Below are 72,089 nucleotides of genomic sequence, written 5' to 3'. Positions count from 1 at the left end.
GTTTCATAAACTTTGTGCAAAGAAAGTAAAACGAGAGGAAACAAGATATATGAAGCATGACAGTTAGCAAAGATGATACGGTCAAGACAAAGCCGTGTATTCATAATCTGCAAACTTATAAATGTTTTCAAAGACAAAGGGTACACGTGTTTACTTTGTTTATTTCGTATTTGTTTTGCAATAAGAATGAGCCGTATTTGTATACTTTTCAGCTTTGTATGCCGTTTATTTGTTAAATTTTCAGCTTTTTATGCAAACGCATAAGCCTGTGAAAGGCTATTACACCTTTGCTTTAACTTCAAAAAGTGTTTTTGAAAGTGTAATTTGAATTTTGGTATAAAAAATACACACTATATTTATAAAGTATAAAACTTTTAGCCACCGGCGTCGACTGCAAAATACAGAATAAAATAACATTTGAAGTTTTTTCTTTGTCTGTGAAGATTTTGTACTGTTTTAATCGTTTGAAACTTCGATTTTAAACCGTTACTTAATTGCTGGCATGGTATAATGCAGCAAAATTGAACGGGCAATGTTTACACTAGCTATAATATACTCGGTAAAATATAATAAGACTGATTTGAGTTTTGTGTCATTTCATAATATAAGTTTAGGTCAGGTTAACTCAGGAAATTGTGTACTTGGTTTGAAATAGCGAGAGGTTGCTGCATGCATGTATTTCTAGTTTACACTAGCCGATCAACGCTTGCCAAAAATTTATGTTCGAGCCTCGTAAACATTCGTAAGTAATTCGTAAATTTCCGAAATTAGAATCCTCGTATCGGACAATTGGGCGTCGACACGACAGCATTAGTGTCTACTGCTTCACAGTAGACACAAAAAGGGACAGGTATTTAGAGTATTTAGTAAGCTTAATTTTTGGGTATGAAAAGGCAGTGTCCAGTGAACTTGTTTAATATATAGGAGATGTCAGACTTTAATTGGGAGAGGAATTTTTAATTGTCCCAAACAAATGGGTGCATGTAGATTACTATTACTATATTTGGTTGTTGAGTTATGCACTCACGAAATGGTCTGGCATAAGACAGTGAGAATAAAATAATAAGGTAGAGTTCTTTTGCATGCATGGCATATTAATGTGTGAATTCAAGTACCAGTAACCGGTAGTCAGGGACACCGGAAAGGGGCCCTTATAAAAATTCCACATGGGTTCACATATGTGATTTCATGTGAAATTGTGTGATATCATGTGAAATCATGTGATGTTGTGTGAAGTTTCACATGTGAAAGGATTTCACATGGAATCACATGTGAAATTTCACATTTGAAACGATTTCACATGGGATCACATGTGAAACTTCACATGTGAAAGGATTTCACATGGGATCACATGTGAAACTTCACATGTGAAAGGATTTCACATGGGATCACATGTGAATGGTTTCACATGAATGTAAAGTTACCCATCTAAAAGTTGCACATTCCACCTGGAATGATTGGAATCACATGAAAGGCTTTATCATAAAAGCACATATGAAAGCACGCCCTATAAGGTTGACAAAATTTCATGATATGTGAAATTTTCTCAAAGGATTTTTCTATTATATGAATTTGAATTTAAAAATATTTTTGCTAGTGAAACATTTTTCTAAATAAAAGCGATTTTAATTCGAACGCAAAAGGATTTCAAATCCAAGTCCAAATTGCAAGATTAGAGACTAATATTGGTGTTGCATGTGGTCGGTCTTAATTGCATGATCGAGATAGCAGCCTGTTCAGCCTGTCATAAAAATGTGCAGTATTCAGTACCATGTACTTGATTAGGTATTAAAACTTTAAAAACAATAATGTAACACACAAGCTTATGTAATTCATAAAAAACTATATTTAACAATTAGTCGCCGAAGGCGAGGTGATTACAAGCCTATATTCACTGAGCCGAATCATAGTTATTGTAGTGGGAGGATTTGGAAGGCCGGGTCACGTGACAAAATAACTTATTGTTCTCGGTCACGTGGGACTTATAGTGCAACGCTTGAGGCGTTGACATATGCGAAAGTATATTGTTTCATCGAAGCGGAGCGCAAAACATTAAAATTTATCGGGTTTTTTCGCGATGCCGGGAGCGAATTGCTCCATATTCGGCTGCGGGACATGTCGAAACAGCACTGGAGTTGGAATTTTCAGGATTCCTTCAGGAAAAGACGAATTATCAACGAAGACGCGTGAAGCATGGATCAACGTAATTACAAAGGATCGCGTAATAGACGAAAATTTGCGCAGGCAAATAAAAAATGGGACGTTGTATGTCTGCGAGAAGCACTTTAAGAAAGAAGAATATGAATGTGGTAGGTTTATTCTAACTAACTATTGTTTTATTTATTGATATTCAATAAAATATTCTCGCGCCGAGTCGAGCGCATGATTTGATCATGAAGAGATGACAATAGAATACTGTCAAATGTCAATAGACTGTAATATTGTAGTCTATGCCCTGTGGTGTATGCAAATTGTTAATTTCCATTTTAAATTACTTTGAGCATTTGCATAATGGCTGAATTTAACATAATTTGTATAGTCACATAAAGACAAATCGACAAATTTTAAATGATGTCAGGATGATGTAGAGGAGTATTTTGGCTACCAACGTGCACAAGGAAGAAGAAGTGACAACCCAACAGCTGCTGAGTTTGGCTACAATGACTTAAAAATTGCTACACTCAGAGATGTTGCACCTGCATCAGTTCAAGGAAATGTTTCTGGAAGGCATACTGGAACCAGAAGAAAGTGGTATGATGTAAGTAAAGAGCCTTTGCCTAAAAAGAAATTAGGCAAAAAGAAGAAAGAGTAATTTAAGCAAACTAACACTATTTTTTTTATAATATTGAGGTACTGTACACCAAGTTTCAAAAATGAAATTGATAGAAATTTTGTTTTTAAAATGACATCACTCTTAATAATGTAAAGTCTTTTTCGGTCCCAGGTTTTACATTTTCCATTGATGCTATTATTTCTATGGGTGGTTTTTATTTTGATAAATGGGTATGTACCAATGGACCTTTTTCCTTTTGGCTTTCAAGTTTGCAATGTGTGAAGGTAGTTGGTTTCAAGTGTGCAATGTGTGAAGGTAGTCAATTTGAGTTGTGATTTTGCCATGTTCAGGAGCGATTTAGTTTAACATAGAAGCAAAAAGAAGGCAAGGTTTTCTTACAAACAAAATCGCATCTAAACAGAGCGATATTACAACTCAAAGTTGCTTAATAATCAACTACTATCACACATTGTGCGCTTGAAAGCCAAAAGGGGAAAGCTCTATTAATTAAGAATGACACAAGTGTTCCTACTGTATCTACTTATTTGAGCCTTTGCTGAACATTCCTAATTTAGAAATTAATTAAAGAACATTAAAATTAACTATAGATGGTTATTACAGCTGGCTTGTATCATATATTCTGTGTAATTGCTAAATTGTTTTGTAAATAGTTTTTCATAGTACTAAAATATATTGATTGATTGACTCATTAAGCTGAAATCTAGCATCATTTGGCTAACAACACTAAATCTAGGATCATTTGAGTAAAATTGACTGATAATAGGCAGAGTAAAAGAAAGAATGCATTGGGTGTTGTAGTATATTATTATGATTTAAAATTATGAAGACAATTCAGTGATACAGTACATTATTACATTTACAACATTTACATTTATATTTACACTACACTATAATATTTACATACTCCATGACTATTCACACTCCTCACTGGCAATTTTCATGTCTTTTCGTAAAGCTTTCTTTTTCTGTGTACCTTGACTTAGCTTATATTTATTTACAATATCCTTAGCAAAGGAAAAACACCTTACAGTTACATATAATTTCACAACATTCTCTAAACATAAAGTTTGACACTCCTTTGAAGTTTCCATATCACAATTTTGAACAATGTTGCACCACATATTTATCACAAGAGGGGAATTTATCACTTCATTAACAATTGCATCTACTGGTAGACAAGTGAGTCTCTCTTTTTTCGAAGTGTATTTTCTAAATACTAACTCTGGACATCTCTGCGATGCTTATTACCCATGAATGTGGTGACCAAAGTCCACCTCTTGACAACGATGAGACATATTCATTGGCCTCTGTTTCTACTCGCATTGAGGACATCAAGGCTTGAATTTCTTTGTTTCTGGAAGATTTGCTTCTAGAGCAGTTCTTGCTTTTCTGATACAAATGGTCCATACTCCTGAGGTGTCAATTCTTCCTAAAATTCAGATGGGAATCTTTGATTAAAATTAGTTTGTTGGTTAAGAGTAAATACCATCCTAAAATGATGACAGGGCAAAATTGAATTAAGGTTTGTATATACAGCATGGTCAAATGTAGATCTGTTAGTATCCATAAATTAAATAAGCACACCTTAGAATCAGATAGTCCCTGGTCATCTTGCCTTTCCTTTAGTAACCCAATCAGGCGTTCTGGGAGATGAATGAGCATTAAAAATACCACTTTTTTATTGTCACATGGATGAAAATATTCTCTCCAGTTTGAATTGGTACTTCCATAAAACTCTTTCAATAATTTGTCTTGATTACTCCTCCTTTTAAATTTCACCAACAGTTGATTGGCAAAAGTAACAAACGACTTGCTTGGTTGAAGCTTGAATACCTCTGCTGTATGCTCCTTTCGATATAGTTTTTCATCAACCAAGTGTCGACCGATATCACGAATTAAGTCACACACTTTTTCTTCTGATATCAAGGGTATATCTGATTGAATTGAGGATCCCTCGCCCAATTCTGCAACATGTTTACTACGTTGGTGTCTTGTTAGGCCACCTTTGGACTTGCACACTTTCACGCAGAAATCGCAAGGAAACTGTTTCTTTCCTTCAACCTAGAGACGATGCGTCGTAAGAACAAATATATATTAGGTAAATATCTTTGCTAACAATAATATATAGGTATCATTGTCATATTTCATACCTCTTCAAGTGCTTGTTCAACTTCGACTTGAACCTCATCCACATCCAATTCTAGAAGCGCTATTGTCTGTTCGAAATCGTCCTCAAAGGGCGAATAAAAGCTTTCTGAATGCTCAGTATCGAGTTCCTCGTCTATTTCCATGATTGAAAACCTAAAATGAGCCTTTTTTCGATCGTTGTTGCGCCGAATTCGCTTCACAATTCACATGAATGTTGAAATAGGATACCTCACAACTGACACAATTTCCTGGCACCCCGTTGATAGGTATACATCGCGTCGGCAGTTTGGCTTATCGCTCATAAAAACATCCCAAAGTTTGCCCTTTACGATAGAGATTTAGGATAAAATCTTATATTTTACCCAAACATTGTATAATAAGTGAAAATTAAAGATTTTTAAGTTGTCAATAGAGAATTCTATTACAAATTATCGCCATATTGCACTATAATTGTCACGTGATGCACTCTATCGAGTTGAGCTTATAAAAGGGGGTGTGGTCCTTTGAAGTTCACCGGTCTTCCAAACCCTCCCACTACAATAACTATGGCCGAATTAAGGCGAAGTGAATATAGGCTTGTAACCACCGAGCCTGAGGCGACTAATTATTTTAGTATAATTTCAGTATTGAAAAAGTTTTTTTTATAAATACAACTGATTTATGTTCTCAATTTCTGCTTCCGAAATTTTTCCAAAACGATTTCAGCCATGTTTTTTTGGGGAAAAGCAATAGTTACTGCTCAGACTGCTCTGAGCAGTAACTATTGCCTCATAGTTACTGCTGAGGGAGCCAATCAGAATGCTCAAAGGTCATTTTTCAATACTGAAATTATACTAAATTTATATATAGTACAACAATAAATTAGTTTGAGTATCTATGATAATGGAACTATATGTTAATTATGGTATAAAGTTTAATCTCTGTCTAAAGTGTTCGGTAATTTACAATAGAAGTATTTTTCAGGACTTGAATCTGAAATGATCGCAAACTTATCTTGAATAGCATCCAGTTGTACAATTGACAATGCATGAGACGTCTCCGAAAGTTTTTGAACGTGACTGCATAAGTCGCCATATCCATTCTCATTACTTAGGAGTGCATCAGAAAGGTGGACCTCTCGTCCAAAAGCGATACTCTTAACTTCAACACATTCTTTAAACATGATAAGAACAAATGCATCAAGTTTAAATGACACACCATCTTTCGTTCCTGTAACGTCATTCTTCCTTCTTGATCTTCGCTTGTATTTCGTGCAGTGAAACACGTTTCCGTTTACGATTGCTTTAGTGAAAAACTCCCCTTCACATTCAATGTCACTCCTTTCATAAAACTCCTCGACGAGATACCTTTCCTCCACAGTCAGAGGTCTTGAATAGGATGCCCCCAAGAAAGTCACATTTTGTTCCATTTTTCTTGCCTTCTTTAGCGGTGCGTACCCATTCAGTTGCTCGTTCATGAAGCAGGCGACTTTATCTTCAAGAGGATCTGTAGTCTTAACATTGCTACATATCATAGACAATTCTTTGTACATCAGGAAAGAGTTCACAATTTGGTGTGGAACTGCTCGAGTCCCATGAAATAAACTCAGAAGTACCATGTTAAAGCCTTCAAAAATATATGAGGAGTAACATGGCAATGGACCCCAATCAATTACTGCTTGTACTAGATGGGTCAGCTGATGGACATTGTATGTCATATGCATTTTGCCATACAACACTTGAAATCTTTTTGTAAACTTCGACAAACAGTGGTCAGCCTTGTTGAGATCTGCAGAGCTAATACTTGACTTGGTCAGCAAGTAAACACCTTCTACCAAAAGAAGTAAATGTTTAAAATACTGTGGTGGAAGCAACCCATGGAGAATTACTGGCGAATACAAGAGTAGCCACCAGTGCCATTCAGAGCCCTTCCAAAACGCTCTTTGTGTAATAGATCTTGGGATCCTTGTAACCTCTTGCGGTGGCATTATCCTTTTCAACAGTGAGTCAATAAGTCCAATGTCTTTGCCAAGATACCATGGCTCATTGTGATTGGTTGAATCAAACCATAGATGCCCTAGTTGTCTTGTAACACCCAGGTCTATGCAATGTAGGTTGTCTACAACAAATCCTCTTGCAATGTCAAAGTAAGGCAAATCAGACAGTTTTGTTGGCCCTTTCACCCCTTTTACTGGCTCTTTTTTTCGGAAGGCAAGTCGACCATCTTTCTTTATTTTTTCATGTGTTCTCAAGTCAGGCTGCACGTCCTCTTCTAGGTAGACCCTGCAATGACCACGTCCTTTTTCAATTGTCTCTCCTGGATTTTCACACCAACTACAGCCATACAAACCATTAAATTGCCGGATATTCTGCAAGGTACACCTTGCCACACTGTCACACGAGCAAATGCACGAGCAAATGCACGCGAAAACTCGTGAACAAACATTCACACCACCTCGAACCCATTTCATTCCAGTGTTACTTAAGTTTGTAAGTTCCTCTGTAAAAGGCCTAAGGAAAGTAGTCATAATAGGTTTCCCAGTTCCAAACCATAAACCAATTAAGAATATGTTTTCTTTCCTTTGCTTCGGTGGAAGTTCATTCAAGATTCCCTGGAGTGGCCAAATCCCAAAGTTTGAAGACTTGAAAATTGGTACTCCATCACAATTGAAGGAAACACTTAGGGCATTTGGATCGGACATCAACAAGCCTCCAACAATAGATTGGTATAATTGGCCATCAAAAATATCTTCAATAGCTGAAGAAGACACTTTGTTCCTTGTAAATCTATATGCAAGGTTTAAAGTCTCACCACACTTTGTGAACAAATCACGTATTTGCTTTTCGAGAGGCAAGTAAATGAAGAAGTTCCCATCTCGCAGTAGCACATCCTTTTGATACACTGCATTACATATTGTACATTCAAGGCATTCAAATCCTGTCAGCATTGCATTGCAAATAGGGCAATACAGTTTGAACTGAACACCTTCCTTAAAAGGATTAAAATGTTTGTCAAAAAGATACTTTGTCTTTGGCAGGCGTGAATCAGCAGGGAGCAATGCAGCTAGCAGTCTAAGCAGGTTTCCAACAGCAGCACCAGATAGATTGTTTCCAAGAACAAATGCCATTATCAACAACAAACATTGACCAACAGTCACATTAGCTCCTCCATAAAGTGGTTGATCAACATCAGTTTCATTACTCTGAATTTCAGAAGGTGACAAAATTTATTATAAAGATATTATAAATGTAGGATATTTCTATAAAAATCATTTTAATAACATGAAACTTACATTAAAATCACCCAAAACATCGTCATCAGTGTACTCTTGGCACTCATCATCTTGGTCCAAGCTATCTTCAAAACAGTCCTCTTCTTGCTCTTGGATGGATCCTTCATCAACTCCAAATATGTTGAAGGCTGATAAGAAAAAAATATAACATGAGTCATCCTGATAAATATAGATTATATTATTTAAATAGGTATACACTAAACATTTCACATAACTTCTGCAAAAAATATTCCCAGTTTGGTTCAACTCCTCAAATGGCTTACACTTTAATAAAGGATTAAGGCTGGTGCATGAAAAACCCCCTCATCACAATATATATATACTAATTATAAGTCTTGCGCCTAGGTATACAATACAGTATACACTGTATATAATACATAATCTATGACATTATTACGTAGACTTTCACTGCTATTGTTTTTTTACTAGGTTTATCATAGTAAGGTATAATTGCAGAATACCCTGCCACATATATTTCTACTGTGTAGCCGGCTACGTAGTCAGAAAAAACGCGCTTAAAATGGCTACGCGGTCAAATTACTACGCAGTCAACTTGCTACGCCGGATTAATCATGACGAACTATATTTTGCCAAAGTTATGCCTGCTCATAATGGGTTAGTTTTTTTAAATGAATTTCGCTGTTTATAGACAGGCTCAGGGCATGACAGAAATTATTGAATAATGATTAATGATGCTATAATACTTTTTTTGATCACAACAATGACCAAGAATATTTAATGATGCTATAATTCTTTTTTGATCACAACAGTTACCAAGAATATTTAATGACAGATTTTTACTTCAGTTACACTGCATGCGCTATAGCCGGCAGTATAGGCTAGAAACTTAACGCTATTAATGACCCATACTATAATGCCTTTAATTAAAATATCCTTCCGGCACATGTCCTTCGCGCTCCAGAGCTGACTTAATATTCAATGTTATTGATGATGGTGAAGGCATCGTCAATCTCTTCTCATATTCCTCTCGACTGCACATCAACCCTTCTTTCGACCAATCTATATCACTTACTGCCTTCTTTAAAAAAACTTCCACTTGTCGCGCAGTACGTGGAACACGAACCTTTACCATTTTGCCAAAGAACTCCAACTCGGATACTGCTCCCACGAATTCACCACTAGATACGTTTCGCACATTTCTCGGACCACTTTGTTTTAAACTTCTTAGAGTTACCACTGGCCCGCCGAATAAGACAACTGCGTTCTTCACACTCATCATCGTCAACTGTGGTTTTAGCGCATCCTTAACAATAATAATAAAAACAATGAATGGTTTAATAAAAACGCTTTCCATTTACAACTCATTTACACTCTTAACTATGTAACAAACCTTTGTTGACGACCCAATTTCTCTCACGAAATCAATTACCACGGATTTTTGATTTTCCGCATATTCAACATACAACAGTGCCGCCTCGAAGCTCTCTAAACTCACTTCATTCGGAGGAAGACTTGGCTTCTTTCCTTCAAGGATTGCCTCGGCCGTGTGGTTAAATACATGAAGTCCTACAGCTACCCGTTGCACCAAATCCACTTTCTTCGATTTTGGCGGGACGTCTCCAGCCAATAGAGCTTCGTTAAGCTCCTCAATGAATGCTTTGTTCATCGATTTTAATGCGTCCATTGCACCTTCACATAACGTATAGGTCACGTTGCCACCATTATGCGCATTTTGCATTTCCACGAAAACTTCCTCAAAGCCGTCGACACTTAAACTATCCAGCCTTTCTTTCGCCTCGGCGCTTTCATCTGGACTTGGTCTTAAACAAGTTGGAAACAAAAATATAAATCTATCGAGCAGACCGTGACCATGATCCATTCTACAAATTAGCTTTGTCGCGTTTGGAAGTTGCGTGGCCCCGATTATTGAAAATGCAGTGTTCTCCCCAATTTCGCGTACTTTTTCTGTCGCGAATCGATAGGAACACCTTTCCCCAGAGAAAAGCTCGCACAGCACTTGCACGTCTCCACTTGCGTTCTCTTCGTCACACTTTAATAGTTTGTTCATTATATCAAATACTTCTGGCGATACGATAACACCACTACCAACAGTCGACACGGCTTTCACCAAACCAGACGACGTAGTTTTTTCAATTATGAAGTGACCGTCATCAATCGCGTCTTGCACGGCAACCAACGGTTTCAGCGCTCCTTCTTTCAATGCCTGAGATTTGCCAGTTGTAGGTGCCCCACTAAATATGATATACACATTTAAAGGCATGGTTTGACAACCGTTGTTTAGCAAAACCTTCTCTAAACCAAGTGTAAACCCCGTTGCGGTTAGTAAACAAGGCACAAGATAACCTGGCGCACAACTCATCGACAACGCTTTACTGTTAATCAAGTTCCATGTGCGTTCTCCAAACATATTCCCGTAACTGAATGGCATTTCTATTAGTCGGCGATGAAGCTGAGCCCATGTCTTATCCTGTTGTTTAGACAATTTCAATAGAGCCATTTTCTTTCAACAAATCCGATACTTCTGCACACACAACCTCAGCTTGCCAAAATAAAATTTTTTCACCTATCATATCACATATATATACGTCAATTCCTTAATATATTCATGTCACACTCGGCCACGGTAATCTAACACTATTATGTATGCTGTCATGTCATCTTTCGCTCAAAGTCGCACAAAAGTTTTTGACATCTATGCGCAACATTTCAAAATCTCCACAAAGAAACGTAGAAACCATGTATCGAGTTAAATTGAGAAAATCCGTTGCGGTTCAAACACATTCCTCCAGTTTTTCCAACATAGAGGTTGCCAGTCAAACTTCATCGGAAGGTATATCCTATTCACGAAAACAGCGACTACAACAGAGTCCTTTCACTACGTACGACGACCTGAAAGAATCGATTTTTTCCTCAAAAGATTTTCTATTCCAATGGCTTAAAGACCGCCAGTTAATAGCCGCCGAACAGCTTTGTCCACAATGTGACTCCGTCATGACCTGGACTGAAACAACAGATCGAAAGGATGGCTATAAATGGCTTTGCCGCAAAACAACAAATGGTAAACGACATCGAGTGGAAGTGAGCATAAGGAAAGGAAGTTGGTTTGAAAAAAGCAACTTTACCGTTGAAGAAATAATAAAGTTTACATACTGGTGGACAGTCGATCTTACTCAGTCGCAAATCGTTCAACAACTTGGCTTCGCATCAAATTCAGGAGTTGACTGGGACATGTTCTGTCGGGAAGTTTGCGAAGTTGTCATGCTACAAGAATCTCTTCCGATAGGTGGCCCGGGAAAGGTCGTTCAAATCGACGAGTCTAAAATCGGTAAACGTAAGTATCACAAAGGTCACAGGGTCGAAGGCCAATGGGTATTCGGAGGGATTGAAAACGAATCCAGAAAATCGTTCATATTTGCGGTTGAGAAGAGAGACGAAGCCACACTTCTGCCATTAATCAAGAAGTGGATTCTTCCTGGCACGAAAATCGTCTCTGATTGCTGGAAGGCTTATATAAACTTAGAAAAACATGGCTACGTTCACGCAACAGTCAATCACTCGAAAGAGTTTGTGAATGACGATGGCGATCATACAAACAGAATTGAAGGCCACTGGCGGCAAATGAAAGTTGCTCTTCCGACCCATGGACGAAGGAAGCATCATTACTCATCTTACTTGGCAGAGTTTGTATGGCGTTATACTCATAGAGGGGAGAACTTATTTAACACATTCTTGCAAGACATTGCTAAAATTTATAAAGTTTGAAACTTTAATACCTAATACAAACAAACATTCTAAATATACATTACTATTTTTGATACATTTATATACGGTCAACATTTATTAGTTACATGCATATGCTTGAATATATTTCAACTGTATAATAAAGCAAGTATTGTTCCCTTAACTATGCTGCCAAATTACCTTTAAATTGTCATTGCTTCGTTCTTTAAAAACACACTTCGCATGTCTATACAGTGTTCGGTTAGAAATACAAATCTATGCTTGCCTATAGTTGCCTTTAAATTGTCATTGCTTCGTTCTTTAAAAAACACACTTCGCGTACAGTGGATATGCTTGAATATATTTCAACTGTACAATAAAGCAAGTATTGTTCCCTTAACTGAAAAAGTTTAAATGCACGTAGCCAGTGGACTGCGTAGCCAGATGACTACGTAGCCAGTTCACTGCGTAGCCACTTCACTGCGTAGCCAGTTCACTGCGTATCCACTTCACTGCGTAGCCAGTTCACTGCGTAGCCAGATAACTACGTAGCCAGTTGACTGCGTAGCCACTTCACTGCGTGGCCAGGTGACTGCGTAGCCAGATGACTGCGTGGCCAGGTGACTGCGTAGCCAGTTCACCACGTAGCTTCTTGTGGCGGGGTATTCTGCAATTAATCCTCATAGTAAATTGAATGAACAGGCGAATGTAAAAAAATGAATATTTTATGCCATATATTTTTATTATTAGATTAAACAAATTGCCAAGTGAAAGTGTGAATACAGATACAGTGCAAGTAATATACTGCACAGTAATAATCAATAACAAGAAAGCACTTGCTAGCCGTATAGTGAGTAGTGACCCGACAGAGCAAGTGCTTTGAAATAGGATACCATTTGGGGTTCTATTACAGACCACTGAAGGCATGAATTCTGATGATTTAAATATAGCAGTATTACTAGACTAGGTAATGTATATCAGTATTTGTATATCAGTATGTATCACACATTTTATTTTAAATTACAAAATTCTCAATGGGGTAGAAAAATACCAAAATTGTTATTGAGTTTATGAAATGGCCCTGCATGCTGCAGCTTACCATAAAGCTAAAATGAGCTAATGAAATAAAATTATATGAATTAAATATTGGCATGGTCACCATGCATTAAATTGACGAATATGAATATATATATATATATATATATATATATTATATATATATTGAATGACGGAAGTCTGCAGAATCTCAGACAAGAGTATGATGATAAGGTTGAAAGGATGAAACTTCTTCAAATTCCTACTTTATCACAGCAAAGGCTTCAAAGCATCTGCACAAAAAGAATTAGAGAACTACAGGAAGAGACTGAATTCCTGAGCCAAGGTTTTACAAAGTCTCAAGTGCATTTTGAGACCAAAGTGAATCAAGCCAACTGTCCAGAGTATGTTTTGAAAGATACCAGCTGAGAAGTTGTGGAATACCCAACCCTACTCCAACAGAGCCAGAAACTTGGTATGGATTTTGAAGGTATGTTGGCCTTGGTGTCAGGGGAAATGATGACAAAGGCAATAAGATGTCATGTACACAGAATTGCATCCCAGTGTACGACCTTTCCAAAGAATTACTTCAAGAAGAAACGTACAAGTGCTAGCCATGTTGTAGTTTCAATGCTGTCTGATGAACGCAGATCAGTTAAACCATATGCACTTCCAGTTCGTTGTGTGGCGTGTACTACATTGCTGATGGTGAGTTTTCCTGTTTGAGGACACAAGGTGAAAATCGTCCTTTGCACTTATGGCAGATTATACACAACGTCCGTGAAGTTGGTCAAAGCATGTCAAAAAAATTACTCCTGGGTTGTCTTGAGTTAAAATCAAGTACAGTATTGTTCACTTATTTTTATTTAGTTGTGCAGTTTGCCAGTTGGGAACTTTAAAAAATCCTGTTACAGTTTTATATACAACAATAATTGCAAATGGAAACTGATTTTTATTTTTATTTTTGACAGTGTCTGATGATGGTATGCTTGTGGTATCAAACCCAATCCAAGGAATTCCAGACCAAGTTATTTTGGAGATAGACAACATGAGAAAAGTCCATGGTCTCAGTTGGGAAATTGACATATCTTCAGTCAGAAAGCCACTGGTTCCTGATGGTTTCACAGCATATCCTTTTAGGAGAAATACTCCAGAATCATTCTTGGACATGTTGCGTTCAATTGTTGCAACATATATGTTTTGCAACAAATTGGAGAATTTCTCTCAACACCTGTACATCCCAGATATTGATTCTGTCATGGGCACTCCAATTTTAGTTTCAAAAAATCTTGCTCTATGTTTTTTATGAATGTTTTTCTGGACATGGAAACTTATCCTCATGAGGTAAGTAGTCAAAAACAATCTCTTCGGAGATCAAAACAAGCTCTTTGGAGATCAAAACAATCTCTTTGGAGGTCAAAACAGTCTCTTCTGAGAAGATCTAAAGAAATTCACCAGCAAAACATTATACATTTATATTGTATAGATAGCAGCTGTGATTGGTGTATAAATTCAGATCACAATACCACAATACACATAGCCTCTGTTGTCGCTGCCGACCGACTGTACGGAATTTGGCAAAGCAAGCTAATACCAAGCGATCTAGAGACCGTGCATCTTCCAGGTCGCATTTAAAGAGAATTAAATTGGCTATGAGAAAGAGAAAGAGTAGATGCACTTTAAAGCATTTTTTTGTAAGAAATGTCCCTAGGTCATCCATTTTAAATAAGATAGCTAGTTATTTCAAAAAAATTTTGTTTTCAATTTGTGCCAATGCGGCATATTTTTATCAATTCATTCGGATATTTAAAGTCTTTTGTCAACTTAATGGAGAAAAAGATTTATGTAGTAAAAAAATCATTTTGTAATGTTTTATACAGTCAAAAGATAGCAGGCAATATTGCTAGTAAACAACATTACATATCTCAAAGGAAACTAATGTTGTCAGGCGATATTGAAAGAAATCCTGGTCCTGTTCAAAACAACAGTCCCACTAGACTGTCATCAAATGTAGTGTTAGAGCAAAGGCTACAACGCTTTCATTTAAGACCATTTGATGTTGGTGGTGATGGCGACTGTTTTTTTCGAGCTGTCTCATCAGTTGTATGGTGACCCTGAGCACCATTTACAAGTTCGAGCATTTGGCATTGCTTATATGAGGGCTAATCCTCAGAGATTCATTGAAAGTAACACTGAAAACTCATGGTTAGAGTACCTCAATAATATGTCCATGCAAGGGTCATGGAGTGATGCTATGATTATGCAAGCTGTGGCTGATCAGCTGAAGTTAAAGATTGTCATTAGTGAGACACATGAACAATTTTCTGAATACAATATACAGGGTGTATTAAAAAAAATGTCCCAAATGTAAAATTTCCGTTTTTCAGGATATTTTGCAGAATTTGGCAAATTTTTGTGTTCCTAGAGATAGATGAGACTTATCTGGTATACCTAGGCCAAGTTTGGTTTTTCATTAACAAAATTATGTTACCGGGGGGGTGGTTCCTTTCCGCTGATATTGAGAGGGCTTGCGCGCGAAAATGTGAAGCTGAAATTGAGATATTATTTAGCTGTCTAAAAGTAGGAAAGCTTTTTACTAAACTGTCAGTTTCAGGAAAAATAATGCATATTGGGAGCAACGCGTGACCCCTAAAGGTGACAAAAATTTCATTGCGTGCAGTGGATTAAATGCATGGTTGATTTTAGCGTGACCGATCTCATGTAAGGCTGGGCAAATGAATAAATTAAAACGAGAAACTGAACACAAAACAAAGCGATTTATTCGTGATGTTAATCCTCAGCATATCCACCATTTCATTCGAAGCAAATTGCTGCTTGTCTGAGCATACTAAACACTGAACAGCGGAACCATTTGTCTGTCCATTTGCCTAGATTTGCCGGTGGTAGCGTAGGCGATTTGCAAGAAAGAATTTCGAACAAAATGGATAATTTGAGGCAGGACAGACAAATGTGGTTCGCCGTTCAGTGTTTACCATGCTCAGACGAGCCGCAGTTTGCTTAGAAAGAAATGGTGGAAATGTTGAGGATTAACATCAAGAATAAGAATCTTATTAAATCACTTTGTCTTCTTGTTCAGTTTCTTGCTTTAATTGATTCATTTGCCCAGCCTTGCATGAGATCGGTCACGCTAAAATCAACCATGCATTTAATCCACTGCGCGCAATGAAATATTTGTCACTTTTAGGGGTTGCGCGTTGCTCCCAGTTTGCATTATTTTTCCTGAAACTTTGACAGTTTATTAAAAAGCTTTCCTACTTTTACACAGCTAAATAATATCTCAATTTCAGCTTCACATTTTCGCACGCAAGCCCTCTCAATATCAGTGGAAAGGAACCACCCCCCTGGTAACATAATTTTGTTAATGAAAAACCAAACTTGGCCTAGGTATACCAGATAAGTCTTAATTATCTCTAGGAACACAAAAATTTGCCAAATTCTGCAAAATATCCTGAAAAACGGAAATTTTACATTTGGGACATTTTTTTTTATACACCCTGTAGTACAGGTATTTTCACCAACAGATTAACTTAGAGATATTTATTTAGGTCATACAGATGAGTACCCAGTGCGCAACATGACGTTGAATCAAAGTTGCATCGACATCGAAAAAGATTCGAAAATGCAAATGGAATCGATGTTGGGTTTTCGACGTCGGTTCGACTCGACGTCGTTTTTGGATGTCGTTTTTCTGAGGAAGTATTGATGAAAAATCACATGTGTGTTTGGGGAAATATTTATATGAATATTATGAATATTTTGCCAAACACAAGTGCGATTTTTCATTATTAACTAGAACTTGCGTAATTTCCTATCAATATCATTTTAGTGAATTTACAAGTACAAAAAAGTATCTTGTTAACATAACCATCAAATACTACAATTGCTAGTCCTACGATGATTTGTCCCGTCTTCCCCCACCGCCATGTCTATCAGGTGCATATTTCAGATATTTTGACACCGCCTGGTCAACTTCACTTTCTGTACCGGCTTGACTCTTTAGCACACTCTCTACAATAAAAAGAATATATAGACATTTTAATAAATTGGGTGAGGGGAAATTAATTAATTAATTGTAGAATAAATTCTGGAGGGTTAATAGATCATAATTTCGACTCGAAATAATGATCCATTAACCCACCAGAATTTTAATACAATGTTATATAAATTAATTGCTGCGGATAGCATTAATTTAACAAAATTTGTTGTCTCTATGTCAATCCACGCCTGATCTATAAACAGGACAAATATGAACTTTACAAACTTCTCTTGTTTTTAATCAAACACTTTTTTTAAAATAATTTTGAAAGAAATTATAGCCATATAATAATATAAACAGCGTTTCAATGCTACAGCGTGCAAAAATTTCAAGTTAAAGTACTTACATTTAATTACGCCATACATTGTCTTTCCAAATATTTTGTATAAGCCGAAAATATATACCTGTTAAAATGGCATAAAGGACGGTTTTTCAGAAAGCCATTTTGCCTCCAGGGCCATTCATGTTTATACCCGCCATTGCTTTAGTTAGTCATCAACCTAAAAAAATTATGTGTTTTTAATGCATGGCTATCCTACTGTTATGCTATTAACACCACAGACCATGTGTACATACCTGCTCATTATGCCACGGACATTGTTTTTAATTGTGGCTCCGCCGATTTTAGAAAGTCTTGAAATCTATACCATATAAAGATTTAAATTTGGTTTTAAGGCATGTTAGTCACTGAGAACTAGAATTCAGTGCTCTTACCAGTAGTTTTCTGGTTTTCTCGTCAGACAATGAATCCTCCAAACTTTTCAAGTTTGGTGAAGACTTACGTTCATCGGACATTGGAAAAACATTCAACAGTTTCTTCTTTCTATGGGGTGTTTGCAACCTATCTGGTTGCAAATTTTCTTTTTTGAAGGTCTCAACCTCAAAGGCACAGTTGAAGGTGTTCTTCTTAAAGGCGAAGACTATGAATGCGTCGCTAGTGCAGAGCGTGATGGTGATGTCGGTGATCGGATTAACAGTGAACGCGTTTTTGAGGATGAATGCGACTTTGAGGATAAACGCCACATTGAGGATGAACGCGACGTCGAGGGTGAACGCGACCTTGACAGTGAACATGACTTGGACAATAAACGCGAACACAGAGGCGAACGCGACCTTGACAGTGACTTTGACCTTGATCGCGATCTCGAGCTACACATATTGCTGCTGATGGTCTGTCGCTTTTTCTTTTCACTATACATTTTCTTTGACCTTTTTTCTTTGGGTGTTGATACAGCCTTGAAACTTCTTGGAGGAAGTGGCAAAACTAGAAAACGGGAAGGATTGGTCGCAAAGTGTTTTAGTTTAAAATTCATTCAGTTTAAAATCCTGTGAAATTCGAATTTCGTTCGAATCAAACAATCAAATGTACATCATGTACAGCTAGTTCAATTAAGGCCCGAAAGGCGTACTGGGCTTCCAAAAATTTCTTTATATTGTCTCTCCTTTAACATTTTGTAGTAAGTGAATGAGTCCTGCATGCTTTTCCGTCTTAGAGAGCAAGGTGTTGTTGTTACATTGAGTAAGCTGAATCACTTGCGCCTGCTATAGGATCATAGTGTGGCTGTCCAAATTGTTTTGAAATAAAAAAACATATAAAATGTACTGGTGAGCATGAGATGAGTTTCTCTGGTTCCTGTTGCAGCCTTAATTCTTCTCCACTACTTGTTTCCGCTGTTGTCGTTAAGTCGTAATTGTCACATATATTTCTTTCATCTATTAAATGAATAAAATATTATATGCCAATACATAATCCTGTCCAACGCTACTTCCAAGGGACTCGCTTAAATCGATTTCATATTACATTAAGAGAAGACTAAAGTGCACAAGTGTTAACCCTCTTAATCTCTTTAAATTCGCATCAAGTGATCAAAACAAAAAAATATTGCTTGCCAACCTGATTGGATTTTAATTTTTATGAGTGGAAAGCTGTGCCATCTTTCCAAAGGTTCTCTCTTCTTTGCTAACGGCTTCAGGACATTTAAAGTGTTTGGCCATCTCACAGTCTTGTCTTCGATCCAATTACTTGGAATGACAGCTTCTTCCTCCAAATCACCTTCCTTCCATACAGCTCTTGCCCACATGTTTTCTGCAAAGTAATATCAGGCTATAAAAATAAAAGACAACATTAGAAATCTGGAATGCTCAGTACAATGAGACTTTAATTTCATCAATATCACTTTTGTATCATTCACATTAACTTACAGGGTAACTCAGAAATCATAGCCTATTTGTCATTTCGCTCAACTTTGTGGTGTAGTGGAAATATCGCATAACCAGTACCAGTAGATATTGGCAAGCACACAGCCTTGCGATTTAATTGGGACTCTCTACTAAACGACGTTTCACGTTGCGTCTAATGCTGCGAGCATATACGATCTGAAAGATCTTTGAATCGGCTGGACTATCAAAGAAACTCTCTACCTGTCCTTTAGGCAGCACATCACAAACAAGTGTTTTGTCATCCCTTTTTTCGTGGACAAATACATAGTTGCCATCATTCAACAGTCTTTGAAACCCCTTTCAATGGAGCCTATTCAAGTAAAATTGCCCTTGGCAGCTACTTCCTGACCAGAACTATACAATTCGGAAATTCTCTTAGCAGCCTGGACAATCGGATTTTGACCACTTCTTACATACTTTTTAAGCTGCTGCATGAAATTTTCAAACGGGAAGCACAATATTTCGTTTAACGAACAGTCAAAGTTCTTGACATCATCAGGTAAGTGTAAAAGAGAATGCACATTGTAAACTGTGAAACAATCACCATAGATATGCTTACAGTTCTTAACAAAAAATTATAAGAGCTGCCAAGCATACTCCAAATGTGAATCTCTTCCCTCTTTATCTTGATCAAGCAAAATAGATATGGAAATTGAGAATGCCAAGAAATGTTGGTACAATTCTTTTGAAACTATATCTTTCAAGACAACGGGCCCAGTATAGAGTAAAAACTGACAGAATTCGGTAGCCTTCCATCTTTCTACGTCATCTAAAGATCTTGGTTGCCTTGCAAACTCGCTAGGCATTGAACCTTTCAAAAGGATTAATCTGGACGATATTTGACCAGTCTGCTGCGAAGATAACTTGCACTTCCTGGGACCCTTTCTCAAGTAATATAAAATACGTTTTGTAACTCCCAAACAGACAAGATCCATGTAGTCCAAAGAAAAGTCTCAAACGCATCGAACACCGTGATCAACTAAGAGCATGGTGTTTTTTTGATGGTCCTCATATTGGATAGCCTGTGCACAAACCTATATCCGGAAAGATAAAGGTCTGTGAATACTTGAACGAATTCTTGTCGATGCATAGATTAAATCTCCAGTTTTGGAGAATTAATTTATGCATATATATAATATTAATCATAATTTGAAAATAATTATGAATATAACACACTATTTAAAATGGCGGCTTATTCAGAAGAAAATTTTCAATTTGCTTTGAAGTTAGCATGCACATTTTTTCCTGTTGAGGATCTGTATCAGAAATTGCACGAGAAACAAATATTGGCATTGAGGTAGTTCTTCGCAGGAAATGATCTGTTTTTCAGCGCACCTACTGGATTTGGAAAATAATGGCAGACACTTTGAATGACCATGTAGCTGGCACGAGTGTCATTATTGTAATTTCTCCGCTTAAAGCTTTGATTGCAGATCAAGTTAATTATCTTAACACTCACACAGCAGTTAGAGCTGTAGACCTGACGGACCTGTTGATTTCTAATGAAAAAGAGACTCTGCGCTTGATTAGCAAGGAGTTGTATGGTATAGTTTACTCTTCTCCTGAGACCTTTTTATCAATCAAGTGCTGGAGGGACCTGGCATCATCTCGTGATTTTAGACATAGATGTGTAGCTTTAGTTATTGACGAAGCTCACTGTTTAGTTCAATGGTAGGAATTCATTTTGTGTGTATGCCGTAATATTACTTAATTAAAAAAATCATGTTATTTCCTATTTTTTATGTTTTTAGCCCATGAAAAGTTCAATGTTAGTAGGCAACATAAACCCCATGCTGCTATATTGTGATTCTTTCTATTAAAAAGCATTTTTTAATATATTTACTATAGGAGGGCATCACAGTCCACATCATCACCATTTAGGCACTGGTATGGTAAACTTGTTGAATTTAGATCACTTCTCCCATCAAAAACACGGTTCGCTCTGTTTACTGCCACAGCAACACCGAAGACAAAATACACAATTTTTGAAATGTTAAATTTAACTCCATGAAGAGTATTTTGTATTGAAACAGATCCAATCAGGAAAAACATTCTATATATTTTCCACTACATTCATAAAAGATCAAGGTATGGAGGATGTATTCAAACCCATAATCAAAGAAGTACAAAAAAATAAAGAGAACACCACAAGAACAATGATTTTTTGCCAAACCAGAAAACAATGCTTTCTTCTTTATCGTGTATTTAATGTTAATCTTGGACAGGACATGTAATGTGATAAAGAACTGGCTCCTGAAAGGCGATTTGTTGAAATGTTTCATGCAGGCACACCAGCCAGTGTGAAATCCCATGTTGTAAATGAAATGGGGAATACTTATAATCATCTTAGAATACTAATCTGTACAAGTGCTTTTGGAATGGGGATCAACTGCAAGGGCCTTTATAGGAGCATTTATTTTGGACCACTAGACACACTGGAAACTTTAATTCAAGAAACTGGTCGTCTTGGTCGGGATTGTGTTGATTCTATTTCGTATGTGTTATGTAATGGTCTTCTAACAAGTCGCTGTGACTACAAGGTTAAACAACTAGTGCAAATTGAAACATGCCATAGGGAGGAGATTGGTCGCAATTTTTCAGCTTATTCGTCAGATAATGCACCAACTCTTTGTAAGTGTTGTGTTAAATGCTGCACAAAATGTGATTGCGGACCAAATTGTTCGAAAGGTGGGCTCCATTTAAATTTATTTGACATTAAGGAAACTTCAGAAGAATTCACCTATCAAAATAGTAGCGGTTGAATTCGAACAGTTTCTGAATGTGAGAGAACACTGTTGAGAACTACACTGGATTGTTTTAAGGATTCGATTAGATCAGCCAGTGGTGATTTCAAGCCTGTAAGTTGTGGCACTGTCTTGCATGAATTTGATAATCTTCAAGTACAGCAGCTGATAAATAACTGTGAAAAAATATTCACCTTTAGGGACATATTTAAATTAGCTGAGATTTGGTGTTAAATCATGCAAAAAAATATTGTCAATTTTTCAAGAGGTGTTTGAAGATATTGACATTACATTCAATGAAGTGGACTTTGAGGAAGAAGACTTTGAAGACATGGAAATTGTACACAATGATTGGAATGAGATGCAAGAAAATAATTCCTCATCAACACTTATGGAAGAACTTGATCAAACTGTCGATGAAAGTGAAATTTCAAATGTTCAAGTCGGAAACGAAAGTGACATAATAGCACCAATTAAGACTAATACATTTATATGTATGTTTAACAGTTATCGGGCACATTTTTTCATTAAATATTTTTCTTGTGTTCATTTATCCACCTATACATATCATGCATATCAAAGTTGGTTTGAAGACTGTCTGTGATGCCAACAAAATGTTGGTATTGTCGGCCAGGAGTGAGGGTTAGTGCTTGTTGTTCTGTTAGCTCACTGACAATCTTGAGCAAATCTGTCGATCTGATCTTCTGTAATGCTCCCCTGAAAGTTTCTTCAAGTTATTTACCCAGTCAAAATTGTCAAGTATCAACTTATTTACAGCAAGTCCTTTGCAATATCGATCAAGAGCTTTAGGATTGGAGGCATTAGGACCAAAGTTACGCATTACAGTTTTCACAAGTCTGTTGTAGTGTTGTAAGGCCAAGTCTAAAGGAAAGTTTCCTCCAGGCCCATTCTTTGTCTTGTAAAATCTATTCCACATCAAACGGTGAGCCGATCGTGGTGTGAGCAGTGCATTCAACTGACAGGCTATGTACAATGCCTCCAAAGCATATTTAGAACTACCTGTTCCCTCATGTTTCAGATATGGTAGAGCAAATTTCCAGCAACGAATTACACGGGCACCATCACCTTCTGATATTGCATCGTAGAAGTTTTGAATTAGTAGACCAATTTCCAGTAATGCTAGTTGATAATTTAACATGTCATCTTGTGGTGATGTGGATGAGTCAGTTTCAACAGGAATTGCTGTTGATATTCCATGTTTAGCTTCATGATCCCGCCTTGATTTCCCATCATACTTGAATGTTTTACCGCAGCCAGGGAAACGACACTTGTGTCTACCATCAGTTGTCAAGTGAGAAGCAGCTTCTCTCTCTTTGTCTTCAACACCTTGCTTCATCTTTAACAATTTTTTCATTCTTTCTTCGTTTAAGACGTACTGATCAACAATCTTTTGAGCAAGGGATTCAATGAATCTTCTCTTCTCCATATTTGGGCTGTCTGCGTTCAAATATGTAGGCAGGATGCTACTGTCTGGGAGACTGTCTACTGAATCAATTTTAAGAACTTTTAAAGCAGCAGCAATAACTCTCGCTTTAATGGTTAAGGAAAAGAAGCGTTTGCATGCATTTGCATGATTTGATATATCTTTGGAGACATTTTGTCTGTCTATTAGGGTACGGTCGCTGTACAAGGTACACTTGTCATTTTTCGATGTTGTGTGATAGAATGCACCATATGCAAGCTGCAATAAAAATAGATATAAATTTATATAAACAGGACATTAAATTGTTTATAAAATTGTAACAATTCAGTAGAAACACAACATAAATCTTATTTATTCTCTTAGGTCATAAGCTATTGTTTTAATATAATACTAGCATTTATTACCTCTAAGAATTTAACTTCAGCATGGAAGTCAGCAGCTTCGAAGTGTATTCCTTCTCGTCTTTCTTCTGCTGTGAATGCATTAGCTACTTCTAGTAAGCTGTTGACCCCTCGTTCTACAGTTAGCTGGTCTCCAACAACAGGTTGTTCAGCATACTTTTGTTTATTCTCAGCAACGTAAGTGGTACATACTGATGTAACTTCTTAATCACTTCTTGCATGCCCTCTGCTTTATTTTCATTTTCATAAATGATCCCAAGGAATGTCTAACCAAATACAACAAAAAGGGAAAACAGTTGGAATACAGCTATTTTGATATTCAGAAGGCATTCTTACAACCCTTTTATTTCAAAAGTATTCTCATGTTCAAAAAAACTAGTATCATATTAATTTAGAACCAATTGTTCATTGTAACAATGTTTGACAATGGATTAATACTGTTTAAATTTTACTGATTTTGTCATATTTTAACATCATGGTGTTGCTTTGAAATTATATTTATAAATATATTATTTATAATATATAGTGAAAACATAGAGTTAAGCACAAGTTTAATCTGTATCTATTGCACATATACAGTTCAATGGAAACCATTAGAAAATTATGTAATAGACTAAAAGAAAATAATTCACTCCAAGGCAAATAGCAATTGATCTCACCGTTTTCGTTTTTTGTTTTAATTCAACTTGAATACTGGTGCTGTATGTGTGATGGTGTTACATCTTTCAGGAAGTTCAGACAATGTATTTCCTCTGTAATATATTGAGATACAAGTACCACATAATCATTTCGCTGTTTACTATGATCCAGTTGACTTGTTAATACTTTCCCATTTGCCATATCCATGATATCTGCTATTGGCTTTTTATCACTAAGATGACACCCTGATACTCGGTTTTCTGTGCTCATATAGCTGCAGAAATGTAGATCCGGGTCCTTGTACGATTCAATCATGTTGTGTGTTGTTTGATGGTAGTCAATGTTATCAAGAACAATCTTTCGACCAACATCAACATTTACAATGGGATTAGCTTTTGCAAATTCCAGTGGTGGTGAAGAGGAAATTGGGTATAGGTTCTGAAGTCTCTCACATTCCTTGTCTACTTTATCCCCCTAATTTCAGCATCATGTTGCTTCCCATATTCATCTAACTTCTTGTAGTATGTTGTGTGTGATGGTCCAAGACATATTGCTTTAAGTCTTCTTATGATACCCTGAAAAATGTAAGAAATTAAGATATATAATAATTAATTCCATAGATCTAAATATGAATACTAATGCCACAGAATAAGGAAATGCGCTAATGCTGTAATTTTAAACATGGTGTTTATTGGTCAACTGGCTGATTTACTGATGACACTTACTGGGCCACCTGTTAAGATAAAAGTATTCAAATGTACATATCAACTGACAACTGTGACTGTGTATATTACCATAAATCCTGAATGTTGAAGAATGATAACCAGTGTGAGTTGAAATGCATAAAGATTTTGTGAACGATGATTTAAGCACACTGCTGCTGATACACCGACAGCGTTGATCCATCTTTTATCGCCATCATTTTGTGTTTTTTTCGGGTTAAATGATCCGGACTTAAGCAGAAGGTGGAAAACTGGAGCACGCTCTTTAAGTTCGTCACTGACCTTTTCAAGTGAGAACTTTGATATGTTATCTGGGTCATTTAAGCACAGACAACTTAGGGACTTCTTGGAGCATAATTTTGAACATTCTCTGTTCACTTCTTTTGATAGTTCCTTCAGAATATGCGGACGCAGAACTTTACTTTTCCACGCCGGCATTAGCAATTTGTCAAAACATTCCACGACATAACATTTTACCAAGAGAAACGAGCTCCTCTGAAACAATTTTCTCTTTATTTCCCCATGGCCATTGAACACGAACAGAAACTTTTGTTTCTGTAATTGGTCTATTACATTCTACTTCTCCGATATTCTGCCTTGACTCAGTTGACTGTGAAAGAATCGGTGTGCTCCATTGTGGTGTGCTCTTGAGGTGTACTCGAGTGTTTGGGAACAAAATTGAATGGAAGATACAGTGAAACCAAGTCGGAATTAGAGGAATTTAATCTTTTTCGAGGGATTCTTTAGTTTGCAGAGAATTCCATTTTCTCCTGCTCCTTTTCTATACTGAAGAATTAAATTCTCATCCACTTCCGCAAGTTTATCCTTCAATGCCCTTTGTTTCCTTACAACGCGAACGCAATTTTGGCAGATATAATCGGATGATTCGGTCACAACAAATGTAAGGTCTTCGAGCTCTACATGGATATTTGACTTTCCACGTACGTAGTTTCGATCACAATTGTTATATATGACTTTGAAGCACAAAATACACTGTGTGTGTGACATTAGTGAGATAACAGCTTTTGAAGCTTGCTTTTTAAATTGTAAACAAGTTAAATTAAGTTGTGGAATAATTAACATATTTAACTGAATTTCGTTACCATTCTTCTACCCGGCCTGGACAAGAATTCGTTCAAGTATTCACAGACCTTTATCTTTCCGGATATAGGTTTGTGTACAGGCTACATATTGGAGTAAGGCAAATTTCTCGTCACTGCGGTATTCTGCATTATCATTTGAATTGAACACAACTCTCTCATTCCACATCCCAGTATGACCAATAATGCACTTCAAAAAACACCGCGCAAGAGCATCGCAGCAAAAACACTTTAACCCAAATTTGAATTTCTTTTTCTCATACCAAATTCCACCACATTTTAGCTTGTCAAGCTCATTAAGAAAATCGGCAAGATACTCACCAACGGAATTAGGTTTGCTTTTGCCATAAAACAGGGCTATCACAAAGCCATCCAAGTTATTAAATCTACCCAAAATTGGCCAGAATTTACCACTAGTTGACTTAAATGGAGGATGACCATCAATATTGACCAACAGTTCAATGTCAGATAATCCCTCAACCATATTACGATTTTTCGTTAAATACATACATATACATATATATACATATATATATATATATATATATATATATATATATATATATATATATATAGATATATATATATATATATATATATATATATATATATACATATATATATATACATATATATATACATATATATATACATATATATATATACATATATATATACATATATATATACATATATATATATATATACATATATATATATATACATATGTATGTATGTATGTATGTATGTATGTACGTATGTATGTACGTATGTACGTATGTACGTATGTACGTATGTACGTATGTACGTATGTACGTATGTACGTATGTACGTATGTACGTATGTACGTATGTACGTATGTACGTATGTACGTATGTACGTATGTACGTATGTACGTATGTACGTATGTACGTATGTACGTTGTACGTATGTACGTATGTACGTATGTACGTATGTACGTATGTACGTATGTACGTATGTACGTATGTACGTATGTACGTATGTACGTATGTACGTATGTACGTATGTACGTATGTACGTATGTACGTATGTACGTATGTACGTATGTACGTATGTACGTATGTACGTATGTACGTATGTACGTATGTACGTATGTACGTATGTACGTATGTACGTATGTACGTATGTACGTATGTACGTATGTACGTATGTACGTATGTACGTATGTACGTATGTACGTATGTACGTATGTACGTATGTACGTATGTACGTATGTACGTATGTACGTATGTACGTATGTACGTATGTACGTATGTACGTATGTACGTATGTACGTATGTACGTATGTACGTATGTACGTATGTACGTATGTACGTATGTACGTATGTACGTATGTACGTATGTACGTATGTACGTATGTACGTATGTACGTATGTACGTATGTACGTATGTACGTATGTACGTATGTACGTATGTACGTATGTACGTATGTACGTATGTACGTATGTACGTATGTACGTATGTACGTATGTACGTATACGTACGTATGTACGTATGTACGTATGTACGTATGTACGTATGTACGTATGTACGTATGTACGTATGTACGTATGTACGTATGTACGATGTACGTATGTACGTATGTACGTATGTACGTATGTACGTATGTACGTATGTACGTATGTACGTATGTACGTATGTACGTATGTACGTATGTACGTATGTACGTATGTACGGTATGTACGTATGTACGTATGTACGTATGTACGTATGTACGTATGTACGTATGTACGTATGTACGTATGTACGTATGTACGTATGTACGTATGTACGTATGTACGTATGTACGTATGTACGTATGTACGTATGTACGTATGTACGTATGTACGTATGTACGTATGTACGTATGTACGTATGTACGTATGTACGTATGTACGTATGTACGTATGTACGTATGTACGTATGTACGTATGTACGTATGTACGTATGTACGTATGTACGTATGTACGTATGTACGTATGTACGTATGTACGTATGTACGTATGTACGTATGTACGTATGTACGTATGTACGTATGTACGTATGTACGTATGTACGTATGTACGTATGTACGTATGTACGTATGTACGTATGTACGTATGTATGTATGTATGTATGTATGTATGTATATAGATAGATAGATAGATAGATACTAGAAGTCTAATTAGAATTGCATATGATTACATTTGCATGGGATTTCAATCATATTACACAACATATGCAATTCTAATTAGATTTCGAGTATCTATCTATTTATCTGCGGCCAACGTTTTTGCAAACGGGTGTATATACATATATATATATACATATATATACATATATATATATATATATATACATATGTATACATATATATACATATATATACATATATATACATATACATACATATACATACATATACATACATATACATACATATACATACATATACATACATATACATACATACATATACACATATACATACATATACATACATATACATACAAATACATACATATACATACAAATACATACAAATACATAGAAATACATAGAAATACATAGATATACATGCATATACATGCATATACGTGCATATACATGCATATACATCCATACATTTCTCGTCCCGCGATATCCAACGAAACATAGGAAATTTGTGCAAATTGATGCATTATTTAATGTCAATTATAATTTATGTGTACCAAAAACATGGCGGCCAGCGAAGGGCTTATGAATAATAATTTCAAGAGGCTTTTGATTTCATTAAATATACATTCAATGTCCATAAACTTTATGACGACCAAGGGACCAGTCATTATTAATCCGGTTAGGGGGCTGGGGGAAATTTATGAAAACAGCAAAAACTTTTCATGACCCCTTAAATTTTTAAATTGTGCTTGAATACGCTCAATATCACATGCGTCAAGATGAGAAATTTGTCAAAAAGTATTTGACCGTGCAAAAACAGCCTTAATCAAGTCAACTAGACCAGCAAGCATTATAAAAACAATTCAACATGAATCATGTTGAATTGTTTTTATTTACATGATTGCTCTGATGAAGGCTTGCAGTTTACAGCCGATCCGAAATTTAAGTTGTATTTAACGCTTTAAACTTGGAATGTTTTTAACTAGATCAGTTTCAAAACTTAAATATTTTATCATGTACTCTACTGGTCGCCAGAATAGCATAATAGCAGCATATACATATATTCAATTTATTTTCAAGTGAGATTTGTTTAGAGGTTGCTTCAACAACAATTTAACCTTTGGCAGATAGCTGTTTGTCATCAAGCTTCAAGTTGTATCCTGCTTGGAATTAAATTGGATTATATATAGAATTCAGATTTTGTTCTTTAGTTCTTGTTGTTTTAGCTGGGGTAGAAAATAATTTGTACTATAGAAAAAAATAGTTTCAAGTGGAATTTGTTAAGAGGTTTTTTACTTTTATTTTAACAACAATCATTGGCAGATAACTGTTTGTCATCAGTAATAATTGAATTATATAGAATTCAGATTTTCTTCTTTTAGTTCAGGTTGTTTTACTTGGGGTATAAAATAATTTGTGTTGTTGAAATATATAGCTGTGCTGTTTTCAATACAAACTGAAATACATGTTTACTTTTTATTTTTTATTATGTCCACACTATGGTTGACTCCATTGGACCAATCCTGCGGTCATTTGTGTAAAACTCTTAACTTCTAAATTGTAGTGAACTCCAAAATTCACAATTCTTTTTAGCTAATTTCTTTCCTAACTATACTTATACATAACTGTTCTTTATACCACTGGCTCCGGCTCTACCTTTCTGATGTTAAACAAAGTAACAGAGTACAAAAGCAGCTATAGTATATCAAATTGTTACCATTGATTGAAAATCAAAACAACACATGCTAAGCACTTTTGCAACATGTTATCAAATTAAAATAAAATTATATTTGGTACTATATGCACATACAAAAGGATGAAACCATATAGAAATTATTACAAGCAATGGATTCCTAATGTGGTATGCCTCAAACAAATTATTAGTGAAAAACATGTAATGTCTCCGAATAATTTTATACCTCTGCCCTGATGTACAACTGAAACATTTTCACTGTTGCTAATAATTTTATTTTGTACAGGCTATATCACAATCATTGTCCACAGAGAAAGATAATAGATCAACACCTGGGTCTAGAACAATTAAGCCACTATTTAGAGCTGTTAATTACATTATTTTAGTTGCAGTAAGACATTCAAAGTTGTTTTTGATCAATCTACACATTTCTTTTTAGCTAATTTCTTGCCTAACTATACTTATATATACATAACTGTTCTTTATACCACTGGCTCTGGCTCTACCTTTCTGATGTTAAACAAAGTAACAGAGTAGACAAAAGTAGCTATAGTATATTAAATTGTTACCATTGATTGAAAATCAAAACAACACAATCACATGCTAAGCACTTTTGCAACATTTTATCAAATTAAAATAAAATTACATTTGGTACTATATGCACATATAAAAAGATGAAACCATATAGAAATTATTATTTATTACAACCAATGGATTCCAAATGTGGTATGCCTCAAACAAATAGTGAAAGACAATTTCTAATGTCTCCCCATAATTTTATTCCTCTGTCCTGATGTACAACTGAAACATTTTCATTATTGATAGTGTCTCCCCATAATTTTATTCCTCTGTCTCTGTTCAACTGAAATATTTTCATTATTGTTAGTAATTTTATTTTGTACAGGCTATATCACGATCATTGTCCACAGAGAAAGACAATAGATCAACACCTGGGTCTTTTAGTTATACATAAGTGTGCTTTATACCACTGGCTCCGGCTCTACCTTTCTGATCTAAAAGAAAGTAACAGAGTAGACAAAAGTACCTATAGTATATTAAATTTTTACCATTAATAGAAAATCGAAACAACACATGCTAAGCACTTTTGCAACATTTTATCAAATTAAAATAAAATTACATTTGGTACTATATGCACATATAAAAGGATGAAACCATATAGAAATTATTACAAGCAATGGATTCCAAATGTGGTATGCCTCAAACAAATAGTGAAAGACATGTGATGTCTCCCCATAATTTTATTCCTCGTCTCTGTACAACTGAAACATTTTCATCATTGTTAGTAATTTTATTTTGTACAGGCTATATCACAATCATTGTCCACAGAGAAAGATAATAGATCAACACCTGGTCTAGAACAATTAGGCCATTATTTAGAGCTGTTAATTACATTATTTTAGTCGCAGTAACACATTCAAAGTTGTTTTTGATCAATCTATACATTAGGGCCATTTATACGAGCGAAATAAATCGCGGCCTAAAACCATAAACCCAGCCCTTCGTACAGCTCGTCCAAAATAAGCCCCAGCTAATTTAAGTCGCGGCGACCACATCCTAAATTAAACATTGGTGTTCAGCATCAATTTAGACTGGAAAAATTGTCTTGGCGGCCGGGACTTGCGACAGCGAATTTCAGTCGTTTATACGAGTGTTTGCATGCGATGATTGCGATCAACTGGCGATCAATAATTTAAACAATATCCCATATAATTTAAGCCGCGGCTTATTTTAGCTCGAAATAAACGGCTTATTTTCGCTCGAATAATCAGCCCTATTGCTTACCTCTATATTGAACACAAAATTGACAAATATGTTCTTTACTTTGATGTAAATCAGCCGTATGGAAGGGCCCATTTACAAAATTTTCTTTCGATATTTAGCAGCATATGGGTGAAATATGAAAAATTGACGCTCCCCCTCATTCCGTAAAAAACCCCCCCGGAAATCTGTGACAGACAGAAGGGCAGACAAAAAATCGAGATTTCGACTATATATACGTGCAAGAATAGTGTGCTGCCGCGCTGGTGCACGGCAGCAATTATTCAGTTATGTTAGCAAGACACAATAAGCTGCCTTGGCCAGTCATGTGTTTATATATGTGTAAATTCTCTAAAGGGAGAACAAAGTCCAAGTTCTTATAACATATGTAGAATATTGAAATTACCACAGATACTTTGGACTTTTTCTGCATCGAGTTGTGGCTTAGCATCCTTCTCTTTGTAAGCATTCGACACTTTACCAGTCAACGAATGGGTACACAGGACGTCTCTACTCCATAACATACCCATGATGGCATAAACAAAGTCTTTTAGCTGCGTTTTTGAACGGATATTCTTAAACTGACTTTTTGTTTGTGTTATATTTGGACATAATGACACCTAAAATTAAAAAAATAGTATTATAAACACAAAATAAATGAAAACATCTGTATTAGCAAAATATTTTAGGTTTCTTTGGGGCACTTTAGTAGTAAATAAAAATGAGCATCAATTAATAAGGTAAACTAGGAAAGCCTTGCTGTGGCATAACAAGTTTACAAGCAGCATTGTACGCCTTAATGATTTAAAAAGCAGCATGCATAATTTTTAGTTTAAAGGGGCAAATGTCACACTGGTCTAATTAGTATCAACAAAAAAGTATACACTTTGTTTATAATTAAGTCATAAAGCCTGGTACATATTATTTATCTACAGTTTATATATAAATAATACTTACCAGGTCAGTTTCATTTTCTGAGTTATCCGCTGAGTTAGTAGATGTGGTTTCAGAAGACGTGGTGGGCTGATCTGGTGATGAGGGACATCCTTGAGGTGAACAGGAAATTCCAATTTGTCTTTGGTTTGTTAGCATTTCTACTTGCTTTTGTAAATCCATCACAATGCCAGGAAGAGATGAAATTTCTAAAAGAGCATATTTTTAAGTGTTAATGGTGAGAATGGATAAAGGAAGCAAATCCATAAAGATTAGCATACAGTTCCACAAGTACAGTACCTTTTAGGTTTTTGATAGTGTCATTCAGTCGTTTTATTTCCCTATTCTTGTGGGCAATTTTGTTCCTCAGAGCAGCATTTTCTTTTTTTATATTTGTTATATGACATTCTTCTTCATCATCATCAGACATGCTATTGTACTGTTAATTAGAACACAGGGAAAGAAATAAGTGGTAGAACAGTCATCTTTAAAATAAGAAAATGTTATAAGTGTAATCATCCACACTTACAGCTTCGTTTTCACTTTCACTATCAAAAGGGTTACTTATTTCAGGAATCTGAAGGAAAAATTAAAACATAGTTAAAACAAAAATCTTGCACCATGCAAGAACATGTTAACTTAGGCAGTAACTATTAATTAACCCAAGAGTCCTCCCTTGACAAATTCTCTTATACAGCACCAAAATGGGGTGGTAAATTAGAAAGGACATTGGAAAGTACAAAGGAGGGCAATAATTTTGTCACACTTATCAGATGGAGAATGTTCGCTTGGAAGTAAGCACTATTTACTGTATATAATGAAAGCTTACACCTATTTGATACAATTCCTAAAAACTGACCTTTTCTTGCAATAAATTATATTTAGCCTTTAGGGCATTGATAGCAGCATCACTTGGGGTCTCCTTGGATGGACCCGCCACTTGCTTTTGTCGTTTAGAAGGCTGAAAAAGATATATAAACATATAAATGGGTTGTATAAATGCTAACCAATATAGCATAATGCCTTAAATTATCAAGTGTTATACCCTAATTAATTAAATCATCACAATTCTATGACAGCTAAAAGTTAGGAGTTGTCACACAGTTGTCACAACATAATTAATACCTAAAATGCATTGAAATAATATTCCAAGTTTGATGAAATATTTTCTAAAGGTTTCATCAACTCAGATAGTACCTTCTCTTTTAGCTCTGACTCCTCATCATCATCAACAGCATATCTACCATTTTTTTTGGAAGTTCACAGTCCTCTTCCATGTTTGGGAGTATCCACTAAACCAGTGTCAACATATCTTGCACGAATCTCACGAATTTTTTCATAGTCATCTATTGCAATACATAAAAAATATTAAAATAAATTAACATTAATGGCTTAGCTTCAGTCATTAACCCATTTCAAGCAGTTGTCATAAATCTAATACTTGGTGGGTTAGTTTATGCCTAAATATTTACTGATTTAAAAATTTTTCTCCTTTTATAAAGTTATAGAAAAACAAAATAATATAAAAGAATTTGATCGCATGTAAAACCCTAGAATAATATAAGAAGCTATCAGAAAAATATACGATTTTGCATCTCTTCTTGATCAGCTTGTAGTCATACACTGGGTCGCAGAGCTTGATTGATCTCGTGGCTTAGGCTAATTCATAATCTTATAAAGATCAGGCATATCTAAAGATAGCTACTGTATACACAAGAAAGGAATTTAAAGACTAAAACGCATGACACAAAGGCCAAAGCCCTAAACGGTATTTTGCGCAAACTCAATCAAACTAAAATACAAAAATAAAACGCTCTGTGTTTTAAATTATATGATTTAATACATACACTTACCACAAAATCTTATCACCTTAGCCACGCAAGTTTTTGTTGGAACCAATGTTGGATCAATTGATCCCTTTATTATCTTCTTTGAGACTTTTGTGAATTCGTCTGGCCAAGCTACCATAACGTCTTTGCTTGTGTCCCAAGTACTATTTTGAAATGTAGTAGGGTCTTCACGAATAATCCAACGTGTTTCACCGATCTCGTTCGATGTATCACAAAACTCGAATATTGCGTACTTCATATTGCCGGAAAAAGGAAAGATTTTTGAATGTAAAAACGCTAAAAATTATAAAAAGAGCGCTCTTTCTGCATCTACCGTAAAGCACGCATAAATTTTTAAACCAGTGAGATGAAACTTGATACAATTTGTAACACGTGACCCATGCGTGAACGCACGAGATTTGCCATAGGCTCGAGAATTGCCCATGAGTCTTGGCGACCTCAAAGAAAGATCGCAGGCGAATTTTGTGACAACAAGACCAAGGCCATTTGGACGTAGCAAATTAATATTATTAAAGAAATAGAATTGAAAACTTTGAAAGCAATGTCTAGAGGACCTTATAAGCACTATGAACATGATCCTACTATCTCTGTTCCAAGAACTACATCATTTAACAGAAGAAAACGTAAACACGGGGAGGCAGAACCGATCGGAAATATTCCCTTAGTAACAACGCGTGGCGTCTATAGTAATGATATGGTATGCGATATATTTATACTACATTTTCTGAATGGCTAGGTATACATTGTCTTTCTTAGTTTACCTTTTGATTTATTGAAAGTGACTAGTCATTGGGTTAACAATGCCTGATACATCATGTTTTGATTTCATTCATTAAACACTTAAAACTTTTCTCACATAGCCTGAAAATGTAAGTGAAAAATCAACCAATCAGAGTGAAGATGAACCTACTGGAATAAACACTAACGGCAGAACAGATGAAAGAAATAGTAGCGATGAAGAGGTAAAAGTAAATGAGTTAGCAGATATTAGATATATGGCAGCTGACACCATGCAAGCTCAAGTTACTATGATTTTAAGTAACTACAATTTCAACACAAATTTATAATAATTTTTGTGTCATATACAATTTAGTTAGATGGAAAAGAGTCAAAAAACAGGTTGATTAAGCAACTCTCTGGCAAATAATGTACATGAGAATGAGATGAGGGTGCATTATTATTATTTTTTGTACATGTTAGCAATCAGTGAGCTAAATATTGTTGCTTATGTGAATCTCCCATAGATTTCAAATATAAGTGAAGAATCAACTGAAGAAAGTGAATATGAATCTACTGCAGAAACAAACACCGATGGAGAGACAAATGAAAAGAACAATAGCAGTGAAGAGGTAAGAGGTTGTATATATACCAGTTATAGTGCATTTAAGTATGGCATATTATAAATATGCATGTTTATCTTTCTTTTTTATTAAGCAGTCCTGTTCTAATTCCATTTTTAGAGCTTAAGTGGAGAGAAAGATCCAATTTATCCAGGTTCAAATGTTACAAAAGCTGAGAGCCTCCTGCTTATCCTTTCCTTTGTTTTGAGGCATAAACTACTGATGTAGCATTAGCAGATCTGCTGCTGCTGTTCAACACATTTTTCCCAAATACTGTTCCAGCTACCAAGCACCGCTTCTATAAATCGTTCCAACCAGAGCAGTCAGAGGTATGTGTGCCATACATTATTTTTTAAATTTACAAGGTGTAAGCCATCTGGAGCAAAATATATAGGAGTAATGAAAAACATTGTGCTGCTGCCAGTACCAGTGCCACTTGTGTTCATTGGATTAAATGCATTATTATGTACAGAACTATTCTTTAACAAATTTTATCCTTTGTTATAGAAACACTTCTACTGCTCCTCCTGCAAGTCTTACCTGGGAAAAGAAAAAAACATAGAAAACTGCAGTTCATGTGGCAACATATTCAATGAAGATGACAGTGTAAAGGGAGGTCATTATTTTATGTATATTCCTCTCCAGCAACAAATTAAAACCTTGTTGTCAAATAGTAAGCTATCCCCATATCTCTTCAATAGAAACTTAGATGTTAGTTTGAAATCAAAGACTGTGAATGATATCACTACATCAGCTTTGTACAAGGAGCTTATAGTTAAGCATGGCTTTGGTCAAAACAACTTATCATTGACATGGAATACAGATGATATTCCTATTTTCCACTCTTCTAATTCTTCAGTCTGGCCTTTACAAGCTTTTGTAAATGAACTCCCTCCACACTTACGAGCTAAAAATATTATTTTGCTTGGGCTTTGGTTTGGTGGGAAACCAGTTATGAATACCTTCTTGCAACCATTCGTTCAGGAATGTAGAAAGCTTGAATCAGATGGTTTTTTCTTTGGTAATGAGGTATTGCCAAGGAAGGTATTTGCTTTGCTTTTATCTGCAGATCCTCCTGCTAGAGCAATGGTACGTAATACCAAACAGTTCAATGGTGAGAATGGGTGTGATTGGTGTGAGTTTGAAGGAGTTTGAAGGGGGTTCTAAAATAGGGTTAACCTTCCGATTCCTCCTGCAAGGACCTACCTCTTGTAATAATTTGTAGGTATCTTGATTAAATTTTTTGATTGATTGATTGAGTTACTGTTCCAACAAACAATGGTCCTCCTGTTAGATACTATCCTCACAGAACACCAGTTGTTTTACATACTGCCAAAAACCAAGCTGCATATGCTCTAGAGGCTACGCCTAAAGCTCCGATTAAAGGTGTGAAGGGAATGAGTTTTGCTGATCTCTTGCCCACTTTTGACACAGTCAGGGGTACAGTTGCAGACTACATGCATTCTGTGTGCCAAGGAGTTGTACGGCAAATGGTTGACCTATGGGTTAACAGCAGCAATCACAATGAAGACTATTATATTGGCCAAAAGGTCAAGTTAGTTGATGAACGTCTGCAGTTTATTAGTCCTCCAAGTGAGGTTCATAGAAGCCCTCGTAGTCTTTCTCAAAGATGTTACTGGAAAGCATCAGAATGGAGGGCATTTCTCTTCTATAGCTTAATTGTACTTCGTGGAGTTCTTCCTGCTTGTTACCTAAACCACTTCTTTCTTTTTGTGTATGGCATTTACACACTTTTGGGCGACTCTATCTCTGATGAGTCAATTGTCCTTTCTGAGATTTGCCTTACAAAGTTTGTAATAAAACTTGAGGAGTTGTATGGCATTTCCAGCTGCAAGTTTAATGCACACTGTTTGACACATCTGGCACAATGTGCTAAAGCATGTGGTCCATTGTGGGCAACTTCTGCATTTACCTTTGAATCACACAATCATGTACTTGTCAATATGTTTCAAGGAACACAGAGTGTTCCACAGCAAATCGCACAGACGTTTTTGCTTAAAAACAAAGCTGCTTCACTAGTAAATAGTTGGGTTGATGATGATTCTTCTGTGAAGGATGTTCTTGTCAGGCTGATGGATACGGCCAGGTTTACACACAATGATTCCAGTGGATTAATCCCATTAGGTTCTGCAAAATCAATTACTTTGGATGCTCATAGAATACTCGCTGTAGAGGATCTTTTAAACATATATCTTTATAATCAAGTTGGAAACGTTTTCGAAAGATTTGTTTAGAATCACCAGATATATTCTAGTGTGACCTATGTTAGATCAAAACGCCACTCAAACCACAATGTGCTGTTTAAGCATTCTGCTTTTACTTATGGAGTAATCTTAGGTCTCTTGAGTATCAAGCCATCTTGCGATTGTTCCATACTTAACTCCCAGTACTGTCAGTGCCCTTCATACAGCATAGTTCTGGTAAAACCAATGGAAGCTAGTCAAAGAATGTTGCACAGAGATGTGGATTTTAACATCTGTAGTACTTTTCTCACAGAAGTTCGAGAAACTAATTCTATAATTGCTTTATATCCTTCACAAATTGAGCGGAAATGCATAAGTTTAAGTGCAGAGAACAAGTCATATTTCTGCCCACTGCCCTACCGTATCTGTGATGATTAGTAAAGTAGCTAAAGTAGGTTTGTGATTATATAGAACTTAGGCTGTAAAAAGGGTATAAGGGATGGGAATAAAGGGTTGGAACTGACTGGGATTGGTGTGAAAGCTGAGCATCTTCACATCTATAAAATGTCCCATATAGTCCCCATCTCCAATCAAACTCCTTTTGCTTTAGAGAAAAGGTGTGAAGGCGTGTGCTGGCGCCTAAAAACCAGTCTGCTTGACAGTCTTACATAAGGACTGTCCATGTCGGATCACAAGGTTACCATGTGGTATGTGTTTCCTAGGCATGCTGATGAGCCCTGACATTGGGCGAAACAGTCATTTTTGTTTGTGCCATATGTTTTCTCAAAACCCTTTTCAAAAAGAACTAAGTTTCAGTACAATTGTAAGGAATCACAGCTCGAAAAACTTCTTTATCCATTTTTTTACTAAAAAAATCCAGCTGGCAGTTTGATACTATGCTGCTATTGAATATTCTAATATCGAATATGCAACAGATTTTATTCAGAAGATAAAGGAACTATATAGAATATTCTATAGGATATTCAATAGAATGTAAAGTGCTTAAAAAAATATGAATATGGGGCTATTTAACTTTTGTGTTTCTGGTAAGATGAAAACACATTTCTCGACTAATCAATATTCTATAGGATATTGTGTACAGCATATTCTATAGAGTATATTATTGGATATTTAATGTTAATGTACAATTCAATATTCTATAGGATCTGTAGATTCTATGGAATATAAGCAATGGTAAATGCCATAGGATAAGAAGTCCTATAGAATATTCTATAGGATCTGTAGATTCTATAGAATATAGGCAATGGTGAATGCTATAGGATAAGAAGTCCTATAGAATATTCTATAGAATCTGTAGATTCTATAGAATATGGCAATGGAATATGCTATAGGATACGAAGTTCTATAGAATATTCTATAGGATTTAGAATATGCTATAGCATATTCTATAGGATTCTATAAAACATTTTCGTAAGGGATGTTAGTTAATCCGCTATAATATCACACAAGTGTAGGTTCGATTCCTGCTGGAGGACCCGAGATGCATTTTTCGCAATGTTTTTACCTCGTCCATTTCATCATCTGATAACTCAGAATCAGCATACATCTCTTCATCTTGGTCCACAATGTTATCTCCTGTTACACATACACCTTGTGATCTCACATGTCTTGAAATCACTTCAATCTTTGCTCCCTTTTGCAGTTTCAAACATTCCTTCATATTGTACTTGATAAAGTATTTATTGAGAGTTTCGACAAGGAGATTCTTGATGCTTCCATCCTCAACTTTGCCTAACCAGTTGATGTCATCAAAACCCTGTTTCTTCTCTGTTTCTCTTCTTATTCTACTTTCTTTTTTTCTCACCTCTTTAGTCATATTTTTGAAAATCAGGTCATCAAGAGCAAGTTTCACAATAGTCTCAGGGACAATGTACTTTTCTGAAAAACTAGTTATTGTTGAAGGGTCTTCGTTCTTTACTGCACCTTGTTGGAACAAATTCTTTAACTGGACCCTTGGATTGAATTGATCCACTGGTCTCGGAGCGCCATCTTTCTCACTAGGAGTATCTTTGACATGCAAGTACTTAAATTTATTTGACGTATAATCGGGAATTGGCTCCGGTATGCGGTGGCAAACAGCATCAACCCAACCAGATACAAGACAGTGTGAACATGCAGAGTTTTTATGTTTTTGACAAGCAAACTTCACAATCTCAAAGTACTTCTCACCTATTTGGGCATGATTCTTTAAAAATTTCTCAACCTTTGAAAAGTAGTTGTGACCTGGAACAATAGAGTTGCTTTTCCTCTCAATGAAATCTGCCAGATATGGCTGATCCCAGTAGAATGATTCATCTGTTGCACAGCTCACAAAACTCTTCATAAAACCATCAGGTGCCACTGCACAGTCAATCCTGTCTGACACTTCTTTCACTACCTGAAATGCATAGTTGCAATTGCTTTGGCATACAGGATATTCATTAATGAAAATTATCTTTGCGGAAAGGGTAATCAAATTCAACCTCTTCATATATGCATACTTAATAACATAGCTTGTCTGACAGTCATGGCGTTCGGACGTGTATTTTCTAGCTGCGTAAAATGCAGTATATTCTCAATCTTTTTTGGATACTTACTCGCCTTCTTTTGTCTTAAACAAGGCGAGTATGTTAAAGTAATATCTGTGACTGCTAAATCAATCTACGGCAGCCCAAATCGACATATCACTTTCAAACAATCTGGAAGGTCATTCTTCGCTAGCCGAATAACGTATTATGCAAACAGCATGAGTTGCTTTCAATTGCATCGCCTACTAGTATTGTCGGGAGACATTCATACGAATCCTGGACCGAATAGAACAACATCAAAATTGAACAAACATGTTTGTAGTGATTGCGAGAAGACCATATGAAAAAACCAGAAGGCGCTGTCCTGTGCAACGTGACAACAATGGTCACACATGAAATGCCTCACTAGCTCAAAGGTGATTGCTGAATATTATATGTCTAATCCGAGCGAATGGTCTTGCACATTGTGCGCCTTTCCTAAGTTTAACGATTCTTATTTTGTGGAATCAAATACTGACCACTTATGTTCAACTGCGGAGCAATCTGAAAGTACGTATACCTCAGGAACTTATAACGTACATCAACATCTAGACGTTATTAAGCAAACTCATCCTAATAACTTTCGACTTGGTCATTTAAATGTCAATAGTATGGGTGGATTCAAAATGTTCGAGCTTAAGGAAATTATAGCGTCAAACTGCTTTGATATATTTATTGTTGGTGAAACTAAACTTGACGCTACTTTTCCCACCTCACAAATTGCAATCCCCGGCTACAAAGTTATACGAAAGGACAGAAACAAACATGGGGGCGGCCTTGTTGTCTATTTGCGATCAAACATTATTTCAACCCGTCTGGTCCATCTTGAATCAACATCAGTAGAAACCATTATTATCAAAATCAGCTTAGACAAGAAGTCATATCTGTTAATCGCTGCCTACAGACCACCTGGTCTGTGTAAGTCAGTTTGGTCGCCCGAAATTCAAAGAATTTTGGATGCCGTTACGATAGATTTTACTAACATATTACTCGTTGGTGATCTAAACTGTGATCTAATGAACCAAGATAACAATATAGGTTACGATGCTATGGAGCTCAAAGATATTTGTGATATTTTTGACATGGACTGTATTATAAATGAACCAACCAGAATAACAAACAAGACAAGTACTTTGCTTGATGTCATGCTTACAACATTTCCTCAAAATTTTATGGCATCGGGAACGATTAATACTCAATTAAGCGATCATAAACTTATTTATTCTGTCATGAAGACCAAGCTTGCAAGACCAAAGCCAAAAATCATCAAATATTTAGTAGCTATAAATCTTTTGACGCAGACAAATTTCGTGACGACCTTGTGGCAATTCCCTTTCATATCACTGCAGTTTTTGATGATCCTGACGATGTTAATTGGGCATGGAATAAGCTATTGAATAATGTAATTGAACTTCATGCCCCGTTGAAACAATGCACTATTCGTGGTGATCAAGTACCATTTATGACAAAGGAACTCCGCAAATCAATTATGACACGTAATCGCCTGCATAGAAAATTTCTTAAATCAAAATCAACGGATGACTGGGAAAATTATCGCACTCAAAGAAACCAAACCGTCACGCTACGTCGTCGTTGTATTAAACAATATTTCAAGAATAAGGCTGAAGAGGGGACTAAGAATCCATGGGCATTTGGTCAACATTTAAACCCTTTCTACATTCAAAAAAATCATATATCCGTACAGATTTCCACCTTAAGGAGAATAATACCGTTGTTACCAATAAGACTGTAATTGCAAATATTTTGAACCAGCACTTTGTTAATGTTGCCGCAGGATTTAATACATCGACTGCTCTGCATCGTGATTTACGACAACACCCAAGTGTGAAAGCTATATATGAACATTCATTTAGCAATTCTACATTCCAATTTAATACCATCAGTCCTAACAAAGTTAATAAAGTTATTAACGATCTTAAACCCTCCAAGGCCCTAGCTCATGATAATGTCCCAGTCAAAATATTAAAGTGTGGTGCTCCAGTGTTGGTGAAACCTTTATCGGGACTGTTAAATTATCTTATTAAAAACAACAGTTTCCCTGTTGCAATGAAATGTGCAGATGTCACTCCTATTCCTAAAAACTCAAAGGCAAATACTAAAGATCAAATACGCCCAATATCAATTCTACCCGTTGTTGGCAAAATTTATGAGAAATGTCTCAACTCTCAGCTATCAGCCTATTTTAAAGATCGAATGAGCAAATATCTTTCCGCTTTTCGCAAACATCACAGCTGTCAGACTGCATTGTTACACCTTATAGAGGATTGGAAACATAAACTGGACAATGGTTCAGTTGTTGGACTTATCGTGCTTGATTTAAGTAAAGCGTTTGATTCTTTGCCTCATGATTTATTAATTGCCAAACTTCGAGCGTATGGCTTTGATGAAGCAAGTCTGCAACTTATGAAATCATATTTGTCTGATCGTTACCAAAGAGTTAAGATTGATGATTGTTACTCAAATTGGGAACAGATCATAAACGGGGTTCCACAAGGATCAATACTGGGACCAATTCTCTTTAACATCTTCATAAAACGACTTCTTTTACCATTAAAAGAGCCAGTCCACATTCTTACGCAGACGATACCCAACTCTATCATTCAAGTAAGGATCCTCTATAGTGGTACATACACTTAATGAAGAGCTCACCAAAGCACATACTTGGTTTTCAAATAATGGTATGAAAGCTAACCCAGATAAATATCATGCAATGATACTCGGTAATTCATCTAATTATGATAATTTTGAAGTAGACAATTACATTATCCCTGTAGAGAAAAACATCGATCTGCTTGGTATTAACTTAGATAATAAGCTAAAATTTGATAAACATATATCTAATCTTTGTCGTAAGGTTAGCTCTCAACTTGCTGTTCTAAATCGATTTAAGAACTTAATATCAAGTGATGCTAAAATGAAGATCTACAATGCCTTCATACTCTCGCATCTCAACTATTGCAGCATTGTATGGAATCATTGTGGTGCCCGGAATCAACTAAAACTAGAGAGAATTAACAAGCGTGCTTTACGTTATGTCCTTAACGATAAGACTAGCGATTACGATTCACTGTTAAACAAAAGTAACACTGTTTCACTTAAACATCGTCGCATTCAAGATATGCTTATCTTGGTCTACAAGTCCTTAAATGAAGAAGCTCCTGCTTAAGTACAAGAACTGTTGCAGAAGAGAACATACACATCTCTTCATGGTGAACTTAAATTAAAAATACCTAAAGTTAGAACTACTAAGTACGGTTTAAATTCTTTTAGATACTGTGCACCAAAGTATTGGAATGAGTTATCTGACACTGAAAGAACAGCTATAAACCTAAACTCTTTCAAATCATTGATTAGGAAAAAATTACTATAGATATATTTGGTTTTAGATTGTCATTACTATAGATATATATTATTTTTTAATTTTTATTTGTATATAACTTTTCAATAATTTGGAGATACTAGCATACTTTTTGCTAACTTAAATCCGAATTCAAATAAAGTTTCTATCTATCTATCTATCTAAAGAAATATCTGCTTTCATATACTGTACCTGGAATGCATTGAATTTCATTCTCTCCATTTCTAGCTCTTCAAGCTCTCTTGTGGTTACTGTGGACACATCCAATTCAGATAGTATATCAGATTTTTTCTTATACTCCTAATTTAGGGCACCTCCATCGCACACAGCGTCTCCTTTGAAAACAATAAATGAAGTATATAGTGATATAGATACTGTTTCAACCAAATTTGTTAGGAGGATTGGGGAGGAGGGGGAATAGTCAATTATGTAATGAAACTAAAAACTGAAAGTTGACAATATCTCCACCTTACCTACATAACTCTGAATTCTCTCCACTTCATTGTGGCTGCTATCTCCAGGTGCTAGATGATGGCGGATATAATAGTCGTAGTTCATGAATCTTGCTTCTTCCACAGCCCGGAATTTAACCTCATGGTTGGTTATTCCAACACCAGGTCCGGCATCAGTAAGGTCAACAATCCTGGACTTTAACTTTGGGAGCTTGATTTCTTTCAAAAGTTCCAGACAGTCATTCGTTGAATTTTTCATTTTAGCACTGCAAGGATGTGCATCATTAAGTCCTTCTTTATAGCTAACAATGCATGCTTGAAGTAGATTCAGTTTTGATGCTGTCCTTTTCAAAGCAGCAACTTCCAATTCACACAGCTCTTCACTGATTTCCTGCAATTTAGTTTGGTGATTATGTACTCTTGCTTCAAATGTTTGCACTTTCGTCAACTCATATGTTTTAAATGGACAACTTTGGCAATCCTTTATATCAATAAGCTGCAGGTCATTTTCATCAAATTGGTATAAAAAATAGTGCAAGTTGTCATGCAGTGCACTCAATGCAGATCTAAATGGCTTGCTTTGCCACTCTGGAGGAAGTTCAGCTTCATACAAACTCGGTTCTCTGTGCTTGATGTTTATTAGGTGGCTTGCCCAGACTGCAGAGCTTCCAACAAAAACTTCGGTTTTGTTACCACAACAGTTTGTTGATCACATGTCTTTACTGACTCCTCATTATCAACCATTTGAGTTTCTTTACTCATAAATAAGAAAGTCCCTGGCGTGCAGTTTACCATGCTTTCTGGAAAATCGTACTTGGGTAACTTCTTTGATAAATTAGGGTCTTCTGGTTGATAGATCTTCTGTGAGCTCACCCCAGACATTGCAGTGCTAGTGCCAGGACAGAGGTATGCCTTGTCATCAAAGCTCCTATAGAGAGTATAAGCTTGATTTGGAAAACATTCTGTGTCACTTAGTGATCTTATGATATTCTTTTTTTGAGCTCTACAAAAATGTGTTAAAATTCCTGAATTTTCCTCTGCCTTTGGTGGTTTTTTACAGCAAAACAGTCCTAAACCACAATGCTTTTTGGCTTGTAATGATCTTTTAGATTTTGGTCTTGATCTGTTATATGCTGTTGTTGCTGACTTGATAGGTGGCAGGTCTCTACCTTTACGACTGAAATTAACAATTCGTAGAAAATCTTTTTTTTTACTCTGTGATTAAGATACATAACTGAATCATGCCTTCTACCATGGGCTGTTGCTTTTTCCGTAGTGTTTACATAATACATGCATATCAGGCACAGTACCAAAAAGATTTGAAGATATTCTCTTTTAATTACGTACTGCAGCTCTGGTGATTTGATAAATATATAAAATCGGTACTTTCCATATCTGTTTGTTGTGTAGTGTCAGCCTCAATTGAATCAAGGCTATTGATACCAAATCCAATCATGGAGAAACACAAATTTTACAATGAACTGCTCTATGAACTGTTTAATGATTCTTATGAGATGATGACACATGATGCTTTCATATTGTATGTTACTGGTCAGAGAGAGTCACGATGGAAAATCAAGCAAAGGATGGAAAATATTAGGTTATATGAGATGAAGTTGGCTGAATCTAAAGATGGACATTGGCAGAATATTAGGAAGTATGTTGGTGATCAAGTGATGCTGTCTTCAAAAGACCTGGAACCTGCAAAAAGATGTGTAGAATTCATGGCAGGAATGATACAAGAGGTAGACTCATTCATTGTTGAGTGCAAATCACAGCGATCGCACTTATTTGGTAAGGAAAATACTGTGAAACCACGGAAAGCCAATGAGTTGCACTTTTTAGAGAACATAATTAAAGAATTATCAGCAATTGAAACAAAGATGGTGAAGACAAAGGGTGACATTTTTCAAAATGTCTGCTATTTAAAACGAAGAGTGTCTGAAAGTAAAGCCATCAAACATGATAGCTGTCGCTCTAACAGAAGAATGAAAGAAAATAAGCGCAAGGCATCAAAGAGAAAGGAGAAACGAAAATTGGGAAGCTGTTGTAAGGTTCTTCAAGAAATAATTGGATTGAAAGATGATGCTCAGGAAATGATAGCCAAGGTGAACAAGGGTGACTTTAGTTTTGTCATAGACAATTCAGACTTTATACCTTAAAAGTTGTTGGCCCTTCAACCAAAACTCCACAAATCAGGCCTACTTCTACTAATTGAAAAAAATATATTTGTGTCTGGTGAAAGCAAAGAAATGGCAGAAGAGACTGCCAACAACATGGACAAACAGCACATGTCAAAGAGGTCCACAGTTATTAAAAAGCGCAAAACAGGACAACAACTGTCTATTGAATCTGCATTTGCAAATGAAGTGCGTGACCAATCAGACAACTCAACAAGTTGTTGTGATGGTGATGATGATGATGATGATGATGATGATGATGATGATGATGATTACATCAAAATTTTTGCTAGCCCCCCCCTTCACTGGTCAAAAATTTTTGGTGGCCCCTCCAAATTTCCTCCGGCCCCCTACCCGGCATTAATAATGACTGGTCCCCAACTGAGTTTGATTAAAGCGTTTTGTAATGGGCAAAACATATTCTTCAATGCACCCACGGGCTACAGAAAGTCTACAGTAAATCAATCACTTCCATGGGTGCTTGATATTTTAAACGAACAAACAATTGGATTTTCTACATTAATTGTCATCTCTCCATTGATATCACTGATGGAAGATCAGTGTAATCGCATGAAAGAAATTGGTGTTTCTTCTATTGCGCTTAATTCTGATAATGTGGGGTGTGCGTCCGTTAATAAAAAACGTACAAGAAGGCTTATATTCCTTGGTATACGTGCCTCCAGAATGTCTACTTGGTAAAAAAACATGGAGATGTATTTTATTGTTCTGACAACTTTCGTGATCACTGTGTTGGAGTAGCGTTTGATGAAGCACACATAATAGCATATATTTTATCGAATTTACAATACTATAGGCCAATTTACACTACACAAAATTTTTGGTACGGTTCGGGTAAAAGTGGTTCGCAGACCCGTCAAAAAGGTTCGGCTCGGATAACTTTTGTAGTGTAAACAGTTCCACCGAAGTTAACCGGACCAAGTCTGGAATGGCACCGAACCAAAATTTCACCTGTGCTGAGACCTACTCGTGAGGTAGTCTACTCGTGAGGTAGTCTCAGCACGGATAAAACAGGTACGCGCGTCAGAAAAAGCGACTCGGCATAAAAAAAAACACAATGTAAACGGGTTTAGCAGAGCCAAGCCGTTTAATAAATCATGCCTGCGATTTTGTTTGACAGCGCCACGTTTATAAGCATGCGTGTTTTGAAAAAAATTGAGATTCAAGATGGCAGATGTAAATGTGGGCGAAAGTCACGAAACAGAAATACAAGAACAAAGTCAAGAAACTGTAAAATCTCCGGTCAAATCTAGGGGGCAAATGTGGAAAGATGAAAATGTTTTTAACCTGATAAGTATAATGAACGAAGAAACAATACTGTTCAATCTGGATAACGCGAAAACACCGAAGGAGAAAAGGGCTTGTTACGCCGCAGTTTATGTACAGCTTCAAAAGAAAGGTAATGATTTATGATTATGTATATATTTTTAAAGACATTTAATAGCAACGGGTTACGGGTATGTCTTGGTTTGTAGACTTTAACGGACTCCAAAACAAGCGCCCTTTGATAGCAAATTTCTGTAACTGATTTACATTAGAAATATTGCTTATTTACCAGGGATCAAGGTATCATTAGACAGTGTAATAAACAAATGGAAAAAGTTGAAACAACAATACAGAACAGATCTTGATAAGGAAAAGAAAAGTGGAACTGAAAGAAGAAAAAAGTGGAAGTTTTTTGATGCAATGGATGAAGTATGTGGTCATAGAGACACTTCTTCACCAGCATGCCTTTTTGATTCAAGTATGGACAGTGAGGTTACTGGTATGTAATTTACATTTACTTAATCAAACTTGATAAATGATTAATTATTCAAATGAATTAAACATTTAACCAATGTCAATATATCAGGTACACATGTCAGACTTGTCAAGTCTCATGGTTTTGCTGTAATCTCATGCTCTCATGATTTTTCTTGCCTGTCTCACTATTTTTGCATTTTTCTCATGATTTTTTGAAAGGTAAACAATATATCTCACTATATTCACTCCTTCAAAATTGACAGGTCTGACATGTTCCAATTTTTCTTCATAAAGCAATATATATTAAATCTAGTGAGAACCAATAGAATCTTTCACTAGTTTGCCTATTAATTAAATACAATAAAACAACCTCATTCAATACAATGCTACCTGGATGGGGTGAGGAGAGAATCCACTTCTCCTAATAGTAAACATTTTCTTCATTGCAACATAGTAAACATTCCAATTTCCTTCAGGTGTAATTATTCTTTGGGATGGCCCAAACAGCTATGCATGTTGTAATTAAATAGCATTTTTATGTAAAGTCATTTACATCTTCAGCAAACTATTCACTTCTCACAACATACTGTATGGATTAAGCATATATATTTCAGATGTTGTAAAGAGTTAATATCTTGTTTGGGTCTGCAAATTGGCATGCCAGAATGTTAAATTGATCAAATAATCTAGCCATTTTTATTTCAAGATGTCAATGAAAATGCCAGCAGCAGCAAAGATTGTGAATTGGAGTATGAACTTGATGAAGAAGAAGCATGTGCAGTTTCTGAAAAAAAATGATGATCTTGATTCTAGATATGTTGAGGAGAAAGAAAGGCAAGCAGATAAACAAGAGAAAGCATCAGATAAAGAAGATAAAAGTATCTGCAAAAGTAAGAAAGTAAAGAAGACCAAACTGGAAAAGTCATTCGAATTGTTAAGCGAAAGTTTTACGAATGCTTCCAAAAGAGAGGCTGAGATGATGATACAGCTTGAAGAAAGACGCCACAAACAAATGTTGGATCACGAGCTTAGAATGAAGGAGCTTGACAATGAAAGACAGCGTGAAGAGCGACAGCATGAAATGCTATTATATCAAATGATGTGCAATAATAGAAATTACGGCCCACCTCAGGGAGAAGTTAGTTTCAATAATAGTGCCATGTATGGAAATCCAGTCGTACAGTACACTCAACATGAGGGTAGCAATGAAAATACCGAAACCTATTTCAAATTATAACTCTTATAACCACTTCGTTAGACACTAAATTGTTCATATTAACTGATAAAACATAAGATACAGAAACCGTTACATTTATATTAGTGTTGTAATATACTTGATATTGTATTTATACCGTTAAAAGTATTTGGTAACGCAAAAGTTTTCTTTTAGCTATGCATAGCACTTGGTAACGCATTATACATGCACTTACTTCATTTTGTGTTAGTTTATACTGTAAGTTAAGTTAGTTAACAACAAGAGAAACAGAATATGTACAGCTTTTACTTTACGTACGTTTCATATAATCATCGTTTTCATTCGCCTCCTATTCCAATGTTTCTACCATCCGCTGTCTGAAAAAATTCTGCTAATGTATCTCGAATAGTAGATGCATCTTTTTCATTTTCGCGATCAGGCCATGGTTGCACAAGATCATCTGGCTGATTATTTGCCTCCCTTCTTACATCTTCAAGCCATTCATGTAGGAACTCATCTCTTCTTAGTTCACAAATGTTATGAATTATGCAAGAAGCAGCGACGATGCAAGTCGCTGAATCAACAACCATGTCAACACGCTTAAGAAATCTTCGAAAACGTCCTTTCCATCTGCCGAAGGTGTTTTCAACTGACATACGTGCTCTACTGAGCCTGTAATTGAAATTACGCTGCCACAGGGAGGTATTTGGGTTTTCGGGATAAGCTTTCATAAGCCATTGCAAGAGAGGGTAGGCTGGATCACCAAGTAACACAGGACTGATACCCACACCACATATTTTGTCGTTCATATTTCTTTCGAAGAGCTTCTCTTGAACACCCAAGTTGTAGAGTTGGGAGTTGGAAAGAACTCGTGCGTGGTGAACGCTGTCTGGCCAACCTACAACTATATAACGAAATAGGTAGTGCGAGTCCACTACTGCCTGCATGACAATGCTGTGGTAGCTCTTCCTATTCACGTAATCAGTATGATTTTCAGCGGGAGCTTGGATAGCAATATGAGTTCCATCAATTGCGCCAGCACATACAGGAAAACCCCATCTCAGCTTATAAAGCCTCATCACTTCTCTTAAATCATCATCTTTGGGTATTGATAGAAAGCGGCTTTTAAGTTTGGTCAATATTGCTGTACACACATCTTTAACACAGAGACAAACAAATGCGGTTGAAACTCCAAATAAGTTCGCAATTGTTCTGTATTCCGATGTTGAGCCAATGTAATAAAGCGTAATTGCTACTCTTTTCTCCGGGGAGATTGCCTTACGCAGTTTAGTATCTTTACGAGTAATATCATCTACAATTTCTGATAGGATGTAGTAGAATGTGTCCTTGGAAACACGAAAGTTGGCATACCATTCTCGCTCTGGTAGACTCGCTTTAGCAATCTTGAACCAGCGATCACTTCGTGGGAACATCCAAATTAATCGATTGACCGGAGGGTTGAGAAATAAAAGTATCGCCATGACCAGCTGCATCTTTTTTTTTAGACTTCGGTTATTTCTTCTGAAATTCAGTGACGTAGAGTTTGTTTTCTTCCTGAGAGAATCACTTTCGGACAATCTAAGGCGCTTTTTAATCGACTGAAGCATTAAAAACATGTCATCCGCCATGTTATTTTGAAAAACGCGGGATTACGCGCCAAAATAAATTCAGTTTGGTACCCGTACCTAAACATCAATTTTGAGCAAATTGGTCCGCCAGCAAATTTAACTGTAAACGAACAACCCGTACCGTTTTTAGCCGGACCAGAACCACTTTTACCCGAACCGTACCAAAAATTTTGTGTAGTGTAAATGGGCCTTATGAAAATACTATAAAGCAAAAGATTTTTCATGGAATAAAGTAGCTGTAAGAAAGCATGAAACATATCTAAGGGTTGTTTATATGTAGGATGACCAGCCCAGGAACCTAAGCTAGCTCAATTTGCCAATCTGATTTCATCCTATGTTTATATGAGACTTTTGAGGAAGACTGCCTCAAAATGGTCACCTATATGTAAATGGCCCTTTACATCATTTTAAAGATATGATTTTTAGATTCAAGGTACACAATTTGAGTATCAATTTATTTTATGATTTGATATATTGCAGGGGATCAGATGCTGTAGGAAAAACTCCATTTCGTAAATGGTATGGTGAACTTAATCAGTTGAGAAGTCTTCTTGACCCTTGATAAGATTTGCTTTGTTTACAGCAACTGCAACATACCAAATCAAGCATAGATTGTGATGGTTGTGATGGTACTTCAAGTATCAGCAGGATTTTGTTTAATGCAATGCTATCAAGAGGAGCAGATCATCAAATAAAACAATATATTAAAGAAACTGAATGCAGAAGAATAAAATTGATAAAGAATTTTGAAAATCATGTTCATCAAAGGTAAAAGGTTGTAAATGCTGTGATAACTGTGCAAAGAGTTGTATTTGCTCATTATCATGCTGTGAATGGACAACAATGAATGAAGCGATAAGAACCACGCCAGCACAAGAGGTTACCACACGCAGTGTTTCGCCAGAGCATAGAAAGCAATTGCATATGCTTCTCACAGAATACCATGACAAATTAACTCAAGAAGGAACAAAACTTTTGCCAAGTGTGCATGCAGAATTTTATAGTTTTCATATTAACCAAGTTATGAAGAAATCTCAATACCTATTTACATTAGATGACATTCATAATCATGTAGAAATATGGTGCAAAGTTCATCCTTTGAACATACTGTGTATGCTGCATAAGATTTTTGGTGACATTGCTGAAAATACTTATTCTATTGATCAGTCAATGGAGAGTCTTCCAGATGAATGGATTAGTATTAGAGATGACTCAGAAGCTGAATTATTGTCGTTTCGGGACAGCTACATGTTACAGTCATTGAAGAAAGCTTGCAGGTCACAGTTGAAGATGAAAACGAAATAAGTGTTGAACATATATTGGAAAAACCGTCTTTTGATGAAGCATAGCATTTTAAAAATAATTATGACACTCGTGCTTGTTCAACATGGAGTTTATTTAATTAAAGCTTTTGGCCCTTTAGCCCAGGTCATCTTAAGAGAAACTTAAATTCTACCTGAAAGCCAATCAATTAAATAAATTCATGGTGATTTCAAACATCATGGAAAACTTTAAAAAAACAAAGCATTTTTGATATTACAGTATAATTAGGCATAGCAGATACTAATATAGATACTATAATTATTACAAATATTACGGACATCATTCAGTTAACTCTCAATGCACTTTCATAGTTTCATTTTTCAAACAAATATTTCTTGACACAACTGGTAAAGGTTCAGAAGGATTACCATGCCTTTCTTATCAACATCGTTCTTGTGCTGGTCCATACTGGAAAGTTGGTGGGTTGCGCCGAATATATTCGGCGTGGTGTTTGGCTGTGTTGCGCCAATTTTGGCGCAGCACTTTCCAAATTTCTGGCGTTACTTTACTGGCGTGGCGTGGGCTCGTGGCATGGGCACTTGGCGTAGCGTTCGGTCATGATCCATTAGCGGCGCGCAAATATGGCAACGTTTTGGAATTAAAAAGTAAACTATAATAATGTATTATCAATTTTACTGCATTTTTTCGGCTCCTCGCAAAATATATTTGCTCCTGCCTCCTGGTTTTCTGTCCAGCGGCTCTGATACTTCATGTAAATATGGTGCTTTGGAAACAAGCTTTTGAACCTTTTGGCCAGAATGGCGGATATCGTTTCTGATGAAAAGGTGAGTTCGATTTTTAATCTTAACCATCGAGTGTTTTTAAACTGTTATCCAATCATATATAGTAAATAAAATGTTCCTATAGCTCTTTTCCTTGCTTGTGAATGATTATTTTATATCAGAGACAAGAATCTCATTCAAAATCTATGAATAAAATATATATGATAAATAGACAATAATTTGCATATTTATGATTTCTCAGGATGACTCGGATTACTCACTCACAAGTGATACAGACATTCCCAGACCCAAAGAGAAAGAAGTACTAGAAGTCGAAGAAGGTAAATTTATGTTTGTTCAATTTGACATTTGTTATTTTGTGAACACTGAAGTGAAGTCTGAACAGTGAACAGAAGTCAGAACTCAGAACAGAACGAGATTTATTAAATCAATAATCATGAATTTTATGAATTTTACTGTTTACACTTTACACTTTACATGCAGCAGTGCAGCTGAAATTCATACTTGGTTATTTTTAGAAAAATGTCATGTTTGTGGCAGACCACATTCTAATGCACACAAATGTCTGAAATGTAAGAAGGCTGTCCATGCGATTTGTGGAAAGGTTCCCATTGGTCAGGAAGATGGATATGGAAGTCCTGTCATTTGCAATATCTGTGGTAGTGAAGACGGTACTCATTGACACTGATCACTCCAAAAACATTGTTGCACACTTTTAATTTCATAATATGCATCTATGGTATGTATTGCAATTTAAAATTATATCATTTTAGTGACTCATGAATTGGACGTACCAGTAGCAAGCAGTTTGAAAACTACTGTTGGTGTGAAACGTAAAGCTACAACAGGTATGTTAAAACATATTTGTATTCTAGTGCAATATGCAATATCATTTATGAATGTATAAACCTTTCAACTGACTTTTATTTCCAATTAGCTAAATCAAGGTTGCACTATATATGGTGTTTCTAATTATGTGCATAAAATTATTAAAATTCATGTGTAGGAGAAGATCCCTGGTGGTTGAAGCCAAAAATAATGAAACCTCAGCCTGCTAAAGTTGAAAAAGATGAAAAGAAGCAATGGGCAATATGTGTTACATGCTTTAAGTAAGTATTCCATTCTAACAAAATTTATTTTTACTCAAATTAATTTGGTGTTTTGACATAATAACAAAACATGCTTGTTTTGAGTTAGCTGCAATAACACAAAGGTAGAGGGAATATAATGAAAGAGGTCATACACCGAAATGGTATCTAATGCAGCCAACTAAAACAGATGCCATAAGTTCAAATTACTCATGCTTTTTGCAGGGCTGGAAAACATTCAAAAACGTTTAAACTTTGTCGCCAAAACCAAACCACAACCAAAAGGCACATTCAACGGCATCATTCTAAATCAAAATCTTCTGATGTTATTATTAAACCTTTCTACGATATGGATGAGAGTGTGAAGAAGGCACGAAAGTGTCTAGAAGAATTGCAAGAACAGAGTTACACAACAAAGTTCCACTGTAGCATCAGCGCCTCGCCTCCAGACAAGAATCCTTCCTGATGTTCCGTTCAATGCTCCACCAATACCGCACAAAGGTGATAATGCTGGGTCAACCAAGACACTGATGCAGGCAACATTAACAAGACATTCCAGGACAATTATCAATGAAGATGCTAGTCAATCAAATGATGCTTCATTACATTCAAAGATTGATACATTGATAAGTGAGTTTAAGGACTTCAAAGTCTCCTTTAAGTCAGTGTCACAAGGAAAGGAAAGTCAATGTACACCACTCTCGTCCATAAATAGCACATCAGCTGAAGAAATAACCAATATCTTGGTCCATTGGCCTGAAGTAAAAAATATTCTGGATCTCGTAGAAGTATGTAAACATATGAGGTTCTTCTCTGGAGATGCAGAAAAGGGAGTCTTGTCAGTGCCCCGTTGTGAAACCTGTTTTCAATTTATCCAAAGTAAAAAAGGAAATGCAACATCATTGGATCCAACTGCAGTTGCACGAAAGGGACTTGGAGGGTGATTGTCAAAGCCATTGTTTATATCAGAATATTTTTATGTGCACAGTATTCAGCCAATCTTCCTGGATCATCAGTAGAAATAAGAGGAATTTCCAATTTACAGTATATTGCAAATATGGTCTTATATTACCACTGTTGTAATATGTGTATTCTAAAATTTATATTCCAGGATTATTGTGTTAATACCTCCGAGGATTGAAGAATAGATTGAAACTATTAAATTTGGAGAACTGTTAAAATGTATTATATAATATAGTTATATACCATGAAGCAGATTGTAAGCTCTATTTCCTTAACACTTCCTCATTTATTTTTTTCATAGTTATTCTGGATCACTTCCTACGGGTTTGGTGTTTAATTCGGAGAAATCACAATTGCTTTTGGAAGGTGGAAATAGAGAATTTTACAAGCTCAAAAACACTGTCAAGAATCATGTAACATTGGCTGGGGGACAACTTCACTTTGAAGCATTGCAGGTTAGATTATGTTTATGAAACAGTACAGTAAAAGGTGCTGTGAATATATGAGAATATAATAATCACTTGAAAGTTAAAGTTATGAAATTGTTCATCTCTCTTGATATAGCTTTTTTTAAATTGTGCTATTGAAGTCAGGTAATAGTCATGTTAGCTGATTACTTATTCAGTATCTAAAACAAAGTTTAACCCTTACTGCAGTATGACCATGAATATAAGAGAAGGAAGAAACGTGGGGTTGCTGTCATGGAAAATTTAATCGGCATTGCCTTGACTGTTGTTAAGACCAAATCAGCTGCACTTCACTTTGAGACGATGGTCGCATCCCATGCTTTTACTGGTTCTGACGTTGGAGAGTTTGGGCACAGTCGAAAACAGTTTCGGGTAATACAGCGGAAAAATATCACTGCAAAGACTAATTGTTAAATACAGCACAACTTGTGCTATAAAAGTTAAAACCATGCTCAGACTAATTTTGGTCATATTACACTTATTCAGGATATGTTAAAAGCAATGGAGGTGTGGTGTGATCAAGAGACAGCTATGTTTTTATCCCAACCTTTACCATCAACCCGATTACCACCTCACTACTATGTCACTTGTGACAAAGCAACACCTAGTAGAATAACCAACCAGGCTGTCATGCTCTGTCCTATGATTGGCGGTCAAAGACAAGCGGTTGCTGTTAAAGCAAGAGAAGTTTATCACGCTGATGATGAGCTTGAAGTTGGAGATGTTGCTGGTGGAAATGCACAGGAACTGGCTAAAAGCATATACGAGGACATTCGAGGGAGATACTCATCTGTTGAGGAATCCATTATTAGGGCTGCCTGGATGGGGACAGCTTGTGATGGGCCTTACCAAGCTAGACTGTTTGCTTTAACACTACAGGAGTTGTTGGATCAAACACAGTACGATGCTGTGTTCTTTTCTGTATTGTGGGATGCTCCACATTTTGTTGACCTAGCGTTTTCGGATGTGTTTGAAGGGAAGGTTGGAAGTTCAAAAGACCTTATTCAACGCCTGGTAAAGCGATCCAGCATAGTTCATCACATCTTTCAGCGAGGGGAAAATGCTGAAACGGGCGATGGAAATGGAAACTTCTAATGATGAGCTTGTATTGAGACTCACCAGCCGAGCATGTAGCACCAGATTCACCACATCCCAGTATGTAGAGTTCAAGAAGCTGCTGGCTAGCCTTCCACTCTTTATAAAAACATTTCGAGAATTCCAGTCGTGCGAAATTAAAGAGTATATGATTGCAGGTGAGGATTTCGTCATGGATCTTTGTGGGGTTGTCGACATTCTACATCCTTTGATTGAGATGTTTGTAGAATTACAAAGTCTGAGTGCCCCTTGTTGGAAAGTGGTTACCTGGTGGGTAAAGCTTAAAAAGCACATGGAGCAGATGCAGGCAGATTTCTCCTTGACTGCCCCAACTTCCATGTTCCCCATGCTAGATGCCAACATTGACGACATTCAGTCAGGTGAGTACAAAGGAACCCGACTAGTGCCTGGGTGGATGATCGTTTCCACCGAGAAAGTTGTCGATGAAACTGGTAAGACCATTATGACTGACAATTGGAACCAACAACAGCGACAGATGTCGAGATTGACTTGAAAACATTCATGAAGGACATCCTTACTTCGTTTGAGACAAGAATGAATACCTGTACGAAAAAGATGCAGAACATTCTGACGTGTATGGATCTGGACACATTGTTTTTGTTCTTTTGTGGGGAGCGTCTCAGTAACGGAAAGTTGAAATTGGAGCATGGCGAAGGATCACTTCAGTCACACGGTGTAGAAGATTTTGAAAGATTTTTCAGGTATAAAACCTTGCGAGGTTGCAACGTACCAGTTAACGGTACTGATATTTATTATAATGACGCCCACCCAGCGGCTCAGTACACGAATTTTCCGCAGGTTTTGAAACTTTTCAGGCAAAACCTCATGAATAACGCAATGCTTTGAAAATCAAATTTCTTTCATGGAATGGAAATTTATAAAAGTTCGAAAAATGTTCTAATTGATAGCCTTCAACGTAAGCCCGCTGCCGGCTGCCCAATTTCAAAACTCTCCTCGCGATAATTTGCCTAAAATTCGGCTTCAAATTTCTTATCTTGAAAAATAAGGTGAACATCTTGTCAACCCTTGTCTTCTCTCGGCTCATCTTTTATTTTTAGGTACATATGCTCTCTTCGACATGTCCGCCATCTTACTGATCTCATCTCCAATGACAACGAGGAAGTTTCTTTCGAACCAGGTCTTGGAGCAATAACATTCTACAAACTGAAGCAAGCGTTAAAGAACGCTGTGTGGAGTACTTCAGGGCAACACTTGATGTCATGGTTTTTATTGCCAAAATCCTATGGTTGCCTAAAGAAACTTACGCTGGCTGAAACAAGTATCGGTAGTGTGTTTGCTAACACCTTCGAGTTGACGATGGAACGTAACCAGCAGCCGATCAAGGCGAGATTGAACGAAGAAGCAGTCTATAAAAGCATTTATACAGACGAGACTCTGTATACTGCTATTGGAGTCGAAGGATGTGTAGCGATAGATATTGCACTGGCTAAAGGAGGAACAGAGGCTGTCGTCGAGTCCTATTACAGCGTCATGACCTCTCAACAGAAATCTGGCAATCAGTTGAATGAAACATTAGCATTAAGGTATGAAGTCATAATTCGGTGAGATGTTCAGTGGACTATGTATGTAGTTGTTTATGCTGTTGTTGTGCTGTTGTTTAAGTTGCAAACTTATTCACGATATTCAGAAATATGAAACAAAATAAATTAAATATCCCTTTCTTTATATTTTGCTTTCAGGACCAAAATTGACTGGTGCATGCCTCCAATTTTGAAAGCGAATCGTGCCATCAAAGAAGTTGCTCACATGTATTTGAATGGAAACGAGAAAGCATCGCTACCAAAGCATTCTTTGCCTATTTTAGGAGACCGTGCAAAATTTACACGTGAAGGAAAAGTGATGAAGAGGCACCAAAGTGAGGACGTTAGATTGCCATATTTGTTGTAACTAGGGTTCTGGGATTTAGACATTTGTTGGTCATGTTGATTTATGTGACAAATAATAGCATTATGTAACAGAACATTAACAAGTGTAAATGTTCTATTTTAGATATAAAGTGTGGATGCAAATAATTAGAACAATAACAAGTGCAGATGAGTTCTATTGTAACGCTGAGATCGAGCCCGCTCGACAAAAACCCGCATATAAGAACCTAGATTTTGAGAACCTGTTAGGTTAAGATCTTCTATGAAGACAATTGCTAAAATTTCACATTAAGACACTGGACTGGGAGAGAAAATTCAAAAATTTTCCGGGGGTATGCGGACCCCTGGGAGGACACGCCTTACGGCGTATGATGCCCCAAGCCCCCAACGGGGAATTGGCGCACAATTATTCGCGTAAAATATGATGGCGCAAATATTCGGCGTGAGAAATACGAACTTTCCAGTATGGGTGCTGGTCTATCCATTCGTGAAAGCCATGATAATCAAAGCCATGAAGTAAGCTTGGTTTGATATCTCTGAATGCACCATATTTTCTATTTGGTTTAGGAATAAATGCTTCTGAATTGATAAGCTCTTGCACTAGCTTTGCTTTGTCCTTACCATACGATTTTTTAACATGTCTTCCTGATCTGTGAATGATGCGAGTTGATTCGTCAAAGTCCAAGTATAACCTTTGTAAAACCTAATGCCTTCATATACCTTCGTAGCGTGTGTTCGTTGTTTTGATTAGGGCCAGCTTTCTCTTCAAAAGTTTAGCAATTCAAATATAATGTTCCTTTGCCAAATCAATAGGAATATTTCTCCCATGACCAGCCTTCCTTTTCACGCCACAATTCCAAACCAGACGATAAGCTTCTCCAGATGAGAACAAGCAATTTATTTGGAACAAAAGGTAAAGGCCTTCCAAACAATACTTTCGACTCGACACACCATCAGCTTTCAAGTACAAGAGGAACAATTTCCAGCAGCGCACAATTTGTGCACCATCTCCCTCAGATACCGCATCAGTAAAATTTCTCCAGATCATCAAGTATTCCAACAACAAACTCTGGTAGTTGTACATATCATCATTGTCATAATAAGACTCTGAAACCGTGGACTTGACTATACCATGTGCTTTCTCTTCATGATCCTTCTTTCTTTTTCCATTGTATTGAGATGTTTTTGTGCACAACGGCTCTCAGCATTTAAATTTACCATCAGCTGTTTTCAACAATTTGGAACTCTCTTCTTCTAAATCTAACTTTTGTTTCATAGCCCGGGAAACTGCTTCTTTATTGATGATAAATTTGTCAACAACACTTCCTGCTAGGTTATCCAGGAACTTCTTTTTATCATCTCTACTTGCATTTTTGATGGTGGTTGGAATTATATGTTCATCTGGACATTCGTTTAAGCTTTGAATGTTCAAAATTGTTAAAGTGGCAGCTACTACTCTTGACTCGAGCTCAACGTCAAGAAATTTTCGGCTTGCAGAGTAAGAACATATCTATTTTCTTACGATGACAACTACAGGGGGTGGACTAGGACATAAGCTATTACGAGTTGATTCGTAGTGTTTTACTCTGTCTAATGCCAGACAATGTTACTGAGAGACTGTCTAACACCATATAATGTTACCTGTCTAGTAGACATTACCAGGTGGGAAAAACCATAAACAATTTACAGTTTTATTTCTTATCTACATGTATGTACGATTCAGTGTTTTACTGTGACTAACACCAAGAGATTGCCAATTTCGTTCAAATGAATATTCCAAACAAGACAAATTGATTCATAAATGCACCTGCATGAATTTTATTTCAGGGGGAAAATCTGCGGCTTCAAAATGCATGTTTTGAAACCTCTGTTCAGGAGTGAAACCATTTGCCAATTGGTATTGTGCATTTGCTCCCCGCTCTACAGAAAGTTGATCTCCCACAACAATTTGTTCCTTATATAATCGCTGCTCATCGTCACCTGCATATGCTTGATACTTCTCCAGGCTTTGCATTGCCTTGATGATTCCATCGTTATCGTTTTCATTTGCAGGAACCACATCAAGGAATGACTATTAAAATTAAGATATACAGTATTCAAATAACAATATACAATGCTAAAAAATGTTGAAGATATGTGTACATTCACATGTGTACATACGTACCATGTGGCATTTCTTTGCCGTTTCTGAATAATGTGCTTGACAACCACCCTTTGCAGAAATTCGCTTAACCAGAACGATAAGGTTTTTATGGTGTAAATCATGTTCTTCTTTACTGCATAAAAATGTTGCATTATCTAGTCTTTCAATGACTTTTGAGGTATATCAGCACTAAGAGAATTGTTTGCCACACGGTTTGGAACAAATGCAAAGGCACATTCGTGCGTATCTATGTTCTGATTGTCTTCTGTCATATCGTGGACTGCTATGTGAGTGTCTACATTGTCAAAGCATAACTTAAAGGTAAAATTAGTAAAAAAAATGTTTTCATTTCTAATTTATAGACCGGTTACTTATAATTTCCTATTTCAGGTGGGGTTTTTAATATACAAACTGCAAAGTAAAACTAATTCATATAAGTGGCTTTATAAAAAGCTGTAAATTTATTCAATGATTATATCAACCTTAAAACCTTTTGTATTGATTATCTCATCTGGGATAGAATGAACATTTTCGTTAACATGTGGATCAGCATATTTCTTGACCAATGGACTTGATTCGTAAAGTAAATAAACCAATAAAAAACATGACTGAAAGAAAAATTATATTTCTAAACCTCCCCAGAACTGCAGCAGATGCCAAAAGTACGAGTCCAGTTAATATGCTTTTGTTATTTACTGGTAACAATTAATACTTTCTAATGGCTATACTAATACTTTTGGCACCCACTGTACTACCGCCTAGCATCATAAAAATCAATATATTTCCTGAAACTACATAAACCATTATATGAAAACACCATGCAACTTACGATAACATTTCTTCATAACTGGAACAGAAAAATTAATTTCCAGATCATCATGTGGTGCTTTTGCCATTATTAATGAGAGGCGCTTTCCCAACATTGCTTTTGCTGACTCAGACAAATCAGAACTGTTATCTTTGCAATCCTGTTGTGTAATTTCAATATCATGCTAAATAGGTTGTTTTTTCTCAAGCTCTGCCTTTTCCATTTCCACTATTTGATTGACACCCTGGTCATGCCCTTGTCCAAACTCGTTCATTTTTTATTAAAGAATGTGTGAGATACTGATAACCTCATGGCTTTCAACCGAACCAAAGTAGACTAAACAAGAAAATTTGAACCATTTAGCTTGCAATGCATCCAAATGTGATCTACTTTAATATATAAAGACATATTGCTTAATTTAATGTGCATATTAATTCCACTAAAAAGCCTTTAGAAATGTTTTTGGACATACAAAAGTAGCATACATACATGTTGTATTATTACATGCCTGCTGCATGAAATAAACAGTATTCTCAATTATATACTTAGTACTTACTGTGTATGATGAATGATTGATTATCAATGATATTAACAGCTGCACAGTGGTCATTCTTAGTGATCTATTTTTGAGACAAACGGCTCCAGCAGTAACAATAGAGGTATACTGATGGTAGATTGAATCAGTATTTTCTTTCTTAATGTTTGGTGTAGAGGCTGCCATTAATACCCTCCAAAACAGTGGACAATGTTCTTTCAATTCCAGATTTGCCTTTTCAAAACTAAAGGAGATCATGTCCTCTTTGACAGTCAGCTTAAACACACTCCTGATATCTTTCTTCACAAATTTCTTCTTTCTAAAAGATCCAGTATCATCAACAAAACTTCGCTTTCCTTGTTTTTGTGTGGATGAAAAAAGTTCCCTTTTGCTTTTAGGATTACCTTCATCACAGCTCTCATTTTCATCAACAGCTTCAACCTTAATATATTCTCGGCAGATTCCTTGGCACTCTTTATGCACCTCTTTATCAAATAGTGTTAGAATTTTGGATCGTATAAGGGGGTGGGTGAAATGCAAATTTTGCAATGTTTTTGTTTTAAGTACAAAGAAGATAAATACCCATCTTAGTAAGATCTGACAGTAGTTTCCTGCAACGTTCACTAGACGGCCAGAAAACATGAATATATGCCACAGTATCAGAGGTTGTTTGTGGAAATGACAAATTGGTTTGAGTTTCTTTGCACTCTGATTGCTTAAATTGGCCACAGTATTCAGGATTAGTTTCCTCCCTTGTTGTATTTGTAGAGGCATATTTCCCTTCGATCGTACCGGAATTCTCACGTCTTGCTTTAAGTTCTTTAATTTTACGCGTTTTCTGGTTGCTCCGAACTTATGACTTCAAATGACAATTACATTTTTGGCGCACATACGCAGAGTGATTTACCACTCCAAAAGGTAATTCACTTATAGCATCTATAGGCTGAAATTCTGCAGATCCAAAAACAAGATTGAAATCTTTCCAATCACTTAAGTTGACGTTACATAATCTACAAGTTTTCATATTGTTGTTATTCGGTCATAAGCCCTTTGCTGGCCGCCATGTTTTAGGTACGCATAAATTATAATTGACATTACATAATGCATCAATTTGCATAAATTTCCTTTGTTTTGTTGGATGTCGCGGGACGAGAAATTTGAGAATATTGCACAGTCCACTCACTACGGGGAGTGGACTGTGACGCAGGCTAGTTGAAACCTGGATCACACTTTTTTCCTGTCTTTTGGCCGTAGTAAACTTGGCTACCAAATATTCTCGGACGTTCGCTGGGAATTGAGCACCACCAGTTTTTGCCTTGCTCAACGCCCATCCCATCTGCAAGTCGTCACTTTCCAATTGAATTATAGATTTCTGAGAGGTAGCCACTCGAACATTGGTCGTAATGGTGCAGTACTTATTTGCTCACTCTCTTCTCAGTGTATCGTATACAGATTCATTATAGCAACCTAATCTTGACAACAGCTTGGATTTCTTTGTAACTCGACCCAGTCTCGTCACGAACTATGTATTGCAAGCTTGAATCTCGATTTTTAAAAATTTTGGATGTCAGGATTTTCATAAAATATATATTTATGATGTTTTGTGACGTTTTGGCGCATAATTAAATAAAATTAATTCGAACGGAGTCCAAACATCCATGACGGCGATGAGATCTTTCAACCACGAGGAGTTTTGTCAAATACATAAGACAGATATTTTGATTTCTTTCTATCAGGTAAGATGAATTGCAAACTTGAATTTAAATCGTTACAAACAAAACAATGTGTTTCTTACACAGTAGAAATATATTATTCGAGCTATCACGAGAGTTAACTCAAGCTTTTTTCTTCTTAAGTGCATATACTGTGCAGAAACATTTGCGCTGATCGCTTTGATCAGACCTGAAAATCATGCGTTGACACATTCCAAACTGTATTGGAACTATATTCAAACTATACTCAAACCAAATTCAAACAGCACTCAAATGAAGCCATTGTTCTTTTAATAGGAACAAACGAAGCCATTGTGCTTCTTATCAAAAAGGGGGCAAACCTGTGTCGTTATTAGGGCACAATACAAAAAATGTTGTGCTTGTGAAAAATTTTTACAAATAAATATGACTGTAAGCTACTGTATAAATCGGAGTAACAAATAAGCAATATCGTGCCCAAATTAATGGCACCAACAGGAGTTGCAGCAATAAATATTGATGGAACAACTATAAATACGGGACTGGCTATTCCTAAAGAAGCTAATGATTACACTCCTGCAATGTCTGATCAAAGGAGAACACAGTACAGACTCACTTTGAAAGACTTAAAACTTATTATAGTAGATGAGATTTCTATGGTGGGAAACACAACTCTTTTACACATCCACCAACAATTAAAAGAAATTTTTGGATGCTCATCTTCCATCTTATTTGCAAGGCATTAGTATAATAGCTGTTGGCGACTTCTATCCAACTTCCCCCAATAAAAAAGAAAGCAGTGTTCGATAATTACAAAAACCAAGTTCAAAATCTTTGTCATCCATGGAGTGTCTTTAAAATGATTTAACTAACAGAAATCATGAGAAAAAAAACGATGAAGCATTCACTGAACTTCTTAACAGAATCAGAACAGCCTCCTATACAGAAGATGATATTAAAGTTATTCAGTCAAGATCCATTGAACCATCCGATCCAAACTATCTATCTGATGCACTTCATATTTATTCTTAAAGCAAAAGATGAATATCCAAAAAACGTCAATAAAGCAGACATTAATAAACTTTTAGCAAGAGGACGGTCTCACACATGTGGACTTGATTATGAAATACAAATTAAAGAAGGCACCAGAGTAATGCTTACTACAAATATCAACATACAAGATCGACTTATCAATGGTCAAATTGGAACGATACTTAAAATTAATATTAATTCCAGTAATGAACCAAATGTTTTATATATTAAGTTTCATGATAAGAAAGCTGGGAAAACTACAACAAACACTACTGCCAACATGTTTGCGAGAGAGAATCATGTTGTACCGATAAAGCCTGTTCTTGCAAACATCAAAGTTAGACCTGGAAAAGCATCATCTCCAGAAATACAGAGAGTACAATTTCCTATTGCACTTTCGTGGGCATGCACTGTTCACAAAGTTCAAGGTCTTACTCTGCAAAATGTACTTGTTACCATGCAGTTGAATAAACAAAGATATTTTAAATATGGTGAGATATATGTAGCCTTAAGCCGCGCAACATCTTTACAAGGTTTACACATCCTCGGAGAAATGCAAAGTAAACATATTAAGGCGATTCCTGAAGTTGACGAGAGACTTCGAAACGCTTGTGATTTTATAGAAAGTATTACGGAGAATGAAAACCCCCTTTTTACAATATCTCTTTTAAATGTTAGATCTTTAAGAAAGCATAATAAGGATGTCAAGTCTCATTGTCAATTCTTTAAATCTGATGTTCTTGCATTTACTGAAACACAAATTTTGCCTAACAATTCGTTACATGAAATTACAGAAAACTTAAAACCTTTCACAATATATTGTCAAGATCATTATCACAGACAAGTATCTAAGTATGGCAATCTGTATTAGGAGTACTTTGGAAATGGAGAATTATCAATGTATACCTTCAATAAATGCACTAAAGTTTGATCTGCTTCATACTGAACAACAACAAACACATTCTTTTCTTTTACTGTATAGAAAAAACAACATGAATGTTTTTCTGCAAGCATTGGAATATGTCCTTCCTAATTCCAACATTCACATGGTCTTAGGGGATTTTAACATAAACTATTTCAATGATAATCATTCTCAACCAGTTATGCTTTTCATGAAGTCATTAAACTATACCCAAATTGTTACCGAACCCACATTTATTTCCTCTGGTAGTTTGTTAGACTACATTAAAACAACTTCCTTACAAATAATCAGGAATTCCGTACTCAGTGTCGATATATGATGATTTCTCAACTGTTTAATGGTTTAATTTGAGATAAAATCGTACACATCTGAAATTTAACCACAACCAATTGAGAAAAATGAATCAAATCTATCCGGCTTTTTTTCGACAGGAATGAAACCTGTTTTAACTGGGATTTTAAATGTAGCTATATGATTTCCAGTTGCAACTGTTAACTTTACCAATTAATAGTAGCCTTACATTTACTGTATCTTTTTGACATTAAACTTTCCTCATGTATCATAGATAGAATATATTATACAAGAAACCATGGCTGATAATATAACCAAGACTTACTGATGACTAGTCGCTGATAAATTCCGTATAGTGTTACACGACGGATACAACTTAATGGGTAAGATATCCTTCATGATGTATGATTTGGGCTCTATGTGTCCATGTATCAGTATGTATCACAATAGAACCATTGACTCAAGGCCAGTTTTCCGATTTGGTGCCACTAATAGTACTAATTAAACTTCTTTTTATGTTTTTATCATCAGTTTAAAGCAACTAATAATCAAGGACTTCCATGATGAACAGAAATGTTTGTAAGATATAGCGTTATGTGCTCAATTCTACACTGCAAAGTTTATCGAACCAAGTGTAATTCTGAACAAACACACCGTCGATTGGTAAAGAGAATTTTTATACAGAATGCTACCCAAACAGCAGATGTGTAGCAGCGTAGCTCCTCCTGATATTATGATGATATAACAATAAGGTTCAATTTGGAAAGAAAGAAGCCAGGGTCTCAATCAGAAATTTTGTTTTCAAGTCTGTGAGTTAATCTTAATCTTTATGAAATCAATCTAACAGTTGTGTTCACAGGCAACATTTTATTCTTAGAAGCTACGCCTACTGAATTCCGAAACGTCATCTATTATAAACGACCGAACGTGCTTGGCAGTGCAACGACTTTCAGTTCAGAACTAAGTTACATAAAACAAACTGTTTTAAATTCAAACTGTAAATAAAAATTCTTGCTTTTTCTTTATTCTCTTACAATCCCAAGGTCGACCCTTTCTGTTCTCTCTTCTAACATCTTTACATTACTCTGATATATATTACGTTTGTGATGTCCTCTTTTTTATATCGTATGACTAAGTAACTTTGTGTGATTTGTATAAAATGTGAGGTGTGTGAATATTCTTATGTGAAAAATGCATCTGGATTACCAAAGACTCGTTACCAGCATAATAAAAATGTTATATATGATAGAAAACTTAAACTTCCAATCTACGAAACAATACTGGCACAACAGGTGAATACCACGTTATCTTGAGATCATGCTCCATTTTCCTGAGTGCTTTGATAATCCAAAAAACAAGTTCAATGAAACTCAACAAATATAATCAACATATGTGGAGGATCGACTCTCGTGACAATGCTTTCATGCAAACACAAGTTACACCTCAGGAAAATCATGAAAATTAAATACAATGGAAGATCTCACAAATATTTTATTTTACTATGGAATCATTTTGTTGCTTCAATATAATACACAGATTTTGAAAGAATATTGCTACACAAAGGATTGACTTCTCTCAATCGAAACGCTGAGTCGATATTATTAATTAATCCATATGAAATCAACAATTTTCAATAAAAGGATCACTACTCGACGATGTCCATCAATATACAGACATAAAATGCATATAGAGAGCCAACGATTATTGCAGAAAACTATGATCGAACCTTTTCTCCTCATTCCCAAGGTTGACCTTTGTAATATTCTCTTCTAATATTTCTAAGTTAATAAAATGTCTAACATGTTTGTTATGTGTTGTCCTGTTCGTCCTCTCAAAAATGAGCAAAGCCAGAGAAATTTGTCTGATTTGTAAATGTGACGTCTCGTAGGTGACATTCTTCTTCTGTATCTATTCCCTTTCCACTGTCGTTTTGCTATTCAACTTTGTCATTTTGTCAATTTTGTGATTGTGTTTATTTCAGTGTGTTCCTTGATATCTTTAACTCAAATCGAAATTGAATCTAATATCCACTAATTACAATTAAAACCAATGTAATTATGAATATATTATATCACTATTGTTAGAACTGAACAGAAACATGTATATCAGTTTCCATATTACTTTTACCTGTCAATTGTCTAATTACTAATTACTAACTATTAACTTACATATAATAAAATCGATGATTATGCAAAAATATGCGGAATATGGAAAATATGGCGGAAAGCCTTGAAGCTGATGATGTTGAAGTTCAAGATCAAGATTCACAATTTCTCTTTTTTCTCAAAGAAATATCGCTTGACAAATATGAAGAAGATTTTATAAAGATTGGTATAAGGGAAATTAGTCACCTTGAAGATGTCTCAGAGGACGATATTGATGATTTTAAGTTTCTGACGAAGTTTGAATTTAAGAGGGTACTGAGGAAATATAAAGCCCATAAAGAAGTACTTCACCTTCAAGAAACAAACTCTAGAGAAGCAGGAAATGCAGGTGCCAGTAACGCTAGTTACAGAACGTCCAGTCAGTCATCTGTGGTCACCCTTCCAAAGGCATTTAGGAACTTCGTTCAAACCAGAGATGGAATGGGAAATATTGTTGTACAAACGAACACCTTGAAAAGACAATTCAAGAATCTTTGGTATGAAAACCCGAAGTGTTCAGCAGGAAAACCTTCAACACCTTCTAAATTCCTCTTGTCTCATTCAGTTTACTTTGCAAATTAGAAGTCCGATAGAAATAGTGTACAACTTTGAAGACTAGCATGGCATAGGAATTTGATACTTTAATAATAAAGGCTTATAGTCATGTCTGAATACGTATCTTCGTTTCTTCACCACAATCACGTCGGACTTTCAGCTATGTAGCTATTGCACACAAGCAGCTCAAATGTTGTGTTTGACCAGGAAGAGAGCAGCTGCAACATGTTACAATGCTACATTTCATCATTTTACCACTGGAATTTTAGTTCCAGTGTATATATATATGATGCTCCAAAATCGTGTGCACTGCTCAGTTTATACTATTAAAAGCCATATCGGTGCGATATCAATATTTAGGTTTTATAGCGGGGGGGGGGGAGGTATCAATTTCAATACGTAAAAAAAAATTTGTGCAAAGCTTGATTGCTAGGAAAAAAAATCAGGCAAGCGATCATACTCGGGAAAAAAAATCCTGCAGCCATTTTTTCATGCCCCTTTCCGGGTTTTTCTAATGGTCCGCCCCTAAGCAAAGGTTCAAATATTTTTTGCAAAAAGACGCTCAACTTCCTCTTAGAGGAAGAATCTAACAATGGCAAAGCTACTACCACCAACGTGTGCTAAAACATGATCATTCCCTTTCTTTTCGCTTTTTTCAACAAAAAAGTTCAAAGAATCTAAAAATTCTGGCACTTCTACTACATTTTTTAATTCTTTTTGGATTTTTTTAAAGGTTTTGGATTTTTGGTCTCAATTTTCTTCCCATATCTCACCAAAAAAAAATCTCCAAAAATCGCAAGAAAAATTGCATTTGTAGCAGGGGACAAAACGACACTAAACAACAAGATCTCCCCAATAAAAATACTTAAAATGAAAGTATAAAGAACATTCTTGCTGACACGAGCTTTAATGAAACCCCTCTATTAATCCTGATGAAAAAAGACACCTGCTTAGGCGTTAACTCTGGCTTCGTGCCAGTGCATGGGCCAGCAATATAATAATTCTTATATGCAATGTTCCAATATAATAATTCTTATATGCAATGTTCCTAGTTCCTGAAAAGAAATTATTATATAGCTTAGTGGCCAAGCATCCTTGTTCCCCGATAATTGGCCAGTGATGACGCCACGAAAATTTAAAGCATGCGAAATGAGGCGGAATAGAGGCTAGTTTAATAATTGAATGCTCAATCCTCATTTTTATTTTTATTATTTTGTTTAAATATTCGAGGGGCTGAGAAAGTTTTGTGCAATTTTTTATGTGAAAGGTAAGTTACTTGAAATGCAAGGGAAGATTCTTATATTCGTCAGAAATTTGAGTTAAACTAGCGTATAGGACCAAGGTGTATTTTATGGTCGCTCATCCCACGTGTTGGAGGCGTACGTATTAAGAAACAAAACATATTCAGAAGTGGTATTTCTTAGATAAAGATGATTGTTAGAGATGTCTTGGGTTGATGTCTTTTAGGTGATACATGGATTTCGCAGATATTTGGTTTCACTTTTGAGTTTTTCTGAGAAAATACGAATATGTCGATTATGTTATTTGGGTTTATTTGAAATAATAGTTCTGTAGAGATATTATGATATGGTGGTGCATGAAGTTGGAAGTTTCATTATAAGACAGGGTGACCCGTGTTGACAAGATGTAGTTAAAAAGGGACAGGTATTTCAAGTATTTACAGTTATTATCTGAAAGCATCACCAGGCACTGGTTTGTTACATTAGCTAGTCTTGATAAGAAAGACCCCTTGCAGGATGTACAATCCGTTGTGACCGAGCTGATAGCTGTTTGGATAATGGTTGACTTACAGAGGAAGCACTTGCGTGCGTACTGAAAGTTTTTTATTGCCAATATGGCTGTTGTCATTTCGATCTTTGTAGCGAAAGTTTCCAGATATACAACGACTTCTATTTTCTCTCCAGGCTGAACCTTGATGGTTGTCTCAAAACTGGTGGTCAGATTCATTTTGCCATTGAAGGTAGTTGTTACCAAGTTTTCAAGAAAGATAACATCGTCGGTGTTAAATGAGTGAATCAAATGAGTTAAATGGTGTCAATCTTCATGACCTTTGCTTTAACGTTGATGAATCTGGGATGTGTTTGGTTGTCTGACTCAAGAAGTTGTTGGATTTTCATGGTGGAGCAGCCGACGATGGGGATGTTGATCAGTTTTTGTAGCAGGGGACATAACGACTCTAAAAAAGATCTTTCTCAAATTACTAAAATGAGTGTCAAGTCTGTATGTGAACACAGGGTTCGTTTACATTTTAAACTTCATACTTTTTAGAAATACAATCCGTTCTCTCAATGTCCAACAACATTTCGGTTCTCTATGAGCTATTATTTTCAGTGGGGAGGGAGTTTTAAAATTTCTCCTAGTCATCAAATCTTTTGCTTTCTAATTAGAAAGACTAAAATAGAGATATGGATCTTGATGAATTACATCATCGTTCTCTGGAGTAACAGACACCTCAGCTTATATATTTAGCCATGAACTGCCATTATTAATACGGTTCAGTTCTAAATATAAATTGTCACAAAAATTTTTTGACTACATCAGCGTTATAGGCAGAATACAATGAATAAGACATTAAATGTTTAAAGAAATTCAAAACATGCAAAATTTTGACAATTAATAAATGATGGAGTCCCTCAATATTATAACCAAAACTGATGCACAGAAATCACTGTACTCGGCCTTGTTTAAGTTGACTGACAAATCTGAAATTTAATAAAATATTACATCATACCATCTTACGCCAAAACCACGCCTGTTATGTTTATTGACATGAGCAATAAATAATGTAAACAATGGTTAAAATACAAGTTATTTTCTATAATGTTTGCTCCTATGTCATCAATATGATCCATCATCCATAGAATCCTGTGAAAAAAGGAGTTATCAAATCTTTTGTTTTCTAGTTAAAAAAAAAACTAAATACAAAGATGTGCGTTTCAATTACATCATCGTCCTTTGAAATCTATATTTAGGCTTTACCCCATTAA

General features: G+C 35.9%; 5 protein-coding genes and 1 pseudogene across 5 annotated transcripts; 3 read left to right on the top strand and 3 right to left on the bottom strand.

Moving 5' to 3' along the window:
- Positions 1-4,163: 4,163 nt before the first annotated feature.
- LOC114527750 lies at positions 4,164-5,468 on the bottom strand. Its single transcript, XM_028549444.1, has 3 exons — positions 4,945-5,468; positions 4,379-4,855; positions 4,164-4,223 (listed from the first exon to the last, which is right to left on the bottom strand). Exons 1-3 carry the CDS (start codon positions 5,083-5,085, stop codon positions 4,164-4,166), a joined length of 678 nt encoding a protein of 225 aa, XP_028405245.1. The 5' UTR covers positions 5,086-5,468.
- Positions 5,469-10,831: 5,363 nt separating this feature from the next.
- Positions 10,832-11,980, top strand: LOC114527774. The gene has a single exon (XM_028549463.1). It carries the CDS (start codon positions 10,839-10,841, stop codon positions 11,955-11,957), a length of 1,119 nt encoding a protein of 372 aa, XP_028405264.1. The 5' UTR covers positions 10,832-10,838; the 3' UTR covers positions 11,958-11,980.
- Positions 11,981-13,427: 1,447 nt separating this feature from the next.
- LOC114527749 lies at positions 13,428-14,259 on the top strand (annotated as a pseudogene).
- A 12,061-nt stretch (positions 14,260-26,320) lies between these two features.
- LOC114527748 lies at positions 26,321-26,761 on the bottom strand. Its single transcript, XM_028549442.1, has one exon. The coding sequence runs from the start codon at positions 26,759-26,761 to the stop codon at positions 26,321-26,323; it is 441 nt and encodes a 146-aa protein (XP_028405243.1).
- A 14,644-nt stretch (positions 26,762-41,405) lies between these two features.
- LOC114527747 lies at positions 41,406-43,966 on the top strand. Its single transcript, XM_028549441.1, has 4 exons — positions 41,406-41,907; positions 42,015-42,434; positions 42,485-43,404; positions 43,655-43,966. Exons 1-4 carry the CDS (start codon positions 41,406-41,408, stop codon positions 43,964-43,966), a joined length of 2,154 nt encoding a protein of 717 aa, XP_028405242.1.
- A 6,118-nt stretch (positions 43,967-50,084) lies between these two features.
- LOC114527746 (putative nuclease HARBI1) lies at positions 50,085-51,541 on the bottom strand. Its single transcript, XM_028549440.1, has one exon. It carries the CDS (start codon positions 51,372-51,374, stop codon positions 50,085-50,087), a length of 1,290 nt encoding a protein of 429 aa, XP_028405241.1. The 5' UTR covers positions 51,375-51,541.
- Positions 51,542-72,089: the final 20,548 nt, after the last annotated feature.

Source organism: Dendronephthya gigantea, unplaced genomic scaffold (genome assembly GCF_004324835.1).
Source record: "Dendronephthya gigantea isolate DGI-Jeju-01 unplaced genomic scaffold, DenGig_1.0 000046F, whole genome shotgun sequence".
Taxonomy (NCBI): domain Eukaryota; kingdom Metazoa; phylum Cnidaria; class Anthozoa; order Malacalcyonacea; family Nephtheidae; genus Dendronephthya; species Dendronephthya gigantea.
Note: the sequence above shows the minus strand (reverse complement) of the source record. Positions and strands in the feature narration are given on the sequence as shown.

What these genes read in the sequence shown, in the direction of transcription:
- LOC114527750 (XM_028549444.1), bottom strand. Translation starts at nt 5,085, where the DNA reads ATGGAAATAGACGAGGAACTCGATACTGAGCATTCAGAAAGCTTTTAT. An exon ending in TTGAACAAGCACTTGAAGAG is followed by an intron (nt 4,856 to 4,944) that starts GTATGAAATATG and finishes CATCGTCTCTAG; the next exon opens with GTTGAAGGAAAGAAACAGTT. An exon ending in AGGGACTATCTGATTCTAAG is followed by an intron (nt 4,224 to 4,378) that starts GTGTGCTTATTT and finishes TCTGAATTTTAG; the next exon opens with GAAGAATTGACACCTCAGGA.
- LOC114527774 (XM_028549463.1), top strand. Translation starts at nt 10,839, where the DNA reads ATGCTGTCATGTCATCTTTCGCTCAAAGTCGCACAAAAGTTTTTGACA.
- LOC114527748 (XM_028549442.1), bottom strand. Translation starts at nt 26,761, where the DNA reads ATGGTTGAGGGATTATCTGACATTGAACTGTTGGTCAATATTGATGGT.
- LOC114527747 (XM_028549441.1), top strand. Translation starts at nt 41,406, where the DNA reads ATGTTCGAGCTTAAGGAAATTATAGCGTCAAACTGCTTTGATATATTT. An exon ending in CAGAATAACAAACAAGACAA is followed by an intron (nt 41,908 to 42,014) that starts GTACTTTGCTTG and finishes TCTGTCATGAAG; the next exon opens with ACCAAGCTTGCAAGACCAAA. An exon ending in TAAGAATCCATGGGCATTTG is followed by an intron (nt 42,435 to 42,484) that starts GTCAACATTTAA and finishes ATATCCGTACAG; the next exon opens with ATTTCCACCTTAAGGAGAAT.
- LOC114527746 (XM_028549440.1), bottom strand. Translation starts at nt 51,374, where the DNA reads ATGGCGGATGACATGTTTTTAATGCTTCAGTCGATTAAAAAGCGCCTT.